The sequence below is a fragment of the Clytia hemisphaerica genome, unplaced genomic scaffold (genome assembly GCF_902728285.1).
Source record: "Clytia hemisphaerica strain Z4C2 unplaced genomic scaffold, Clytia hemisphaerica genome assembly, whole genome shotgun sequence".
NCBI lineage: Eukaryota > Metazoa > Cnidaria > Hydrozoa > Leptothecata > Clytiidae > Clytia > Clytia hemisphaerica.
In genome coordinates this window covers 189,373-254,614 of record NW_027103463.1, presented here as the reverse complement: position 1 = coordinate 254,614, position 65,242 = coordinate 189,373, and the positions used below count along the sequence as shown (strand labels likewise).

General features: G+C 37.2%; 6 protein-coding genes across 6 annotated transcripts in view; 3 read left to right on the top strand and 3 right to left on the bottom strand.

The window, feature by feature from the left end:
- Positions 1–3,623, top strand: part of LOC136798255 (solute carrier organic anion transporter family member 4A1-like) — a gene marked incomplete in the record, with an annotated part of 6,662 nt that extends 3,039 nt beyond the window's left edge. The window contains 4 exon segments of the mRNA XM_067054834.1: positions 806–962; positions 2,149–2,306; positions 2,661–2,846; positions 3,410–3,623. Coding sequence (XP_066910935.1) covers positions 806–962; positions 2,149–2,306; positions 2,661–2,846; positions 3,410–3,599 — 691 coding nt within the window.
- A 998-nt stretch (positions 3,624–4,621) lies between these two features.
- Positions 4,622–13,542, bottom strand: LOC136798279 (sodium/potassium/calcium exchanger 5-like; the record flags this gene model as incomplete). Its single annotated transcript, XM_067054862.1, is given in 8 exon segments — positions 4,622–4,971; positions 5,791–6,144; positions 6,437–6,699; positions 7,037–7,137; positions 7,318–7,421; positions 8,366–8,875; positions 12,468–12,630; positions 13,475–13,542. Coding segments are annotated over 7 exon segments (1,812 nt in total). The 5' UTR covers positions 12,619–12,630; positions 13,475–13,542.
- An 875-nt stretch (positions 13,543–14,417) lies between these two features.
- Positions 14,418–30,100, bottom strand: LOC136798278 (trichohyalin-like). The gene is made up of 10 exons (XM_067054860.1): positions 29,945–30,100; positions 28,106–28,180; positions 23,969–24,288; positions 23,512–23,634; positions 21,136–22,756; positions 18,675–20,541; positions 18,153–18,415; positions 17,525–17,883; positions 16,328–16,479; positions 14,418–14,920 (listed from the first exon to the last, which is right to left on the bottom strand). The coding sequence occupies exons 3-10, from the start codon at positions 24,171–24,173 to the stop codon at positions 14,444–14,446; spliced, it is 5,067 nt and encodes a 1,688-aa protein (XP_066910961.1). The 5' UTR covers positions 24,174–24,288; positions 28,106–28,180; positions 29,945–30,100; the 3' UTR covers positions 14,418–14,443.
- Positions 30,101–30,606: 506 nt separating this feature from the next.
- LOC136798277 (bifunctional coenzyme A synthase-like) lies at positions 30,607–32,665 on the bottom strand. Its single transcript, XM_067054859.1, has 2 exons — positions 31,979–32,665; positions 30,607–31,629 (listed from the first exon to the last, which is right to left on the bottom strand). Exons 1-2 carry the CDS (start codon positions 32,643–32,645, stop codon positions 30,698–30,700), a joined length of 1,599 nt encoding a protein of 532 aa, XP_066910960.1. The 5' UTR covers positions 32,646–32,665; the 3' UTR covers positions 30,607–30,697.
- Positions 32,666–34,168: 1,503 nt separating this feature from the next.
- LOC136798276 (uncharacterized protein PFD1115c-like) lies at positions 34,169–42,924 on the top strand. The gene is made up of 3 exons (XM_067054858.1): positions 34,169–34,327; positions 34,628–35,367; positions 42,871–42,924. The coding sequence occupies exons 2-3, from the start codon at positions 34,722–34,724 to the stop codon at positions 42,873–42,875; spliced, it is 651 nt and encodes a 216-aa protein (XP_066910959.1). The 5' UTR covers positions 34,169–34,327; positions 34,628–34,721; the 3' UTR covers positions 42,876–42,924.
- Positions 42,925–55,223: 12,299 nt separating this feature from the next.
- On the top strand, positions 55,224–56,197 carry LOC136798256 (solute carrier family 35 member E1-like). Its single transcript, XM_067054836.1, has one exon. It carries the CDS (start codon positions 55,269–55,271, stop codon positions 56,172–56,174), a length of 906 nt encoding a protein of 301 aa, XP_066910937.1. The 5' UTR covers positions 55,224–55,268; the 3' UTR covers positions 56,175–56,197.
- Positions 56,198–65,242: the final 9,045 nt, after the last annotated feature.

The following is a 65,242-nucleotide window of genomic DNA, read 5'->3' as shown; positions in this document are numbered from 1 at the left end:
ACAAAAATTTTCCTCAATTTCAAGTGCCTACTTTGTTTCTAATGATAAATATCCCTCTTTGACTTTTGAGGTTTGTTCTACTCGTCAAAGAAAGCAAATTACCCAACATTACCCCCAACCTCATTAAAAGATCCTTCAATTAGGTTGCATGCCTCCATTTTCGACCCTGTACGTTTATTCGCTACTGTACGTTTATTAGGTACTCGAGTAGTCTAATTACTCGATCTGGTTCCACATGATGCAAAAATGAATGCCAATTTAAGTGGAATACACTTTAGCTTGCAAAACAAAGAGTCTATTCTTTTTTAATTAGATGTTTTCATGTCTCGTCGAAACCTTATTATAACTAGGCCATCGTTTTTATTTATTTAGATGGATGTTATTGTTATTATTTTCAGGAAAAAAGAAAATCTTTTATTTCTTCGTTTAACCAAACGTGTAGTTACTTACTATTTTTTTGTCCCCATGCATTTCTTATAATCTTGCAATTGACATTGTTATGATTATACAATTTATTATAGAATTCTTTAAATATTATATTGCTGCGGTGGCATGTTAGTGTAAGCTATGTACTAGTTCAGTATTGAAAGGAGCTAAATGACATAAACGCTGATGGGGATACTTAGTTGCCAGGCTTCCAAATTTTTTATTGTTGACGTTTTCAATTAGATAGAAATTTTGGTTTTGAATCTTCACAAATGATGATTTATTTTCGGTAATCTTTCCAATTTAGGTATTATATCGGTTATAAAGACCGATTTCTTACCCCTCTTAGTCACTGAATTCTTTTAGTTTTTACTTCCAGATCAACAATCTCGTTACAATCAGGGTGTAATGAATATTGTCAATGTTCCACAAGATATTATAAACCAGTTTGTTCAGTGGTCGACCAACAGACATATTTTTCACCTTGCCACGCTGGATGCTCCGTTAACCATACTGTCATCTTGGATGGAAAGAAGGTAACGAAAACAAAACGCTGTACCAACTTCACATTTTAAAATAAATCTTAATAACTGAAAAATTTTCAATACCCTGCAATTTCAGTCCAGCCACTGGGAATTCAAATTTGATCTCACCTCCATTCGAAATTCAATGTAAAAAATTACACCTAAAAACCATCCCCATCCCCCTCATGAGGGATTCGATTTTAATAGCTTTTCTATTGTATTTTCTGTCATGGCATTTAAGGAATCGTCTTTTTAAAGTCATTACTGAAAAGGTGATTCCCTCAAGTTCAACTTTGAAAACAATGAAAAAAGCATGGAATTTCTCAAAAAATGCAGTCATTTACTCTTAGGTGCCAAATAAACGGGGGGGTTCGAATAAACGGGAGGGTTGGAAAAATTTTTCAAATCAAATAAACGGGGGGGACCTAATTACCGGGGGGTTGGAAAATGGACTTTTAAAAACCCTAAAAAGGGTCAAAATAGACTAAATTTAGGCTTTTTAGAGTAAAACAAGAAACTTTCCTTTTGGGAGCTGGGATTTCTTTCAAAAATTAATAAACGGGGGAGTCCTAATAACGTCCGGGGGGGTTGGAAAAAAATCAAGCGGGGAGGCCCGTTTATTTGGCACCTAAGAGTAAGACTGAAACTTTTTGCCGTAGGGCTAGGCTATGGCAAATCTCGCAAATTTTACAATCTATAGAAAGAACTGAATAAGAAACGTGCAAATACTTTAAAAAATCAAAATGTAATTTTTTCTCTTTGTTTTGGTTCCTTTGTTTGATTTGAAATGCCAGAAAAGGGGATTCCTTTGCTCAAAATGGCATTTCAAATGCCAGCGAAATGCCAACACGCTGGCATCATTAGGCATTTGACAAACAGAACAATTGTGCGGAACAATAGAATTCAAAAGAATACTGCAAGCAATTACAAATGCCAGGCTGGTCTAAACGCAGCCACTGTCTTTTTTAACCTTTGAACATTTTTTATCGCCATTGGGAATTCGATAAAAATATTTGTTCCTGCTGTTGTATAAAGTTCCACCGGGGCTGTGAGACAGGAGTGTAGTAGACATTCGAGTATCAATAAAGAAAATTTTTTCTTTTAGAACTTCTAGTGTTTTTAATTTAGCCTTAGTCGTTCTTTCTTTTCTTTTCTGAGTATTTTTTTAAATGTAGATTCCGATGTTTGATCATTTTAGAATTACAAAAACTGTTCTTGCGTGAGCCTCGGTGACGTTGTGGTAGATAGTCGATGCAAACCTGATTGCAAGCTGCTTCCCATCGCCTTACTCTGTATGTTTCTCTTTATGGCCATCACTCTATTCAACCATGTACCCATGTTGAATGTTGTTTTTAGGTAAGTGCCCTCAAAATAGGACCTTCCCTCTAATTCTTTTTATTTTACTATTTTGAGCTCAGTTTTTAGCAAAGAAATAAGGGGCTTAGAGGGAAACTTATTTGCCAGCTACCAGATTCGCTTTATTTTACAGACCTTGAAAAGCCCTGGGGTTTATAGATAAAAATAAAAAATTTCGGTAAGTCCTGACCAAAATCGTTCATTTCAATCTCAAAAAACAATGAAAAAATATTTTTAATGACAAGAAAAAGACAATTTTAGAGTTTATGGTCGGTGTTTAGAGGTCTAAAGACTCTTCTACGGAGCTCCTCCTATAAACAGACAATACATCGACATATTCCAAAATATTTTTAGGGTGGTTCCAAAAGGTCAAGGCTCGTTTGCAACTGGATTCTTACAGTTGTTTGGACGTTTCCTTGGCTTCATACCGGCTCCAACAATGTTCGGACGATTGATCGATGAAAGTTGTAAATTATGGCATAAAGAAGAATGTACGGGCGAAACGACGAGCTGTTTAGAATACAAAAATAAAGACTTCAGGTTAGTATCACAGTGTTCTAAAAAGAAAAGACAAACGGACAAACGTTATTTATAGAAAGCGTGGGCCAAAGGATTGGATCACGGAGAGTGGGTGCTGTCTGGTATTGGGCCTTGACGTTATATAGTATTTCGAAATGTATGACAGCAGGTCCAAAAACTGCCGAATTCAACGAAGAGAAGGTAAACAAAGAAGCGTGAAAAACCTGTTATAATATTTTTAATGAAGTTTCTGACCCCGTCAGAGGCAAAATCGAAAAAGGATATATCACGCCCCTTTTACCCAATCAAAAGATGAGCAAAAGAATCCTCTAAGGTCTCAGGAAACTTATCCTCAATACACCTTTTCGACCGTAGCCGCCAATTACCGCGCAGGCATTTTATGTCCGCTTTATCCCACCAAAATCGCCCGGTCCTTTTTTGACACATTTTTCTATTGTCTATAGGTTCGAAAATAGGAATGGGATGGTTTTAGTGGGATAAAAATGCCCACGCGGCAATTGGCGGCTACGGTCGAAAAGGTTTATTGTTTACTGATTCTATGCATTTTCTTCATTCTATTCCAGGAATTACTTATTTGCTATGGGGTTGGTAATCAAAGTGATTGGACTGATCTTCACGTTGGCCGCATATAAAGTGTACAAATTACCGGATCAGACATCACCACAAGTTTACATGGAGAACAATGGGAAGGTTGAGTTGAATCATGTTGGTGATGAAATGACGAAACAAAATCAATTGAACATTTCGGATTAAATTTCATCAATTTAGTAAAAATATCATTTTATTCCCCTATAGGTAGTTAGGTTGTCTTTTTTCCCAATTAAATTGTCGTGTAAGATAAATTTGTTATGAAATCCGTGTAAGTAAAAATATTATCTCGTGATAGAGAAAAAATTGATTTTAATCAAGTAGTTTTTAGGTCACGTCCTCTTCTGTTTACCTGTCGGCGGACGCAGGCCTGCAAATTCAACGGTACAAGAATCATAGAGCGTAATTAAAATTAATGTTACTACCAAATTTAAAAAAATATATGGAAACAGAATAAACTACATAATCAAAAACAGCAATAATATTCCACGGATGGGGGGGGGTCGACGAAACGGGATAAACAAGGTATCATACAATACTATGCTGAATTGCTATGTAAAGAAGGCCAAATCGTATGACATTGGTCAATTTCGGGAGGGAAAAAAATAAGCTATGTAGGTTTCTGAAAACATGTACTATTAGAAAATTGGCCATGTTTTTTTATGTTTCAATACCTTAGCTGTTGATATATTGCTTAGAATTACTAGAATTATAGATTGTTAGAATTATCAGTTTAATCAGAATAATCAGTTTTTTCATTGAGGCTACTAATACCTAATACATTTCAACTAGACATTGAAATATACCACAAACCATTTCTGGACCATTTCAGCTCTTTTAGAGCTATTTAATGGACTAATTCCAATTTCTCAAAACTGATTCTATGTACAAAAATGCTCACGTGACGTCACCGTTGATGACTTTATGACTAAAATGATAATATTCTTGGAGAACGACCTTACTTTGGGTTCCCGATCCAAAACTAACAAAGGAATTTATCTTCTTATGGTTCAAATTTCGGTCATTTGAGGTGGGGCCATTAGCAACTTCTTCATCAGAGTGAAACTTTTTGCGTGTTTCAGTTTTTAAATGTTTCTACTTGATGAAGAATGACCCAAGACCTTCAAAGCTCTTACACAGCTTGATCACAAAACATATAAAAAACAGTTTCAGCTCATGAACCATCAATAATAAGAATAGGCTGAGAACTAGAAATATTTACAAGTAGGAAGATGATAATTATTCCATAAGAACAATTCCAAGAGAACAGATATCAACAACACCACAAAGTACGCCACAATGAACGCCCAACCAATTTTCTTGGTCAGTTTAAATTCATAATAATAAAAGCAACCAATAACGAACAACACACTGATGAAGATTGCGAAACAAGAAATGATGAGACCGACCGACTGAACTTCGATGATCGAATCGGGGTCGAAAATCAATGTCTTGAGGATCCATGGCAGGCCAAGACCAAGAAGAATATCAAACACGTTGCTCCCCATTGCTTGCGAAACTGCCATGTCTCCTTTGCCTGTAATGATGAACAGATAGAGAGGGTCAATTGACGGAAAAGAAATTTTTCATCAATAGTAGATTTTTTCTAATATTCATCATTCAGGAAAATTTTTTCATAGAGCAATTTTCATAACATCGTTTCTGACCAGGACGAGAAAAGTCAGATTTGACCTTTATGACTACACGATTTGAAACTTTTACGAAAGTAAAAATGTAGATAGGAGAGAGAAAATTTTTATAGAGGAACTACCAGTCTCCGGTTTAGTTATTACACCCCTGTTTCACAGACCCTGGGTTACCTCCGCCTCACTTGAAAATTTGGCAAAAATTTCGTCCCCGGTGAGAAAAGTACCCTACAATTTCAGCGCAATTCGTAGACGATGCTATCGTCCGTTTAAAGGTCAGTAAACACGGGAAAAAGTTCGGGCGTCAGGGCGGTTTACGGGGAAAAAGTGGTGGTAGAGTTTTGGAACTGTAAACATCTCCGCCACTGCTTACATCACCCGAATTTATCACGCCTCTCCTAAACTATTCCCTTTTTTAGTGATCTTGTGTAGACGATAGGATCGTCTACCCAACTCGGAATTTGACTTTGATTTCACCCCATTCGAAATTCAATGTTTAAAAATTGCACTCCAAATCAATCCCCACGTTATTTTTTGATCTTGGGACAATAAATATTTTTCCCCATTGAGATTCCGATAGAAATTTCTATCCCCGCTGTGACGAAAAGTTTCACCGGGGCTATGTGAGGCAGGGGTGTGTAATTCGTTTTTATGCACGTGTTGGCAATATAGAAGGACTTTCAATCATGGAATATTGGAAGTATTCTCACCTTGCTGTGCAACTATGATACTTGCGAAGGCATCAGGGACACTACTACCAAACGCGATGAAAGTCAAACCCATCACAGCATCGGGGATACTGAAGGTGAAACCGACCACGGTTGTCATCCAAACCAAAATATACGTGGTCACACCAATCCAAACGATTGACATGAAAAAAGTCAGATAGAAAAAACGCCTCATGCTTTTGTATCGGATATCGGGCACGGTGATGTAGAACAATGCACGGATGGGGAGAAGGAACGCCCACACAATTTTCTCCGTCCATCGTGAGGGGATGTCTGTTAATACGAAAGGATCATCGTCAGGATAAACGGCGTCAATAGAATCTTCACTGCTCATTTCTAAAAACAAATAATTTGTATGTGATGGATGAAATGAGCCTGTAAAATTCCAATAGCATATCAAGAATGTTGGATTTGCTAAAACAGAGGAAAATATCAATTTCCGAGCAAGTGGCCAGAGAGATGTACTCAGGTCGAGAAATCACTCTTTAGTTATCAAAAGCAAATCGTAAGATTGTTTTTCACATTCTGCTGCCTGAAAAAAACTTACAAATTTCGAAAAAGTTTCTTCTGGGATGGCAAGTTAGAGGAAGATTCTACATTGTCACAAGTATAGCAGAAGAGGACTTACCGGAGTCAGTGTGACTAAGAGGGTGATAGACCCCTTCTTTGCCAATCTTTAGATATTTCTCATGTCTTTTTCGTTCTTTTTCCGTCAACTTGTGCTCCTCTTCATCTTCTTCATCGTTCGTTTCTTCTTCCAACGCACCGAAACGTTTTTCATACGTCTCCATCAAGCCTGCGTACAAATAAAACCACTTCTCCAACTTCTCATTCTTCCACATTAACACCAAATACAACAAATAAAATACCAACATGATCACCGCTTCAAGCCTGGAAGAAAAAAAACACAATGTAAAGCTTCATTTGCCAAGCCAACGTTAGTTGGTCCAATGTCCACATTATGAACTCCGATGAATTAAGTTATGGAGGTTATATGGACAATTTTATCGACTGGGGAGCGTTTCAGAATTACTTGTATAAGGAGGGTGCTTACTACAGAGGTTTGAACAGCTTGTTACCAGGCACCATATAGGTTGCCAGAAATTATCAAAAACTTAAACACTAACCTTAAAAATTGTGGATTTTCGGATTTTTGTTAAAACAGGTGAACAAATTATTTTTTTCTGGGATCGTTTTATTTCTTATGATAATACATAAATTGTCTTACCATCCAACTCGTTCATCGACAATCACAATGGCCAGTATGACTAGACTAAACGCGTAACACATCCCATCTCTCATCAATGGCCACCAGGCTAGTTCCAAATTCTAGTAATAAAAAAATTATTTGTTTGTTTACAAGAAAGTCCGTTGGCTAAATCATGCCGGTGAAAAAGGGAAAGCAACACCACAATACATCAGACACTTACCTTTTATTTCAACAAAAATTTGCAAAGTAAAATATAGAAAGTAAAATAAAAAATCTTGTCAAGTCATCATTATACTTACGAAACCGGTTAGCACACCACACAACCCAATCACCAGAAGAACATTAAAGATGGCGGATCCTAGGATGGTTCCTATCCCGATATCTCCTTTCGTCACAAAAACACCTGATAATAATAAAGAAATATTTACTTCGATGGGTATATTTTCCATAGTGATACCCATCCATGCGATTTAAACCTTGCTTAGGAAATTCGGTTTAAAAGATATCAACAGAGATGCTCGTGATGTCATCTTTCATATGACGTCATTTGACATATTTTTGTAGAGTATCGTTCATCCACGTTGTTTCTTTTAGCCGACAAATATTAGCTGAAATATTTAAGGGCTCTGACCATAGTCAGAAAAATAATTTTAGTATCTGAGCATAAAAGTTATGTTTTAGATTCTTTAACACTTTTAACAAAGAATTGCCTTTATAAATTGCTTTTTAATCAAACCCCTTAAGAGTAATTAAGAACTTAATTGCAAAAATGACGTTATTAACTTTAAAAAGACGTTAATAATATGTTGCATCACCTTCTTTTATAAAAAGTGCTAAGTTTTAATGGGTAATTAACCTTTTTGTCTTGAACTTTTTTCAAACTGTCCGCAAAGAATTGAACTATTGTAAATTTTGCGGAAAACTTTTCTAAAAAGATGTGTCAAAAGTTATGACTGTTTTTTTAAGCAAAATCCAGATGAGAAATTGATGAAACACCACTATTTTGAAGATTTCGAGACAAAGAAGCATTTACAAATATTTTCCGCAAAAATTTTTATTATTCGGTAAAAGATACACCATCTACTGCGAAAATTTTTTCAAAATGTTTTTTCTTCGCCGAAACTAAGCTCTTCAAAGTTGAAATACTCTTCCTCGCAAAAGTCTTCATTTTCTTCTTCATCAAATTTTTTCAATGCAATTTTTGAATTTTCAGATTCAGGAATAGTTTGTCTAACAGAAAATGTATAACATGCCATATTTTTGTTGGTTACATCAGTCAGAAAACACATTTTAAACACAGCAATTATGAAAAATTCACTATGGTCAGAGCCCTTAAGGCGTTCTTACCGATAACGGAGGCGAAAAGTTCAGGAGCAGATGACCCAATTGCCATCAATGAAGCTCCAGCAACATCAGCTTGCAAGTCCAATCGATAACACACCACTTCCAGTGAGGGTACAAAATAATAATCACATATGACGGCTAATGCTATACACATGTAGATTGCGATGAAAGCGTGAACTAAAAAAGCTCCGTGTATTCGTTGTTTCTGTGTGAAAAGGTCTCCTGGGAATTCTGCGATGGCTGGCATGTCACACTCGTCGACGGTTGCATTTCTAGTTTTATTCGTTGTGGATTTGTTGAATGGTGTGGTAGTGTATTGCGAACTGAATGTTGATATTGAAGGGACTGTTGAAGAGAAGGTTGGTGATTCTGTTGGTGGTTGAGTAGTAGGATTTGTTTGTTGCGAAGGGGGTGTTGGTGTTTGAGCTTTCGCATCTTGGGTCAGTTGACGACGATACAAGTCTGCAGAGGATCGAAACCATTCTGGACGGTATTCTTGTAATTTTCTCGAGTCTGGAAAGAAGACAACATCAGATACCATCAATAGCAATAACAATTATGGTATAATGTACCTACTAATAAGGGGTTAAGTATGTAAAACTTCCTAAGGGCTGAAAAACTTCGAAAACGTCGAAACAACGTGGCTTCACGGAAGATCGTCTTCTGATGACAACGGGAAGGCATACGGCCCTAGTACATGGGGACCGTATCAGGTGAACAGGTGTGGCGAGCCGCTCACTTCAATCTTAGCCATTAGAAAAAGCATGACAAAGTCCACTAATAGCACCAAGGTTAAAGCCCTTGACTCTCAGCCATTAAACCGATCCGACCCTGTTGCAAATGTAACCAATGACGAGACTATCTTCAACCATAATCGGCGGAGAAACTCTGATGCTCGCAATCGTAAAAATGGCCTTTCCAAACCTTCCAAGATGTTCAAAGTCGCATCATTAAATTGTAGAACACTACAAACCGACTCGTCTATAGTTGAACTCAATAAGCTCCTTCATTCACAAACCATTGATATTACTTGTATTCAAGAACACAGATTTGTTCATAAACCTACAGACCCTGACATCGTTGCTCATAATCTTGGCTCATCTACACTGTTCACTGCTTCTGCCAAACGTAACGATCAAGGTGCTGCTTTTCATGGTGCTGGCATCGCCATTAACTCTAAACTTCTTCCCATTCTTTTATCAGTAAAGAAAATCAACGAACGTATTGTTATCGCAACCTTCAAAGGAAATCCCAAAACTGTCATCATTTCATGCTATTCCCCACATAATTCACCACCCGAAGAAATGGTTTCTGATTTTTACGATGATTTATGTCACATCGTTGATACGATCCCTCCCCACCATATGCTGATCATTGGTGGAGATATGAACGCAAGAACTAACAACAGATTTTCTTTGCACACTATAACCGACAGAAATGGTGTTTTCCTACAAGATTTTACTAATCAATTCAATCTAATCATTGGAAATACGTCCTTTCAGAAACCTACGGCGAAACTTTGGACATACAGATCTCCAACAGGCTCACTGTCCCAAATCGACTACATCATCTATCGAAAAAGATGGAGAAACAGTGTCCTTGATTGTCAAGCATTTTCGTCTTCTCATCCTGTTGGCAGTGATCACAGAATTGTATCGGCAAAAATAAAACTTAGCGTCCGTCGCCCTCCTCCTACAACTGTGAAGAAGTTATACTGGCAATATCTACCTAGGGACAAAAATCTCTCCAATCGTGTTGATAGTTCAATTAAAACCCAGTTTGATAACCTTCCAAGAAACCAACAAACTTACGCTTCGTTCGTCAAAATTGCCATAGGTTCTCAACTTCTCCCTACAAGGGATCGTCCTCCTCAAACAAACTCTGCTGACGTTCACGATGTAGTAGTTGCTCGGAAAGCCACTTTAAGAGCATCAACCAGAGCTATTCAAACAGCTCAAATCAACCTAAGAAACACTTACGACAGATCTGAAGACACTCGCATCAATGATATCTTAAAATAATTTGAACACCCTGCATCACCCTCATCAGTGAAACATGAAAGAAAATCTCTGGCAAAAAAGCTCGCAGTGTTATCTTCATTGAAGGAGAAAATCGCCTTAAATGTTGGGAAACTCATTTCAAAAACCTTTTGAATTCAGAACCTCAAAATCGGACTGCTCCTGATCCTGTGCATAAGGTTTTTGATGAATGGAATGAAATCCCATCTGGCTTATTTTCTAAAGAGGAAACAGACAAAGCAGCTCAACAATTGAAAAACGGAAAAGCCCCAGGTTCCGATGGGCTACCTCCAGAGTTTTGGAAATTGCCTAAGACTAGAGAAAAACTCCATCAGTTCTGCAACAAAACCTTCCTTGGCAATCGCCCTCCTGAACGGGGAATCGCAAATCTAATCCCAGTCCCGAAAAAAGGTGATCTAACAAAAACAGACAACTACAGAGGTATTGCACTATCGCAAATCGCTGCCAAAGTTTACAACCGTTGCATCCTAAATCGAATTCGTCCTGTTATCGATAAGGTTCTCCGACCCAATCAAAATGGATTTCGTCAAGGCCGCTCGACCTCTGCTCATGTCCTTACCCTCAGAAGAATCGTCGAAGAACTGAAAAACCACAAGAAAGAAGCCGTCATATCATTCATTGACTTTCGAAAAGCCTTTGACTCCGTTAATCGTTCAAGAATGTTTGAGATTCTTACCGCCTACGGAATTCCTGTTACTATCGTTAATGCCATTAAAATCTTATACAAAGACACAACCGCTTCATTTGTCACTCCAGAGGGAGAAACCGAACCTTTCTCCATTAAAACAGGTGTTCTAAAAGGCGATCCGCTCGCACCCTTTCTTTTCGTCATAGTCTTGGATTACGCTCTTCGAACTTCGATTACTTCTAACTAAGGTTTCACACTAAAATGTCGTCAAAGTCGTCGCTACCCAACTGAACGTCTCTCTGACTTAGATTACGCTGACGATATCGCTTTAATCGAGGACGAAATAATTGCTGCTCAAGAGTTGTTAACAGCTGTTGAAAAAGCCTGTCAAGACGTTGGTCTTTTTCTGAATGCACCAAAAACAAAATACATGCATATCAATCCCTCTTCGAACACACAATTAAACTCATCCGATGGATCCAAAATTGAACGAGTCGACGATTTTAAATATCTCGGGAGCTTCACTGACACCAACCACGACATGGAAGTACGTATCGCTCAAGCTTGGAGCGCCCTGCATTCCCTATCTAATGTTTGGAAAGCTTCCATTAAAAAATCTACAAAAACTGATGTATTTAAAGCCTGCGTAGAATCAATTCTCCTCTACGGATCCGAATCCTGGTGTCTCAATGTCAAACGAAGTAAACGACTTGATGGAGTTTATACTAAAATGCTAAGGCGTATATACAATATTTCTTGACAACAACATGCTACGATCCAACAAATTTACGGCAATCTTCCCCGTATCACATCGGTTGTACGCCAACGGCGACTCAAACTTGCAGGTCATGTCTAAAGACATAACGAACCAGCCGAAAAATTGATAACATGGCTTCCAGATGCCCCAAGACGTGTCGGTCGCCCCTATGTCACCCTCAAATTGATTATTGAAGAGGAAACTGGTCTTGCCGGTAAAGATTTGCTAACAGTCATGTCAGATCGTCAAAAGTGGAAAAAAGACTTTGTCGATGATTCACCTCACGGATGAATCAAGGCAAGGCAAGGCAAGGCAAGGCAAGTATGTAAAATTTTGGTCCGAAGTGCTTTTTTAGAGACCCTAGGATATGTAAGAACAAGAGAATGATTATTCAAATGGGCTATTCCAGAAAAACTTTGTACCCTCTATGTTGAGGAGATCGTGTCCTCCTTTCGGAAACTATTTCATGAGGATATGACAAGGAAATGGCTGGAAAAATATAATTGTCCGCTAATCAGAGGTGACCACCCTTTAGAGTGTCTGCGAAGTGTCCGTTATTTGGAGGTTTTACTGTACTTCGGTCCAAGATTTCGAAATATTCCACTCTTTTGTAAGCAAGGAAAGGGAAATACATGAGTAAATCTTTCTTTCCAGGTGGCCGAAATTTAAAACAAAACTTACTATATATTGTTCCATCCGCAGCGTGGAAGTCATCTTTCTGTTGGAACCATGAATTGACGGCGAACACCAAGATGGCGGATGTGAAGAGGAATGTATACAAACAGATACGGAAGCGATTTCTGAGTGTAACATTATGTCGTTTATTTAGCATTTCAACAGCATTCTAAAAACAAACGACAAATTTCAATCAGGGAACTGAAGAAAATCTAATGCAATGAATTTTAATATAAAGACATTTACACAATATAAACTTTTGTGCTTTGAACAGGAATGGCAACTGCGCAAATAACATGCAAGCTACCAGGCAAAACGACATGACAATGTATTCGTGTATCACTAAGCAATATTCATAGAAATATGTTTTTAGCCAACGTTCTGGTACACGTTTTCTTTTAATGAAAAATGCCATGAAAACATAAGGAAGAAATTGGACTGAAACTTAGAATTGAGTAAGGGCAATACAAGCCTCCAATGAGGAAAAAAGTGGATTCCATCTCTTTTCAGTCAAAACCTAAGCGTATTAAGAACTTAAGCCTGAAAACTTATGCAAAATTATTAATAGCCTGGAGACTGAACCAATATTTACTAGTTCTCTAAAAAAAGTGAGTTTTTGATGATGCAATGGAGATGTAGAAGTGAACACAGGAGATCTCAAGCCTCACGAATCAGCACTGCCACTTTGACCGGTATAAAGCCAACAAAACAAAAAGCGAAATGTCTGTTCTACAAATACACTACACTAAATCAAAATCTTGAATCATTGAAGCATATATAACATGTTTAGAGCTTTCGCGGTAAGAACACAACGGTAGGGTTGAAATGCTAAAAGAATTATCGAAAACAAAAGCAAAAGAGTCAAGAGTAGTTTCGAATTTACTCATTATAATTAAACTTTGGATGAAATGCGAAATGTGCATGGTTTGAATAGTGAGGAGGTTTGGTCGTAACGTGGGTCTGCTATGTAAGAAACATCAAACAATCAAATAAATTTCGAAATGCATAAATACCTTCTCTACATGTTAATGGAATCCAGCTCCTTAACAGCCATTTCCATGTCTACCATTTTGAATTTCATTCTACTGAATAAACTTGGAAGTTTAGTTTTGAGGCTACAGATGGACACACTTTCTGAACCAACAATGTTTATTTCTGTTTGAACATTGTTCACATGTTGTTGTTTGTGAAACTCTTTGTTCTGGAAAGAAAAGAATGAAGAAAGACCCTAATAGCTTTGCTTTTTATAAAAAAGTGAAGGTTGATGGTCTATTCTTTACAAGTCTCGTAGAAATGAGAACAGTTTTTTTTAGCTTCCAATGATGAACAAGTTTTCGTTTCGAAGTATAGAGTGGACATTTTTAAAGAATAAGACAAACACGAAAGTCTCGACAAAAAGTTGTTTAACCGTTAAACTAAGGTTGAGTTGGCCGTAACTTGACCTAGTATACTAAAGCCCACAAAGGCAGAATCTCCAATGAATATTTGAGATGATATCTTCCTAAAAAGTTAAATGTAATTAAGTAACTATACAAACGTTGATACAATTTACAAACTATATACAAAGGACCTGGCGCAAATTAACTGGAATAAAGTAAAAGTTCCCCCTGCTTTTGAACCATTGTTCCAAGATGAGTTTCTCAAGCCCCTTACCTTACTTGCCCCTTAGTTGAGCCAGATACTTTGTATCTTCAATGATACATAAAATGAGGTACAAAATATTAAAATAAAATTACAAGCTTAAACATATCCACAAAGGTTTAACCAGTCTACATGACAGTACATAGTTCGCATAGTTCTCAATCTACGGTTAGTCTTCATTTTGAAAAACCTGTTCGTATCTGCCACAGTTTAATAAAGAAACGTAGTCCACAGTACGAGTCTATCTTCAAACTCATTATGTCATTATGGTTGTACTGGTGTGTACACAGTTCTATTCATTTTCTTCTTTCGTCTTCGAGTCACTTGTGAACTAATATCCATTAATACATTTTCATTAACAATCCTCTCATTCTCAACTGATAATCTTGAAGATTTCTCATGGCGTTCTCAACGAAGAACATGGAATGTTTCTTATGTAACTCATCATCATGCGCCATGTTGGACACGTGACCATTCTGATTATTATACACGTGCTTCTTCAACACCTTCATTCGTCCTTTACGATCGACGAAAGTGAATTGATGTTTCTCTTGAATCGAAATGAATTCGTCGATTTGGATTGGTAGCATTCTTCGGTCCCATGCCTCCCGTTCTTCACTTTGATTGGAGAATGAGGATTCCATAGAGGAAACCGAAACACGTTGTTCTCGTGCCCAGGCTTTCAATTTTTTCGACGAATGACAGAAGTTGTCATCAGCCATCTCACTACCTTGAGCCAATGAGATCCATTCGTCTTGGTACTTCTCCTTTTCTTTACCACGTGCTACTAACACCCATTTCTCGCGAGTTCGCTGGACCTGAAAAACGAGAGTGATAAATAAGTGAGAAAGTGAGCGAGTGTCTAGACAGACAAAAACCATGTTAGGCGAGACCAATTTGATTAGTTGTCTTACGGGCCCGACCGACACTGAAATTCCAAAAATCGAAATAAAAATAAAATTGATTTTGGTAGTACATTTTTATTTTCATTGCGTTACAGACTGCCAAAATTTTGGTAGTTTTTCCAAGGTTTTGAGAATTTTTGGTTCCATTTTTATTCTTATCCACGAATTCGACCTTTTTGTACCTTTTTATTTTCTATTTCGAATTTGTGTCAAGAAGTAGTAGTTTTTGCTGCCTTTTTAGGGGATTTCATAGGTGAAATTCTACTTTTATATTTGTTTTTTTTTGCCGACCAGCCCCTCTTTTATGGGTAGGTTGGCCCGTAAAAAACCAAATTAAATTGGCCTCACTTTAGATAAGTGAAACCTCCGTGATTTTAGAAAAGCAATGTCAAAAATGGTATTTCGTATTGCCACATGAATTTAGGACAATAGAACAAAAGCATTGAAATTCATGACATTCTAATCATTTCAATACTTTCGTTTTATCGTCCTAAATTACTACTCTCGGGTACCTAATAGCCGTCCCCCCTCCCCGCTAATTAATTTTTCGAAAATTTTCCACCCAGGACATTCTTATTCCAACCCCCCCCGCTTATTAATTTGTGGGAAAATTCTTTTGAATAAGTCCCCTCTTTTGTCCTAATTCTGCTGTATTAGCCTCCTTTTCAAAATTTTTTATTCCAATCCCCCCCCCCCCGCTTATTAAGTTTTCAGAGTTTTTCCAATCCCCCTAGCCTATACTAGACGTCACCCGCGTTTTTTTACGCAATTAACGTCTATTCCACTTTGCGACTTTTTCGAATGTTTTGAGTCCGGGTTTTCGGGCTCTAAACATTCGATTTTTTGACGTCACTTTTAACTTTCGAAGCTCCTGCAGTAGCAAAATAACCGAATTTGCGTCAAAACACTTGAAAGGCTTCTATTTTTCAAAAATCGTCAAAGTGGAACTCACTAAGAAACGAGATGAAAAATCCCGGTTTTTAGTGAGGTGCTCGCTACAATCCCCCCCCCCCCCGCTTATTCCAATCCCCCCGGCTATTAGGTACCCGAGAGTATATTTGACAATACAGGATACCATTTTTGAAACGTTTTATACGAAGACTTATATAAAAACTACAAGACTCTCGCTTAAATTCGAACTTCTTTTTTTTCGAATCTTTCTATATAATTCGAAATAATTCCCGTTCCCCGTAAAGGAGAACCTCTTAAAATACTTTCTTCCCGTTCGAGTTCGAATTAAAGAGAGCGAACTGTAGTAGAGGCTGATCTTCGGGTGGTTCAAGAAAGAAGGAATGACGTCACCAATGAGTAAGATATCACCTGTTCTTCTTCCACTTCCACCAGGTTGATTTCATTCTCTACATCTTCCACGTTCATTTCTCCGCCATTTTTGGGCGGTTCGATGACCGCCTCTTCGCCCACCGCCAATAATGACCAACCGTCAAAATTGTTCTTCTCCATCATACGAAGTGCTAGACAAGATGACAACAAAAAGTTATTACAGTACACTAGACGAGAGCTTGGTCAGTCGTTTGATACAACAGACTTATCTGTAGAATACATAAAACTAAGCTGTTGATGAGCTAGTGAAAGTGAGAGGTGAAAAGTTGGCAAAAAATGATTTTATAGGTAACTGTGACGGCATTTACTCATCATAGTTGAAAGTTTGAAAAATCTCCAAAGGGTAATCATATAAATCATAGTAAAGCAAGTTATACAAAAGACTAAAAATCAAAACTTTACCGACCCACCAACATTATAATTCACGAACAAATCTAGCCTTACTTACATGTATAAAATACGTTTATAATTTAGTTTCCTCAAATTCTATAACCAGCCCTGCTTAAAATAACGGTTTCATAAAAACACGGTCGATTTATGGCGCATTTATATGGAGGTAAGCTTTCTGAAGTCACATTTGACGATGTACCGTTAAGAAGCTTAATGGCATTGTTTGGAAGGTTTGATCACTTGTTTTCAACGCCCTTTGATGTAAAAATAACGATGACGCAAAAGGTAAGTACGTGATAGAGAATTTTGATTTCCGGTGCAAAGCATGCACAGACTCAATATTCTATTTGGTTTTTTACTGCGTACACTTTTCCGGTAGCATTTTTGTTTTAATATCACGTAAAGGGAGGTTTCTGTCTCAATAAAACCTTTACTTTCTACCGTTAAATTTTTTTTCTTTATTACTCAGCTTAAAGTTAAGCTGATTTCGTTAAGAAGTGACAAGACAAAGTTCTGAGCTTGCTTCATAAACACCATAAGCCTTTCACAACATATGCACACCAAGAAAAGAATATAATACCCTTTTTGAGCTATAATGACAACTCTGGACCTGACTTTTTTTTCCAAAGATAAAGCATACTAAAGTTTTCCTGTCACAACAAGAAAAAAATTTAATGCCAGTTTTGAGCTTTGAAAATAAATGCAACGTACAAAACTTTGCAAGAAGTTCGAAACTAAAGATTTCCCCTCGATTGTTCGGGTTTTCGCTCAATAGCTCTTCCTTACCTCTTTCCATTTCTTCTCTTCGTCTTCGTTCAGCTTCTTCCAATTCCCTTCTCCTTTTCTCTTCCGCTGACATTCGCTCCCACTCCAAACGTCTCAACCGCTCTTCCTCCAACAACCTCAACCTCTCCAACTCTGCTTCCCTTCGTAAGCGTTCCTCTTCCTCCCTTCTTCGCCTCTCTTCCTCTTCTCTCCGTCTTTGTTCCTCCATCTGTAATCTGAGTAGCCTCTCCGCTTCTTCTCTCTCCTTACGCAATCGTTCCTCTTCTTCACGCCTTCTTCGTTCTTCTTCTTCTCTTCGTAATCTTTCTTCTTCTTCACGACGTCTCCTCTCTTCCTCTTCAATCCGCCGCTGTTCAGCTCTAAAGAATCGTTGCTCAAAATTTTTATATTAATAAGATAGTGGGCCACACACAAGAACACGTTAGGTCTGAATGTAACTATTACATATTTCTAAGATAGCAAATGATTTCAGGAGGAACCTGAAAAGACTTTTTTTCGTCGATGGATATATGGTAGGTATTCACATTATAAGTCGTTTCAGTTGAATTAAAATGCTATTCAACATGCTCTACATTTGGAAATGTTCGGCAAACACCAAAACTTTTTCAAAACGGTGGCGGTCACCTACCTTAACCGTCTCAGTTCTTCGATTTTTCTCATTTCAGCAGCGATTGCTTCCAATTCTTTACGTCTCTTTTCTGCTTCCAACCTCAACCTCTCCAACTCGAGATTTCTCAACCTCTCTTCTTCTTCGAACTTCTTTCGTCTTCGATCGTCAGCTCGTTGTCTCTCCAACTCCCACAATCGGTCCATCTCTTCATCTTCGTGTTGTATCTGCAACACCCTCTTCCCTTTACGCTCACTTCTTCGTTGCAAACGTCTTTCGTCCACCTGAAAGAAGCAAATGGTATTAATAGTATGCTTTCCATCTTTAAGAAAATAATATTTTTTGTTATTTCTTCAGCTCAGAATCTTGATACAGTTTGACTTGATTGCTTCACCGATCAAAATGATAAGGAAATCATTGAATTCTTTATGCCAGAGTGGAACACTCCACCTCAACTTCTGGAGAAAGAACCGCAAAGAGCACTTCAAAAAGAATCCGGCACTTTCTTCTTCTTCGTGAATTGGACCCAAACAACAAAATTACCTCTCGTTGTCGTTCGATTTCATGTCTCCTGAACGCTTGCCATTGTCTTTCAGCTTCTTCTTTCAATTCTCTTTGTTGTCGTTGGTATTGCTCCTCTGCTTCTTGCAGAAGACGTTCTTGTTCTTTCAATCTCTTCATCATTAACATGTCTTCTTCCCTCAAGATCTCGTACTCACGTTGTCGCTCATGCTCTTTGCGTTCACGTTCTAAACGAATCTCTTCCAACCGTCGCAAATCTTGTTCTTCTTTCAAACGTTGCAATTTCAACAACTCTTGGTTCTCTATTTTCTCCTGTGAAGTTCTTTGTTGGCGCTGCTTTCTCCGTTCTTCAAACATTCTCTCTTCTTCTTCTTGCCGTTTCTTGACTTCAGCTTCCCACGCCAATCGTTCCTGTTCGCGCTTCTCTTCGCGCGACCGCCTGCGTTCATCGCGTTGTCGCTTCTTCATTTCTTCAATTTCTCGTTGTTCGGAGAGACGTCGTTCACGATCGCGTCGTATTTTCTCTTCATATTCTTGTTGTTGTTGCAGTTCGAAAGCTTTTCGTCGCTCCTTCTCTCTTTGTTTTTTTTCCTCTTCACTTTGTCGTTCACCGGCTGTTCTCTTCTCCATTTCACGTCTCATAATCTCTTCGTCCAACTTCCTCAACCTCTCAGCTTCCTCCAATTTTTGTTGTCGCTCCAAGAACTTTTGTTCCTGTTCTTTAAGCTCCTGTTCGATGATCTTTCGTTTAGAAGGTTCAGCTTCGTGCACTTGAACATCATCACTGAACGAAATGGATCTCTTTCGTTCATTCGCTTCTGCTTCTTCTCTCTCCTTCTCTTCTTGTTCCTTCCTCTTCAACTCTTCCAACTCCTTCCTCATTTCTCTTCTTCGTTGTTTTTCTATCTCTTCAAACTGAGCGGCCAATCTCCTTTGCCGCATCTCTTCAGTCTCCACAATCTCTTGGTCTTTGGAAAACCTTCTCGTGCTTCGGTAATCTTCTTCTTCATCTTCAGCAACAACTTTCGGCTGGTAATCGGTAACGATCTCTTCTTCAACATAATTGGATTTCGGAATCACAATTGAATCATCAAATGCTCTAGCTTTACCTATCTGTTCAACTTCATCAACAACATACGGTTGTGTGGTTTTGTTAGATGTTGTTCTTTGTCTGTTTTCCAAATCTGCAAGGTCTGTGGAACTTGATCTCGGTATGTGGAGAGAACCGTCAAAATCTTTTGCTTTTCCTCTTTGCTCGACATCAACTGCGCTGAAATCTGCATTTCTTGCTGCTCCATTGAGATCAAACTCTTTGGAGGTTCTTTCTAGATCTTCATTAACATAGTTTGATCTTGGTTTTTCCAGTGAGTCATCAAAATCTCTTGCTTTCCCTCTTGCGTCAACATCATACATATCTGCACCAGATTTTCGTTTGTGGTCTCTCAATTTCGTATCTCCATCATCATCCTCAGCCTCAGGGAGGTTCGATCTCGGTATGGAAATGGAATCATTAAAATCTCTACCTCTCCCACTCTGGTAAGCATCGCCATCTATCTCACTTCGATCTCTTTGTTCAGGTCGAACGTCTCCATCTTTGAGATCCCTTGGTGTTCGACTATAGTCATCATCAGCATCCCTTCTAGGTTTTGAAACAGAATCATCGAAATTTCTTGGTTTATACGAGCCATCGTAATCTCTCATTTCATGATCCAACTCACCAACATCGTACTTGGATCTTGGTAACTCGATGGAATCATCAAATTCTCTTGGTCGACGACTCTTGTATTCCTCATCATCACCATGGTAACTGGATCGAGATAAATTTAATGAATCATCGAACGTCTTTCGATCACGTGACGATTCGTAATCCATGTTGTAATCTCGACCTCTGATAAAGAAAGGATAATATCAATGATTTGATTATTTAAAGAAAGCTCTGATCATTGTATATGTTCCTTTCCATAAAAAAAGGTCGAATGAATACATTTTATTGCTTTCCAGCCAATGCTATACTCAAAGGGGTGGTATTATTTTTCTTTCTGTTTTTTTGGCAAGCTTAAAATTCCAGAACTCTTTTTGATGCTATTAAAAGGTATAATTTTGAGAGAATTTTGACACTTATTGCACAAACAAATTTTGGAGAGTAAAGAAGCAAAAATGGACCAAAATAGACCCTCCCTAACTACATTCCAATGAACAGACGCGATGCACCACCACCGAAACTAATGAGAATTACTGCATTCCCCGGGTGAAAAGGTTCCACGCCTCCATCTACATATCTTTATTTACAATCCTATCCCAAGAAAGTCGAGAAACTACGCTCCAAAGCAAACCCCACTGGCGTTTTCAGCAAATATTGAATTCTTATTGGAATTAAAAGGAATTTTTTTCCAATCGTAGAGCACAAAGACTAGGATGTAAAGCTCACAAAATTATCAAAAATAAGTGTATACAAACTGACAGCTTGTAGATTATAACTCACCTATATTCAGAGGAGTCAAATTTTGACAAATCACGTGGTTGATAATCACGATGATGATTGTCGTATGTATCAATAGATGAGTCGAAGGTTCTCGGTTCGCGTGATTCATATTCGTAATCACGTGGTGTGTCACGTGGTGTGGAACGGCTGACGTCATCATCTGATTCTTCCAGCAAACGCCGTTGCCTTCTCTCCATGTCCCGTCGCTCGTGTTCGAGATCTTCCAAGTTCCTCGCTTTACGATCGTAATCGAAATCGTTCGCCGGTCTTTGTCGTTTCTGGGCGAATTCAATATCCATGGAAGAAGAAGGTTTCGTCTTCTTCACATGCGCAGGGCTTTTGTTTTCTTTCAGACCACCGATCATTTCGTTTAGATAATCATCAGCAGACGGCTGACGAATGGCCATCCGTTTGCGTTGTTTGATGACGTCAGGTGAGGGGAGTTTGGCGATTCGATGAACGTTATATGAAGTTGGATCGTACTCCTTATCCTCTTTCTTCTTCTCATTGGTTTTCATGTCAACTTCTTCAGCAGATGGTACTCCTTCCTCCTCTGGAATTAATTCATCACTTTCAGCTTGTGCATATTCCTCGTTTACTTCATTCGCTTCAATGTAAATAACATCTTGCTGTTCGATCTCTTCTTGCACGACATCTTCATCCACCAATTCTTCATCCACCAATTCTTCATCTTCCATCGGCTGTGGAGTAGACGTCCTCTCAGATACACCTTCAAATGGATCAAACATCTCGTCATCAGACAATTTGCGTTGCCGTCTCATCACACGCTCCACACTTACGTCATCATCATCCACAGGCATGGGACTGTGTGTTCGGTTGAACTGGTCCAAGTTTAATTTACCAACATTCCTCTTTCTTGGTATGGCTGGTGATCCTGCACTACCATCACCACCCTCTGGTCTCTTGGACACACTACCGTCACCGAATTTGGACAACTTCTTGATGTCTAATGTTCCTGTTTTGATGGCTTTCTTCTCTTTGACTTTTTGTTGCATTTTGAATTGCAATTTACCAGGAGTACCTCTTCCACCATCGGCCGGCGTCCCAGTCTTCACTCGATCAACAGGTGTTTGACTTCTAGCTGGCTCCTCCATATCACTGACATTGACAGTCGTTGGTAGATCCTCGCCAGTGTCACCGTGTTCTGAAGCTTTGCTGTTTGATCGTTCCAACAAACTATAATCACCAAATTTCTTCAACTTTTCAGCAGCGAGTGTTCCAGGAGTATTACTGGATCTGGAAGGTGGTTTTCGTTCCTCCAAAGGTGACGCAGCCGCCAGTAATTTGTTTTTGTGTTTGTTCACTAAACTGCTCGGTGTGCTGTTTTTCAAATTAAAGTCATTCTCCACCTCGTCAGCCGCTTGATCATTAGCAAAAACAGCAGCTAGTTCTCTCTCTGCTTGATCATCGTTGTCATCACGGAAATCGTCATCTGTCATCTCTACACCAAGGTCCGCATCAAGATCATCTTGCACGCTGTTATTGTTGAGGTCCGGTGTGGCGGTTCGCTTCAACTTGGACATGTCATATGCAGGTGGTGGCGTCTTTTGCGGGGCGGGCGAAGGCGCCGACTCTTGCTCGGTCTTCTTTAAGGTCTTACCTGTTCATAGAAAACATGAAGATAGAAGGAAAATACTATCATTTGTAATTGGAATTTTTCATTGACTTTTTGTAAGGAAAACAACAACAAATTATTCTTCGATGACCTCGTGACTTTTATGAAAAACTCTCACGTAAGTAAAGCATGAGATTTTGTCATGTTTGGAAATGTTGATGAGGCAATGAATAATTCCAATTAAAAATCATAGTATTTCCCTTCTATCTTATCTTTATGTTAAATTAAATTTCTAGAAAATTAAAAGCCAGCAATTTTAATTGGCGTGACAATATATTTTGAAACTTTTTAATTTAATTTTCAAGTCTAACAAGGAGTGATAATATGTAAAAAAAAATATAGCAACCTATATAGACATTGTAACATTGTAACATCACAAATCATTCAAGACACACATAAAAGGAAGAAATTTTGGCGGAAAATTTTTTTTGCGGATTTGGCGGATTTGGCTGAAATCCGCCAAATTAAGTTCCCGCCAAAATTTCTTTTTTCCGACATCCGCCAAATTAAATTCCCGCCAAATTAAACATTTTGAAAATATGATCTCTTTTAAGGTGTTTTTACTATTTTTTCGCTGTTTTGACGCCATCTTAAGGTTAATTTTTTTAAGCGACCGCCAAATTAAATTCCCGCCAAATTTAGTTTTTTCGTCCATCCGCCAAATTAAATTCCCGCCAAAATTTCTTCCTTTAAGGTACTGCTCAACAAAAACTGAAAATAAAAGTGAGGGGGGTGGTTACCAGATATCCAATGTTTGAGATCAGCACCAAGGTCGTCATCACCGTCATTCTTGGCTTTGACCACTTTCTTCTTGTCTGCCATCACTTCACCGAAAATGGAGAATTTCTTCGTGTCCAATACACCTGCCAACAAAAAAAGAAGAGAGATTAAAGTAAATGACAGCTGACAGGATAAAGGGCGTGCTTCTTAGGATAGAGGATGTACGGGTCATCTTCTAAGACATCGTTTTATTCTTAAGTCTAAAATCTCAAAGCTTTATTTTAGCTTCTTGACTGGTAATGTACTTGTTGAACGTTGAAACTTAAACCAAGGCTTTTTGCAAAACATTCAAACAAGCATTTGTTATCTCAGATTAGAATAAAGCTGCTTCAAATGTTCTTTTTTGGCTTTTTTGCATCTCTTATCAGTGAGGTTCATTTAAGCTTCTCTTTTCTACTTTCTGGTAAATAGTCTTACCAGTTTTCGATTGTTCTTTTTTGAATTTCTTTGGTAGATCAATTGTCTTCTTGGTGACGCCATCTTGAGCAGTGGTTGTTGTTTCTTCAATCACAGTGGTTTCCATAGCAGCATTCAAACTGTTCTGTCGTTGCTCTTTGTAACTCTTTAACTTTGCTTTGTTGATAGGCAGAAATTTCTTCTTTTTGGTTGTGCCCTCGGACATGGGTAGGTTGAGTTAGTACCCTTTATTTTTGTTTTGCGTTATTGAGATTGGTGAGCCAAATGATAAACAGCATTGTCATCTGAACTCTCTTTCATCTTGAATCACAAGTTTGTTTCTAAAATTAAGAAGGCAATTGTTTATTAAACACCCTGCATCACGCACACGTCATTCAAAGTGTCACTCTGGTCTTTCATTCCGACCGGAAATACGGTAACACAATGGTTTTTTAAATCCCTGCCAGACCCAGAACTATCCATTATTCATAACGGTATGATAGATTTTCATCTTACCCCGAAAGTCGAAAATAGTTCTGCTTTCAGCTAAAGTGGCCAGCAGCGTGTTAAACAATAATATAATAATATTGGCTCTGAATTTTCCAATCCTTTAAAGTTGTGCGTTGTTTGTCATGTTAAGTTATTTTTCCAAAAGCTTACAACAAAAAGTTGGATGGAGCTAAAAAGTAAAAGTAAGAAACAGCAGGTCTTGGTGATGAAAACCTCAAAGAAGAACTGTTAAAGCTATTTTAAAATTCACATTTCTTCATGATAACAATCAGCAACAAACTTCTCAAGGACGAACGAATAAGAAAGAAGTTATCATTGATGGAAACAGCAACGGAGTTCTTACTTATCACTGAGTAAAAAAACACGAAGTTTTATGGCTTTCACAATTTTTATCATACTGACTGCTTGCTTGGTCGAAAATTATTGTATTCCTATCGATCAGGCAAACATTACAAGAATATTGTTGACACAATGCTGTGTTGAACCAACTAATGCCAGTGATTTATCGAGTGCTTTAGAACCAAACGAGCAATTAATTTGCACGGATGAATCTGAAAAAAAGCCGAGTTTCGATTCGGTGGAGCCTAATCATGATAAAAGAAGAAGTGGAAGGAAGAAGCGCTCCATGTTTTCATCCAAGTGGAGGAGAGCGAGCGGCAGAACGCGGAGAAGAAGAAGGGAGAGACGCGGAAGAAGGGAGAGAAATGAAGAAGACGATGATGAAAGAGGAGAAACATCTTCGTTCGTTGCTGCAAAATATGGATTTATCGCTACTTACGTTGTTGTTAAACACTTCTAATGGAACTGTATAACCTTTCGAGAAAAACTGCCTAAAAGAAAGCTTGAAGCAAAGATGAATATTTTGATACTATTTACCTTGTTGATGAAAATATTTCGAAAAAAGGAATTCTACAAACGGTTTATCTAGGTGCTTTAGATTTTAATTAGCAATTGAGAATAAGATGCTTTGTAAAAAGAATGGTTATTTGAAAAGGTGTGAATGTGCCTGATCCCACAAATAATGGTTTAAATTGTCTACAGGTAAAACTTGTTGCCTTTTGACCACTGCAACTTGAGACAAGACAATAACGAATATCGATTAAAAACAGACGAATCAAAACAAAATATCACAGACCGTCACGTCTATGAGCAAACACGTTTCACACAAAACCAACGGACGGCCGAAAAACTACTCCTTAAAAAATCAAACCGATCCATCATTTTGACCCCGAACCCTTTTATTTTCAAAGAAATTTTCTCGTTTCTAAAAGAATGTTTTATTTACGTTTGACACGGAATGATAGATGACGAATGGTCGCTTGCGCCAAAAACATCTCTCACACTTTAATAATCATGTCTGATCCTTTTGTCAGCGTACCTATTTATTTGACAGAACAAAAGCCAAGTCCTATTTCGGAAGACGGCTCATTTGCTATTTAGAAAGTACTTAAACATGATAAGCGTGTCCAGCTACATAACAAATATACGGCCTAATATTTTTGTCAGCAGAGTAAATGAATCTGAAAAGTTTACTTTGACCGGATAAATTTTCAAAAATTTTTCACGAAAGTAAACCTCGCGAAATCGAATGAGATCGTTGATTCCCGAAGCTAAATCTAAAGGAAATTTTGAAAATCAGATTTTCTATCTTTTATTTTAATACACTGTTTACAGGGCCACTTACAACAACTTTTGTCTGATCTGCCAAATTAAATCCACGTGAATTTTTTGCAAATGCTGCTTTTTCGCGGTGTTTTTTTTGGGCTATGAAATTAAATCTCACGAAACTGAATCCAAATGTAAGTACAGTAAGTAGACGGTAGAACTTAGCACTTGATCAGAATACTATTCCAGTGTTGTGTTCCCAGATTCTCATTTATTGAGAGACAACCGATAGAAGAAAGATCCGATAAGTATTAACTATTAACTTTCAACCTAGTCTACTAAGGCCAAACGATATCAAAGGAATATCTGAATATTTAAACAATTGACAAATCTCAAAGAATAAAGCTGAATACGATTTGAATTTGAGCCAGTTGTCACAAGCCTCAAATTTTACTGGAATCTTTATGAAAATTAAACCGATCAGTCAAAACATCCAAGGCAACCAAACACGACTAGAAAACAACGTTTTTGGAAGTTTACACAAGAATGATAATTTTCGTTTCTTCTTCAAAGCAAAAACATTTAAATATCAAAATTAAATTAAATTTCTTTTTCCGTTTCAAACTCAAAAAGACTAGCAAATTAATGTATTTTCACTTTTGAGGACGGCGGAATGCCCGTAGCGATTCGGAATAACCTGCAGTTTTGACCCGTAAAATTGAGGATGGTAAAAGTGCCGACGTCCTCAGTCATTCAGGATCTAGTCAAATCAGACGATAACCGTCTCCTTCGACGAAAAACACACAACATAAAGCCACTAATAACTCCCGAAGGACCGAACAGTAAGAGTATATATAAATGGAACAATTGAATATCAGCAATAAACCAACATTGTTCAACGTTGACAGTTGATAAAAAGTGACAAAAAATGAGTGAAATTTAAAAAAGAATCATTAGTAAACCCCTAATTAAAGTCATCAAAGTGTCATCAAGACAAAACTTAATCATAACTTCAAGCAGATTTCTTTAAACATTTTCACATCAAAATTTATTCGTGGGAGGAAAATCTTCTCTGAATATGTCTATAACCTGATGTTGAGTCTTTCCCAAGGAATTTGTTTTGATGTAAACCAGATAATCAGAAAAATATGAATTTTGTTAAACTGCACTTTCAGACCTTAGTAAAACCTCTCAAATGAAAGCCTTCCGACATTCTGTATATAGTGACATTTACGGTAAGAAAATTGTCCTATTGTTTGATTACCAAGCACAGAATTTACTGTTTACTGATGGCTATAGTACTTTTCTGGATGGACAAGAACTTCTTCTGTATCTCGAAGAAGCCGCTTCTCCTTTTGGTTTTCTATTGAACTCCAAAAATAAAGAATACCTAACTCTCAATTTGAGACATGATTCATTTATCCTTAATCCTTAACCGATGGAAATACACTGCGCAAACTGATGGCTAAGTATACACAATGTGTGGCAATGAACTATTCCAAACAAAACAGAAATGTTCTTCTTCAAAGCCTGTTTAGAAAGCATCCTACTTTACTGTTCGGAAAGTTGGATCATGATGTCCATGAAGAAAGAACTACAAGATAGTCTTGTTGGTCGCTACGTTTTCTCATGGCGCAAGCACAAAACAAAAGCTTAAATCTATGAAAATCTCCCGCCCATTTCAAGCGTCATTAACCAAAGAAAAGCAAGGCTAGCAGGTCATTGCCACAGAGCAAACGAAGAAATAGTTTCCGCCGTACTTTTTCTGAGGTTGAAATGCCCAAACAGAGGAAGGCGTCCTTTAAACTTCATTGATTGCATTGTCAGAGAAACAAATTTCCGGCTAGAAGATCTACCACCAATGATGAATGATAGGAAGAGGTGGCGCAGGATATTGTGAAGGCGTACTCGATTGCAGTCACATAAAGTAAAGTAAGTACTTACAATCTTTCTTAAGCACAATCAGAATACCTGGGTACGGGTATTTAAGAAACTGAATCAAGACTCTGAACATTGATTTGTGACAGTGTAAAGTTTTCTTACCTTGTTATAAACGTTGCCAGCTATGAAGAACGTCCAATGGTTTTTCTATTTCTGCTTCCACACCAAAACTCATATCTAAAATAAACATTCCAATAGAGAAAATGAATAAATTACATTCTTCTAACAGAGATTATATCACACAAAACTCTCCCTCCTGGTTGTTCTTTGCAAGACTTAATACAAGCACAAAGCGAAACATCTTTCAAGAAAGATGCGTGGGAGCGTCAACTTTTATTAAAGTGACAGGAGTTCGATGACGTAAGAAGATTTCATTGACACAGATCAAGACATTGAGGACATTGAGATGGCACTAAACTTCTTGTTCAACAAATCTTATGTAAGAGCTTATAGTGAAGTCCAGCCCACTAGACTAAATACGGAATCTAAAGCACCAAAATAAACTTCTGTCCATTTCAAAGGGAAACGAAAGGGCTGAATAGAAAACGCCTTGAAATATAATTGCTCTGTTGCTAAATTAAGCAAAAGGTATAAAAATTAAAAAAGGCTTATGTCGGTGTTTTTTACACTTTTGGCGAAAACGTGAAGTTTTTTAAAACAAGTTTTAAAAATAAATATAAAGTGCACCTTTTCTTAATTGGATATCAGGGGATCGGCAAAGGATTGAAGATTCTATTCCTTTTTTCCCGAGCCTTCTAGAGAAACTAAGCTAGTACTTATAACCTTTGAAAGTTAGGAGCACGTTAGGATTAAACGGTTCCATAATAAAAATGGATTATGGATTCCAAGAGCAATAACTTTTGATATAATGTTGCTTTAGAACTGAAATTTTACAGGATGGAGCATTTATGTACTTTCTATTCCTAAATAAAAAATCTTCCAGCTGGGAGCAGTTTGGAATTACTTATTCCTGATTTCTTTTTGAGTTTGAGTCTTTTTGAACTGAGGATTGGAGTATGTTTATTTGACATTAAGTAGTTCGAATTTAACTATTTGGAAGGTTTGGGTCCCTAAGACCACGAAAATAAAATTTTCCACTAGAATAGAGCATCCAAGGATTATGAAATCCTTCATTGAAAGAAGCATACTTTGCCTTATCCAAAATGAGCGTATTAGTCTGGAATGAAATATCCTACAAGGCTCTAAACTGATTTTTTACGTTATACGTGATATGTCGTTACGTCTATGCCTTAAAATAAGCTCAGATAGAGCCCCAAAGGATTAATAATTCCATTTTGCGAAAAGTTGGGGCTGGGGTTGGGTGCACCACTTCAATCCCTTTAAATTGAAGTTTTTAATCCTAAAACGCTCGTGAAACCGCACTTTTTGGTATCTGAGAATATTTTAACGTAAAGTACAATTGACTTTTGATTGATTTTAGATTGTAATCAGCCCATTTTAACGATGAAATGTATCTTTTATAATTGTTCAAGTTCAGAGATGTTTTCCGGATGGAATTTCGGATCCAAAAGTGCTCTTTATCATTGTTTCATAAAATATGGAGATCGTGTGACATGTTGAGACCATCAGAATAAATCCAAGAGCCACGTAACTCTCATAATTCCAAAGTTCATAAAATCTAATATTTTGGAATATTGAATCATTCTTCGCTCCTGGGACCAAAACCAAAGCTCTAAGCTCGTGTGCTCCACCTTTTTGGAAGATTTCATCCCAAAATCCTTGTTGAAACTTATATTATTCAAGAAAAACCGTTTTTTAGAAAATTTAATGTCACGTTTTCGCCAAAAGTGTAAAGAACACCGACTTATCCAAAACACTTTTTCAATAACTGTGCGACGCTCAAGAAAGCAAACTATGTAGATTATAATTGCAAACGAATATATTTTGTGTGAAAGGTGAAAGCGTCTATCAATTGTATACCTTTTATATCATAGAAGTACGTTTCAATCATTTTCGCCATTCTGCTCGCCAAATTTCATCAAGATAAGAATGGATTTTTGTAACATTTTCTTCCGTTCAAGTGGTTGGCTTCCAAAGTTGATTCTTTTTAAACTTTTTAAATTCATTGTAGCACCTAGAGAAAGAGAGAGAAAAAACGAGGCATTGTTCAGCTTAACCCGGTAAGAAGGGGTCTACTTGGAAAGCTCTCTAAAAAATTCCTCTCTGCTCTAATACCATAATCATATTCCAAACACCTTTATGATTCATGGCTTGTAGCGTTGAATCACTTGACTCCCGCTTTTTATAATATTGATTTAAATCCGTATAAATCGTATCAAAAGCGAACGACCGCACTCTATATTTGGTACCATCAGGTAATTTCAAATAATGTACAAAATATTAAAATCATATTATAGAAATTCATCAAATTTAGAAATAATTTTCATAATTTTTTATATCCTGCTAGTACTCCTCATAATTTCATTTATTGATATTGACATTTTAAAAAGAGCTTTCCTGGGACTCTTTTTCAGTGGTGTACAGTATATGGTTTTAACAAAGAAACTGAAAAACATTTCAATATGTAAATATATCTCCGGTGTAAATCAAAAAGTCTTCGTCTTACTATTTTGGAAGACCATCAACAAGGGTTCTATCTCTATAAATCAACCTTACGTCCTGGATTTTCTCCAAAAAAAGTACTTTAAAAAATCATAAAAAAAAGAATTTGGTTCAAAGTGAAGACAGAGGTTTCGTTCCAAGGCTAATGCGTTCATTCAATAACTTCCAAGCTTTTTCACATTGTTTCTGTGTGAAGTCTCTTTCCCATAACGTGCTCAACACAACGTGCGATTTGCTGACGCGCTCTTCGTTACTCATTTGTGAAGCGATGCGTTTCAAGGCTTCTTCCTCAGAAAGTTTATTCCTATCCATGATTCGTTGGACAGCTTCGTGTTTGGGGATAACACAACACCAGACCTCGTTAGCTTCTTTGTCCCATCCTGCTTCAAAAAGAACAGCTCCTTCAAAAACAACAATCTTATGTTTTCCTTCTCTCGATACTTCATCAATAATGTCTTGCTTCATCTTATGAATTTCAGGCCAAACTATACTATTCAATAACTCTAACTTTCGTTTGTCAGCGAAAACAATGGGTCCTAGTTTTCTTCGGTTAATAGTACCGTCTTCATTTAAAATATGTGAGCCGAACTCTTCTACAACTTTCTTGTAAGCCATTTCACCAGGGTTGTACGCTCTATGACCAAGCAAATCACAGTCAACAGTAAAAGCACCCATTTGCTCAAACCTTTTCACAATAGATGACTTGCCAGACGCTATGCCTCCGGTCACACCGATGACGTAACATTTCCCATCCTCAAGCGGTCGGTTCGGTTCACGTAACAATCGCCCTAATTCTCTAACACGTGCAGCAGAAGAGCTCACTTTCCCCTCGGCGTTTAGACTTTCAGATAGATCAGTGGAACTTTCACCGACCAGTTCAATATTCATGACGTCTAGTTGAGGCAGGCCATTCTTTTGACGTTCTTGGTTGACCAGTGGACCTCCCTTGATGGTTTCTTCAGACACCAAGAGAAGTTGCAAATCATCATCTGTACCAGAGGGACCACAAGGGTCGGTGATTGGGACCACTTTGTGTTCAATACCTATAGGAGAAAAGATGACACTACCTAGAGTAATTCGACCACACAGATTTGACTTATAAATGGGATTTAAAGGGACATAAAAGTACTGGCGAAATTTGTAAACAAACCGTATGCAGCGGGATACAAAATCAAAAAAAATGTCACATGTCAAAATAGAAAATCAAACTAAATATGGCTGATTTTGATTGTTTCAATAGTTTTACAAGTTTGTTTTGGACACGTGATTTTACATAAAACAGTCCCAAGAGAGACATATAACAATGCAATGAAATGATTCGATTTTCTCTTGGATTAAATCAATTTAAATATGCACGTTCAAGTTGTATGTTGTTTCAAGAAAGATGCTTACCAGGTTTTGATTCATCGATTAGTTGAATCACATTCTCAATGCGTTGGTCTACAGGCTCTATTAGTTCTTTGACGATCTTTTTTTCGAGCAGCGGTCCGTCGGCAACACCCACAGTCAATTTCTCTTCGCCCAGTAACAAAGCAGTTTGTATTAACAGTTTATGTCCGTCGTGAATGCGATCAAAAGTCCCTCCTATAACTACACCAGAATAGAGTTTCGAAAAATCAAACTGGTATTTGGTTGAATCCTGGTTGACGTATTCATTTTCACCGATGACTTTCAAAACAACATCATTACTGCACGTAATTTCCTTCACAACAAGTTCTATCAAATTATTCGATGAGTTTTGATCTGCCACAAAAAGGATATCAATAGGCTGTTTAACTTTCCTTGGATCATTCGCTTTGATACATGGTGGTAACAAAACTTGCATTTCAAGTTGACTGCAAAGTTCTTTTGGTCTCGAGTAAACCATGGAAAGTAGGTTGAAGTACTCATTTCTTTCAATTTGTGCATCACCAGCTGACGAAGGCTTTTTCAAAAAGGACTGTTGAAAGTCAATATAAAGCTTCTTCTCCACCAATTGACTGACTTCTTTCAAAACAGAATGGATGTTTTGATGTTTGATATGTTGCACCAGAAGAAGGCCAGTTTTAAATTTTGACATTTTCGTTTTTTCTTGTGGGGTATTCTAAAAAATAATTTCAACAATAATTTGAATAGAATTCCAACAATAGAATTATCTCTTCCTAAAAGATTACGCATCATTTCTTTTATTTTGTAGCTTGCGTTCTGTGGTCGGCCAATATTTTATTTCTCTTGGACATAAAAACAATCCAGTCCTTCAAACTCAAAATTCAGTCAGTCATGTTGTACTTTATTCGCCGAGGGGTCTAACTAATAGCAAAACCAGGCTACAGTATTATCTTACCCATCTTTAATGAGCATAAATTAGAGACTGCAATAAGATTATAACAAAAAATGATCCGGTTCGATAAGAAATGAAGCAATGAATCAAAAGGTAAGGTGCTCCTTTTATTTCTTTTGCTCGTTTTCTAAGATTTAATAATTTGGTTATTTTTCACTCGGCCATCGTGACTGACACAATAGATTTTCAGTCAACAAATCGCTGATGACTGTCAAAAAAAATACATTTAAATGATTTTAAGTGAATTATGACGTGGATAAAACTGGCAATTCCTATCAAAGTCTGTCATCTCATTGAAGCATCCAAATCTCCTGAAGAAAAGCTATGTCCACATTTGTCGAACTCTTAAAAACCGAACCCTTTTGCATTCCAAAAGTATCTTCGTCCATTTTCACCTCCTGTATTTTTAGACCCTTTACTGCCATCTGTTTGTTGCAAAAAGCTTAACATTTCTCAGGTCAGTGCTGTAACAAGAGGCCAGTGAAAGGTAATTAGCGGTCATTTCGTAGTTTCTACCGATTTCTAAGCTTACTTTTTTACTTTGTCCGGTTAAAATATGAATAACCTTAGACTTCTTTCCTAATTTATAATCATGTATTTACATTTCTTTAGGACCTTTTTTAATCTAGGTGTTTACAGTAGCCAATCTTAGGTTAGTCATTTCAGGCTTTTATAATTTTGTAAGGGTGCTCTGCCCCCTAGAACCCCCGCTTGGATCCTTAGAGTCCCCTTTAAAAATAAACCCCTGCCCACACTATTCTCCCTATTATGCTCCCAAAATTACATTTACAGCACTGTAGGTTCTCAGGCAAATTTCTAGGATTTTAAGTTGCCATCCTTTTTTTATCAAAAGATTGAGTTTTAGAGTATGCTGCAGCTTGAAAAGAAAAGTAGCTGGGAGGTCTGGGGTACTGTTAACCCTGGTCCAGGGCAGAGTCATGGTGAAAGTGAAAGGAGCTAGTGTAATGCAACCTTGGTATTGTTGAATATGTTTCCATAAAAATTATAAAATTAGAAAAACCAAAAAATTTATTTCACAGTTTTCATTGAGTCTCACTTGTTTTCCTTTGTTCTTTTGTTTCATTCAGTCCCTTGTGACACATCAGTTTCTCAATTCTCATGTGGAGTGTCTTTTGTTTTAAAGTTCATTTTTGTCAACAATGTGTCACTCTAGGATAATTACTTTTAATTATTTATTCATTTAATTGCTTTTTTCACTTAGTTAATTTAATGACATAATATGGATAGAGACTTATTTTTTATATAAATACAGGCACACATTTCAGTTCACTTCAGATCTGACTTGACAGTCATAGAGTCAAGATGTCAAGGAAATCAGATTTTCACAAATTTTAATAATAATTCATTTTGATTTTCACTTGTGCACTGGGTACTCACAGTATTTATTCACTGGCTACCTGGTAGGTTTTTGTTTTTGCATTTTTGTTTCTTTGCTTTTTTCAGTGTGGCCATTTTGTTTTTCTTTCATGTGTCAGCCATTTTGTTTTTCTGTGCCTTAGGTTTAAGACTTTGTATATTTTCAGTACATTGAAACTTATTCACTCATATAGACTTATACTTTTTCAATTCATATTTACACACTATACTTTCAAACATCTAGACTTATACTTTTATAGACATTTGGACTTAAAAAATCTTTCAAATATTTTGGACTTTTTTATTTTGAAACTTATTTGACCAATTGTAATTTACCTTTTTAGTTTGAACAATATCAACGTTCCGAACACTGTCAGTCTCAAATCCCTTTGCACTACATTCAAACAGTGGTGACACTTCAACTCAATTCAATTGTCAATGTCAAGACGAGGCATCACAAGGATCGACTACAGCCAACTCAATTCAACTGGCCGAATCATTCCCCTCAGAAGCATTGACGAAGAACTCACCTCTCATTTTCATAATTTATCTATTCGCGAATCAATTCACCCTGATTCCGACGTAACTCATACCGACTCCGACGCAACTCATACCGACTCTGACGCAACTCATACCGACTCCGAAGCAACTCACACCGACTTCGTCGCAACTCACACCGACTCCGTCGCAACTCACACCGACTTCGACGCAACTCATACTGACTCCGACACAACTCAAACTGTTCAACTAGACTCCATAATGGCAGAGCCAAGTGATGAAGCCATCGATCTAATGATTTTGGCACAAGATGCTATTGACATGATGGAAGAAATCCCAATCAATGATCTCAGTCCTGAAGATTCAAATGTTATCATCACAAAGCTCGAACAAATCAGAAGCTCAATTCGCAAAAAGGAGGTCATAATCAAACGTCGAAAAGAGGAACTCGAGGAAGATGTGAGGATTTCTGTTAATCAAGCAATTATGTCAATTAAAGAATTCATAACAGGCATTTACGACCGAAAATCAAAAGCCAACCTGAGTCAGACCAAAATCAAAGATAACGAAGCAGCCCAAATAGAACGTAAGTAAGATCAACTTTCGTCTTGATTGCATCAATAGAGACATTGAAAAGCTAGAGATAACTTTTGATTGTGCAATGGACAAAGCAGAATCCTCTGAACTTTTACTCTTACGGAAAAATCTTTCTTCGAACGTTCATCAACGATTTGATAAAATCACAGAAAGTTACACTGAATGCCTTGACTCACCTATCAAAAGTGCCGAAACACTTATCATGATCCGCAAAACTGGGCAAAGATATGTCGACCTAGATGAGAAGAAACAGGCTTACGTCCTCAATCTTACCAAGGAAATTAGTAAGCGAGAACTTGACAAACATTCTGAGTTTAACAAATCTAAACTCAATATCAAATTAGAGAAGTTCTCTGGTTATGACTCCAATACTGATTTTTATACGTTTCGAACCAACTTCGAAAAAATGCACTTGTCTTCAACTCCGAAGGAACTTTTACCAGATCTTCTACGAAACAATTATCTGACAGATGCAGCACTAACAATGGTGAAGACCATCAACAACATAGACGAAATTTGGGAACGACTCAAAAAATCCTTCGGTGACTCAAAAGTGATGTTATCCAGAAGACTTCATCAACTCAAAAGTATCGACTTCAACAAACGAGATCCTGAGAAGCTCATATCCGGCATAAGCACTCTAATCAATATCATGCAGGATGTGTCGTCCCTTGCAGAAAAACACAACATTGAAGAATATCTGTACTATGGTAGCAGCATTTCAGATATTCATGAAGTCATCGGTGAAAGACGATCAACTCAATTTTTGGTAGATTTTGGTGAAGAGGATCTCAGCCCAAAGGAAACTTGGCAAAAGATGATTGAATTCTTAATCAAGGAGAGACGAGTCAATGAACAAAAACGTCTCTTAAATTTCAAGAAAGAGACAATCAAGAAGAAGGATGACAAGAATGCTGGTGCCAGACGTAATGGTTCATGTCACTGGAATCAAGACGGTGATGACGTACACTGCAGCATTTGCAATTCACCAGAGGGAAGAGCAGACCACATTGCAACCAAAAGCCGAAATGGAAAGAAAATCATGCAGTACTACACATGTAAATCATTCGTATTCAAATCACCTGAAGATCGATACACCATCTTGAAGAAGAAGGGATTTTGCGCTCAATGCTTATTTCCTGGAGCAGATGCATCTTCGGGAAAACATGTCGATGGAAAGTGCCAACACGACTTTGTCTGTGCTCATCCATCCCATCAAAACGACACCATCAAGAAGCATGTGCTAGTTTGTGAGGAGCACAAGACTCAACCATCAAATCAACAACTTCTCGATACCTTTGTCAAGCGTTTCATCAAAAGTCCAGCTTTACCTCAATTCTCAAGGGAGATCAAACTCTACAAAGCCAGCAACGAGATATGCGATGATCGTGGTGTGTATCTCCTTCAACAAATATCCATCAATGGCAACAACTTGTTAATTTTCTACGACAATGGTTGCAGCGATTTCGTTGTCAGCAAGAAAGCAATAGAGCTACTCGGCAGCAAAGCAAAGAAGATATCATCCGAACCGGTCATACTTGGTGGCGTTGGTGAGTGTCAAACCAAATCGTTGAATGGAATCTTCAGTGTCACTATCCCACTTCACGATGATCAAGAAGTCACGTTCTCCGGTGTTTGTCTCGATCGTATCACATCTACATTCCCAACATATCCATTAGACGTCGTTGAACAAGACATCATTGACTATCACATCTCATCAGGAGGAACCAGTCCAATTCCAAAGCTTCCAAACAACATTGGTGGTGAAGTGCATATGATGATTGGAGTCAAATACCTTCGTCATCACCCAAAAATGGTCATCCAACTCCCATCAGGTCTTGCATTGTACGAATCGAAATTCAACAATTCAACTGGGGGAAGAGGAGTGGTCGGTGGACCACATCACAGCTTCACCAAAATTCATCAGCAATTCAACACATTGACATCCTCCACATTCTTTTCAAATCAATTCAACATGATTAGAAGCCAATCAGCTGTCCCTCTGCTAGGATTCAGCCAATGCAATTCAACAGATCTCGTGCAACAAAATTTCCACGATGAATCACCTACCCACATTTCAACAACAATGAAGATTTTTGAAGAAGTAGAAGCAACAGGTAGTGAGATATCATATCGCTGCCCAGATTGTCGCAACTGCAAAGCATGCAAGCAACCATCAAATGATGTCATCAGCTGCAAAGAGGAAATCGAGCAGAGCATCATCAATTCATCCATCACCGTTGATTTGGAGAGCAAGACTGCAACAGCACTCCTTCCTTTCATAGCAGATCCAGAAGCACGCTTGGTCAACAACAAGGACAAGGCAATGAAAACATATCAGCAACAAGTTCGAAAACTCAATCATCCCAACAATCAAAAGGACAAGCAAGATGTTCTCGAGTCAGAAGCAAAGCTGCAGCAACTTGGATATGTTGAATATGTATGCAACCTCCCAAAAGAAGACCAGGACCAACTGCAAACTTGTAAGATGCATTATTATATTCCATGGAGAGCCGTTTGGAAATCTAACTCCTTTAGTACGCCTTGTAGAATTGTGTTCGATGCGTCCCAACCTACAGCTTCAGGTTTCAGCCTAAATGACGTATTGGCAAAAGGCAGAAACAACCTGAATCATCTTCAAGAAATATTAATCAGATGGTCTGTCCAACCAACAGCTATCCATACAGACATAAAGAAGATGTACAATACGATAAAGCTACACAAGAGTCATTGGTGTTATCAGAGATATCTTTGGCAAAACAGCTTGGATCCATCAAAATCACCAGAACAGAAGGTTATCAAGACTCTGATATACGGAGTCAAATCGTCCAGCAACCAAGCCGAATTCGCTTTGCGCAAAATTGCTCAGTTATCAAAGGAGGAATACCCCAAAGTCAACAACATTGTGCAAAAGGATATTTATGTTGATGATTGTGTAACTGGCGAGAAAGACCTTGAAACAGCTCATCGTCGTGCAGATGAGCTCGAACTTGTATTGAATCGTGGTGGATTCCAATTGAAAGGCATAGCATTTTCAAGAGAAGACCCACCAAGCACCCTCAGTGATGATGGAGAAACAATCCATGTTGGTGGTATGAGATGGCTTGTCAAATCAGATGAGCTAGCTCTCAATGTTGGGGAACTCAATTTCAACAAGAAGATTCGTGGGAGGAAACCTGAACAATCAATAAAAGGTATACCTTCAAATTTAACAAGAAGACAATGTGCATCCAAAGTTGCTGAATTGTTTGATTTGACTGGTAAAGTTTCACCCTTAATAGCTTCAATGAAAATTGATCTTCAGGATCTAGTACAGCGACAACTCAATTGGGACGATATCATCCCCGATAACCTCCGGTCCATCTGGGAATCAAATTTCGACATGATGAAGGAAATAGGAGATCTACGATTTAATCGAGCCATAGTCCCAGAAGATGCAATCGACTTAAAGATGGACACTCTGGACTTTGGAGATGCCAGTCACTCAATGGTTTGCGTTTCAATCTATGGAAGATTTCTACGGCGAAATGGAGAGTACTCGTGTCAACTGATCTTTTCAAGAACAAGAACTGTGCCAAAAGGAACATCTCAACCACGAGGAGAATTGTATGCTGCTGTGATAAACACCCATACAGGAGAGATCGTCAAACGCTCATTAACCACGTGGCACCAATCTTCAATTAAGTTGACAGACAGTCAGATTGTTTTACATTGGATAAGTAACGAGAACAAACCACTCAAGCAGTATGTTCGAACCAGAGTCATCGAAATCAAGCGATTCACTTCAAATCAAGATTGGTTCTACGTCAACACTAACAACATGATTGCAGATATTGGCACTCGAAAGGGAGCAACCTTGAAAGATGTTTCCAGGACCTCAACTTGGATAAATGGCTTTGATTGGATGCATTTAGATCATTCACAATTTCCTATCAAGAGTGCAGAAAATTTGAAGCTAAGTGATTCAGAGATCTGAGGTGAATAAAGAAGTTCAAATCTTCCACATTAACAACAAAGAATTCAAGAAGAGATCAACACACTCAAATTATCTCATCGACCCAAACCACAGAAGCTTTTCGACAGTCATCCGAATTCTTGCTTACGTTATCAAATTCTGCAACATCACAAGAAAGAAGTCTTCATCCAAATCAACTCAGCTAACAAACGATGAAATCCATTTGGCTGAGCTCTATTTCTTCAAAAAGGCGACAGAAGAAATTCTTCATCTCGTCGAACCACGAAAATATGAACCAATTTCAACACTTAAAGATGGGATACTAACATACAATGGACGCATCCTATCAGATACAAAGACAACAATCGTCGGACGATTCACATCTGCCATGTTGGACCTATCCAGCTCATCCTTTTGTGTACCTATAATCGATGGAAACTCACCCATAGCCTTCAGCATTGTGTATGACATCCACTGGAACAGCTCTGCATGTCATTCTGGCATTGAAACTACTATCAGAGAAATTCTAAAGAAAGTGTACATCATTAATGGCCGCTCGCTTGTCAAGCTAATCAGAAGAACATGCACAAAATGTCGTATCATCCTCAAGAAGCGGATTGAAGCCATCATGGGACCAATTCCACCTTCAAGTCTAACAGTTGCTCCGGCATTTTATAACTCACAGATCGACCTCAGTGGACCATATCAATCATTATCACCTTCACACAAGCGAACAACAGTAAAAATATGGCTAGTTGTGTATTGTTGTTGTTCCACCTCTGCAATGATGATCAATGTCATGGACGACTATTCTTCTTCAGCATTCATCCAAGCGTTTACTCGATTTTCCACGAGATATGGTTTTCCAAAGAAAGTATTCTGCGACGAAGGATCACAGCTCGTCAAAGCTACAAAAGGCATGAAGTTGAACTACACTGATGTCAAATCAAGGATGTTCAAGGAAAGAAGCGTGGAATTTCAAACATGTCCAGTTGGCGGACATAATGTCAATGGAAAGGTAGAGAGAAAGATCAAACACATCAATCTATCATTGGAAAAGACCTTCAACAATCAAAGACTTTCAATCCTACAATGGGAAACACTGACAGCCACCATTGCCAACACCTGCAACAATCTTCCGCTAGCTGTTGGCAACGTCACAGCTGTTGAAAACATGGATCTATTAACGCCAAACAGATTGCTTCTTGGACGAAATAATGAACGCAGTCCTGTTGGAGATTTCATTGTTACAGACGATCCATCAAAGATTCTGAAAACGAATACAAAAATTTATGACTCATGGTTCGAAACTTGGCTCTTGAGTCATGTACCAAAGTTAATGCACCAAAGCAAATGGTTTCGCCAAGATCGTAACCTTCAAATTGGCGATATTGTTTTATTCACAAAAGTCAATTCAGTGATCAGCAAAACCTACACGTACGAGATGATCAAATCAATCGAAACCGGGGACGATGGAAATGTCAGACGTGTCGTGGTAGAATATAAGAATCCAAACGAAAATGTCAAACGTGAAACCTCGAGATCGGTTCGAAGTCTTATTCTTGTACATGGTATTGATGATCCAGATTTGTTTACTGAACTGTTCTAATAGACTGAACTGAAATAAATTGTTTTGCTTTGGCAGGGAGTGTAATGCAACCTTGGTATTGTTGAATATGTTTCCATAAAAATTATAAAATTAGAAAAACCAAAAAATTTATTTCACAGTTTTCATTGAGTCTCACTTGTTTTCCTTTGTTCTTTTGTTTCATTCAGTCCCTTGTGACACACATGGTTTCTGCCTACTTTTTCAGTCCCCCCTTAAAATGCAATTTTGCCCTTAAAGAAAACTCCCCCCTTAAATCGAACAAAAATTACCGGTACCCCTTGTTAGAATGTCCCCCCTTAAAATGAAAAAAAAAGAGCAATCCCCCCTCAGATTTTTATTTTTAGACTTTGACAATAACAAAGTACAACGATTGGTTTGATATCAATGCCATCAACATTATATTAGATACATAATGATATCCAACTAAATAAAATTCAATAAAAGAAATCATTGAAAATAAACTGGATCCTGTAATCAAATGATACAAATAAAACTTTTTATGAATAAAACCAAACAAAAGATGCAGTACCTGGTACAACAGTTGTGTTTTGTTCATATCTTAGGCCTTGTAAATTATCTTTATCATTAGATTTGAACTGGGAATGTTTTCTGATTGTAGTCCTAGTTAAAGTTAGGTCGAGTAAGTGGTCTTCCCATATAGAGAATTTAGGCAGTATAACACAAGTAAGATTTCATGCTTATGACATTGATTTTGGATGTGACAGAGCTGAAAATGTCAAAGATCATTGATGTCGACCAACTATTTCAAGAAAATCTTTGTACCCTTCAGCAAACAATTTTTACAATAGATAGAGAGAGAGAGAGAGAAGTGAGTATGCAGATTCATGGGACCCGGCGAGCCATTTTAGTTGGGAGGGGCAAGATTAAGGATAAAAATGTCGCCCACCATGGTTGGGCGACGAAGAAAATTTTTCACTTTTTACACCCTCAAAACAGCTTAAAACGTTATCTAATTGAGGAGAATAATAGTTTTTATGGTTTGATTTGGTCTGTTAAAGGTCATTCTAATGTACATAACTTTCAATATAGCATGGTCTGCAAAATAGTGGGTATGAGATTGTGAGCACGAAAACGGGATAGAAGATATATTATTATTAGACAAAGAAAATTATTATCAATAAAACCAAATATTTTAGTCCCCCCTTTTTTCTTATTTTGATAGATTCTTGCAGCCCTTGATAAAGAATCCCCCCTTATTTAAAAAAAATGACAAAAATCCCCCCTTTTTTAAAAGGCAATTTTTTTGACCCCCCCTTATTTTAAGGGGGGGGCAGAAACCATGGACACATCAGTTTCTCAATTCTCATGTGGAGTGTCTTTTGTTTTAAAGTTCATTTTTGTCAACAATGTGTCACTCTAGGATAATTACTTTTAATTATTTATTCATTTAATTGCTTTTTTCACTTAGTTAATTTAATGACATAATATGGATAGGGACTTATTTTTTATATAAATACAGGCACACATTTCAGTTCACTTCAGATCTGACTTGACAGTCATAGAGTCAAGATGTCAAGGAAATCAGATTTTCACAAATTTTAATAATAATTCATTTTGATTTTCACTTGTGCACTGGGTACTCACAGTATTTATTCACTGGCTACCTGGTAGGTTTTTGTTTTTGCATTTTTGTTTCTTTGCTTTTTTCAGTGTGGCCATTTTGTTTTTCTTTCATGTGTCAGCCATTTTGTTTTTCTGTGCCTTAGGTTTAAGACTTTGTATATTTTCAGTACATTGAAACTTATTCACTCATATAGACTTATACTTTTTCAATTCATATTTACACACTATACTTTCAAACATCTAGACTTATACTTTTATAGACATTTGGACTTAAAAAATCTTTCAAATATTTTGGACTTTTTTATTTTGAAACTTACTTGACCAATTGTAATTTACCTTTTTAGTTTGAACAATATCAACGTTCCGAACACTGTCAGTCTCAAATCCCTTTGCACTACAGCTAGGCCCCTAGAAAATTTGACTTTTGTTATAGAATTAAATGCTAAAATATTGAATACTTGAAGACTTTCTTTTCCTTTTTCCATCAGCTACTTTTTTGAAGATTGAGTTTGACAAAATGGAACTGTTACTGTAGTAATTTTTGTAAAAAGTACTAAAATCTACTTCTGTTTACTGAGTGCGGTCGCCATCTTGTCTTTCTTCCTCTCACACTCTGAAAAATTACAGGCCAGACCATTTTTATGGTGAAAAGTAGAGAATATTTTTAGATCCCCAACATTCTAACAAAGACTCAAAATGAAAATCCGAACAATCTGTAACAATGGGTTATCTTAACATCAAAGGAAGATTTCCTTTAAAGTAAATTAATTATACCCAATTATACCTAAATTAGGTCCTAATTAATAGGTGTAAGCCTTATGGTAACTCAGGGATTCACACCTTGTAAGCAAATTGCATTTGATAATTATATTTAATCAGAAGGTCTCATCAGTTCAAATAGTGCAGGAAACAAGCTCTGACCATGTGTTAAGTTAAATCTTGAATATCTTCTGCATCATAACGAATGATTAGAATATTTTCCCAAAATTCTACCCCCTGGCTCCAATGAGGATTATCAGCTAAAAATGTTTAATTTTTTTACTCTGGTCATGAAATACACGCTACCCCGTATCAGTTCGGCAACTTGTGGTTTTTCGCAGCGTTTCCCCAGGGTTGCGGTGCTATTTTACGCAACGCTTCCAATTGAAGGTTGTGATTTTAAAAATTATGAGCGCCTACCAATTTTCTTCTAAACACATGCAAAATCAGGCAAAACCTTGATTTCTTGAACAAAGTAGCGCTTTTTTGAACATAGTAACATTTCTACCAAGAATGATTGTGAATAATCCCTAGGTAGGAAATTAAAATGCTAGGGTAAAAAAGTTTCCTTTTGAGTTGTTCTTCAAAATGCACATTATTTTGGCACCCCGGTCTAGGCCCTGCGATGCCGGTTTTGGTCCATAGGCTAGGGCTGCGAAATTATGCAGCGATAAAGCTGCGGAATTTCACAATGTTGCGGAATATCACAACGCTAAAGATGCAGAATTTCGCAGCGTTGCGGATTTATGCAATTTGCCGAACTGATATAGGCTGAGCGCATTCCCAGAATTCATTTTGTTATAGGGGATGCGTATTGTGTATGAAATTTTGGGGTAACCAAAATTTGTATAACTTTACATAATTTCGTCACATCCAATCAAAGAAAGAAATGAAGTCATTGTGCTGTTGTTTTCATAATTATCAATTTTCATAGACCTTTTTTCAAAGAGGACGTCCTGTTGAATAATTATGTAGTCCAGCCACAAAAACAATGATAGAGCCATGCATAATTACTGTATCATGCATATTGTAATAATTATGCATGGTTTTATCATTGTTTTTCTGCTGGACTACATAATTATTCAACAGGGTGGCCTCTTTGAAAAAAGGTCTATTCATTGAACAAAGAAAAAAAGAAGTCATTGTGTTGCTATGACACATAATCAATAATGAAAAAAGAAAAGAAGGGGGTAAGTTGGGACAGAAATATTTTAGACAATATGCATTCCCTATATATCAAATCATATCAGAGGGGATGCGTGCAGTCTAGCTACCCCACAACCTAGCCAAATTGGCTACTCCAATACACTTTTCCCATAATTCGTAAAACTAATGCGCGCGCATTATTTTGATGCTCTACACCGTTTGGTCTCTGGAGGTAAACAAACCCGTTTTTGCCTGCCGTTCCCTTCTTAGGGGAAGTTGGTTTTTTAAGCTTTTCTTAAGTTCTGTCGAACAAAATCCCCTCAAATTTTAGTATGTTCAATCTATTCATGATATTATACCACCCTGAAAATATTTTGCAAAAAGAAGGTCGCTGTCAAAAGTTAGAGGCTCAAATCCCATTTTCCCTAACCCCCGCAGGCAAAAATGTGTTTTTTACCTCCCAAACAATTTTATACACAACGGTGGAGCGCACATTTTCCCGGGCCATTTCTGAGAAATTTGAATTACGGGAAAGGTGTATTGGCTCCTGCGTTTTAGACCAACCCAGATATCTTTTGCCTACCCACAATCGCAAGGCAAACAGGAGAAATTTAACACGGTATCAGCACGGTACCGTGAAAAAGGGTAACTTGCATCAGTGGAGCCTAACATGCATAGCCCTCAAATGAAAGACCCGGCTGGTCATTAAAATACGAAAATAAATCAAAACAAAAATGGTAGAGTAGAGCTGCGAGCGGAGCTGCGTATGTGTATTTTAATGACCAGCCAGGTCATTCATTTGAGGGCTATGCATGTTAGCCTCCACTGATGCATGTTAGCCTCCACTGATGCAAGTTACCCTCTTTCTCACAGTATGGTCTGAACACACCCCAAAGTCATAGTTCTGACCAAAACAGCAAAACATTCTTTTGGCCTGAACACATTGGGACCAAGCCCGCAAGTTGGTTGACCAAGTTCGGGTCATAAAATTTTGGATTTTCACCTCTGAAAACCAGTCCCAAGCACATCCTATGAACATACACAGGCCAGTCCAGTTTGGGTCATGTTTGAGACTTTTCACCAAGTGGCACCAAAAAATGTCTGGGCCATGTCCACACACCGGGGTCATAGTGACAGAGTGATAGTAATTTTACCAGAAAGAAAATTTTGAGAGTTTACCTTCACCTTGATAATCCCGATAATCTACCAAAATTAAAAGCTTCCTCCAAACCAGCTAAAAAGTTCATGAAAATTGAAATGTATGCTTTACAAAATAAAGTAAAATATAAAAAAATAAATAAAAATGAGGAATAAGAACTTCTTCTTTATACCTCAGATCCAGACAGCCTGCCAGACGCCAGACTGCCAGACAAGCTTCCACAGAATCCTTACCAGATCAACAAGCTTCTGTAGCCTAAACCAATAGGGTGAGAGCATTGAAGAGCTAATATTATTATGGCTTGCTCCACGCAAGAGTCTATTCCTGGAAACAAGATGGCGGGTTTTCATGCGTTACCTATTTTTTTGTGTTTTTCCATCGGATGCTCTTATATCGGATGGCCAATAGTCACCTTCATTTTTTTATTTTATTTTTTTATCCACGGATCGCTGATAGTCACTTTTCCGGGGGTTAGGTAGGGTCAGGGTTGCTAGTAACGGCTCGAATTTCAGTCAGGTTTAAAAAAGCGGTACTGTTACCCATATTATAATAATATTACCCCCGTCTTTTGCCAGTTTGGTATAATATGTTATGAATTGCGTGGTTTTGCTGTGCGGCGATGGCTCAACGGATAGAGCGCTGGCTTCCGAATCTGAAGGTCTTTCTTTGGTGGTGGTTCGAATCCCACTCGGTGCGAAAATTAGACTGGTCAAAATTGATGGACAAATGATTGACAGGTATGAAAACTCAGTCAGAAATGAGAAACTAAGTCTCAGAAACTCAGGCAGTCAGAAAAGAGAAAAATAGGATAAGAGATAGGAAAGAAAACAAGGTGACGATTGGCCATCCGATATAACATCTACCTTTTCCATCAGTCAGCAGCCAAGAGCAGCCACCGGCTAGGAAGTATAAAATATCTGTTCTCGAGGTCCCTTTCTCCTAGAACAAGCCGTATATATATAAAAGTTGCGAAGCGATCCAGAGCCTCCTCGATTCGCAAGTTGCAAGCAAGAAATTTAAGACATACAAACACTGTATATTCAATGGCATTTGTGAAGTTTTACTTAATACATTCGCTGCAGTTTTTCCGAATATCCTATCATTCGCAAAAATCTTATAGTCCCTCTCTATAAAAAATGACATCTGTAGATTCTCTCATTGATGAAAAATGAAGCTTCAACCGTTCTATTTTTCATTTTCTAGAATAAATAGCAAAAAGTTTAAAGAAACAATATAAGAAAAGTAAGATGAATACACTACAGTAACACATTCAGGGCATTTTGAATTTAAAAAAATAAAAAACAAACTGTACCCTTATAATCATAAAGGTTGGTGAGTCCAGTCAAAACACAGATTTGATCTGTAGCGTCACGCTTCACCTTCAAAAAAAATTTCATAATTAAAAAAAAAGTCATTTTGCATTATCTATATACTAAAAGTCTAATGTGAGTGAGCCGTGAGGGGGCCATTATGGATTTTTTTCCAACTTTCTTTTTAAATCGAGCTCCGAGCGGGAAAACAGTAGAGTTTTTTTTTTGAGGCGGAGTACGTTTCTTTTGAGACACGTCATCGGAAAACATGCCTACGGTTCCTTGCCGATCGGGAAACGTCGCCCGGTTCGGAAGCGTATTTTTGATCGGACCATACTGCTTTCTAACAGTCAAAATAAAGATGGCGGCAAAAAAACAACTGGTTGCTACTGCTCATTTGCTCTTTTTCTTTGGGTTTTATGCTTTAATGAGTTGAATTGGATCATGATTTTTGTGTGATTGTTACAAGAAATGGACGATGATGAAGTTTATTATTAATCTTTCCTGGATTTGATGCTTCGTTTGGTTTGGCATGAGAGATGCAATCTCTTCTCTTCTATTCTTGAAAAACAGGACATTTTATCAACTTTGATCATGCTAGGTATATTTGAAAAATTAAACCACCTCACTTTGTAGACCGACCGACCGCCTCACTTTGTCGACCGACCGACCGACTCACTTTGTAGACCGACCGACTTTTAGAATCTAAACGTCCAAATTTCCAACCAAAAGGTTTTTCACGTTTAAAATGCACGTTTAGATTTAATATTCAAAGATAATCGACCGACATGATACAATATATCATTATCGGTCGACATTTTCTTCCACATGCGTTTAAATAAAACGTGGAAAAAACTTTTGGCTGTGAATTTGGACATTTTCTTCCCGCTGTGCGTGTAAAACGTGGAAATTTTTGCTGTGAATTTGGACACTTTCTTCCACTTGCGTTTAAAACGTGGAAATTTTTGCTTTGAATTTGGACATTTTCTTCCATGTGCGTTTAAAATGTGGAAATTTTTGCTGTGAATTTGGACACGTCCCTTGCCATCCAAAGGGCTTTTGATGTGTTCAACAACACTCTACTCGGCGGGTGCGACGCCGGGTGACGGCTATCTATATACTAAAAGTCTAATGTGAGTGAGCCGTGGGGGGGCCATTATGGATTTTTGGGATTGGGGTTTGAGAGTTACGTGACCGATTGTTTGGATGGGTGTGGGTCACTGACCTTTATATAAAGGTCAGTGGTGTGGGTGGTTGAAAACGAAAGCGAAAGTGGTCAGGGGAAGAGTGTGAAAATTAGCGTTTTTTTAAAGAAGTCGTTGCAGTGTCAATCTTTCGCAAATTTAAAAACCCACTTTCCCATGGAAATAATTGACGTTTTTGGGTTTTTTGGGACCCTTGGGGCATAAGCTACCCGTTGACCGCAAAAATTTCAAAATTCGCGAATTGACCGTTGATAACATTAGGGGTAAAGAGACCCAATGACGTCACAGATTTGGGAAAAACTTCAAAATGCAATATCTCGAGTTTGAAAAGGAGTTGGGAGGTCGGTGACCCCTCATTGGATCGAGAATTTTATGGAGAATAAGATGGGAGGGTTTATATGGCTTGAGTGTGACTTTAAAATTTGGCTGAATTTTTAGGCGTTTTCAGTTGATGACGTCATCAAAACAGGAAAAATGCGATATCTCGAGATTGGATAGGAGCTTGGAAGTCGTTGACCCCTCATTTGATCGGAAATTTAATGGATAATAAGTTGGGAGGGGTAATAGTTGGTATATAGAAACTTTCAAAAATAAATATATTTAAATTGAGGCTTTTTTGGTCCGATGACGTCATCAAAACCTTAAAAATACAATATCTCGAGTTTGAAAAGGATTTCAGTAATGATTGACCCCTCATTGGATCGGAAATCATCGAGACAATCTTTTCAGTCAATGAAGAAATACTTTCAGTGAAGTGAAAAGTTTATTATCCTTTCGATGACGTCACTTAGGTCCCAAATGACGTCACCAAACATAAAATATGCGATTTTTCAAGCTTCGATTATTGATAAGTGGTAATTTTTCGTTTTTTCGGCTTAGAATTCAAGCTTATTACCCTTTCCCACCATCCAAAGGGCTTTTGATGTGTTCAACAACACTCTACTCGGCGGGTGCGACGCCGGGTGACGGCTAGTCATAATATACTAATAATGTTAAAAAAAGGAAAAAACTTTAAAACAGGACAAAGCAATTTCATATTCATAATTTCCAACAGATTGCAAGCAGGGAAACCCCCCCTCGCTTATTAAATTTTGAGATTTCTTCCAACCCCCCTGCACCCTGCTTATTCCAAACCCCCCGACTAACCGAGAGTATTAGACAAACGGCTTTCCACATTTAAAACACAATTATATACTGTGAGATGGGGTAACTTGCATAATTGGAGGCTAACATGCATAGCCCTCAAATAAATGACCTGACTGGTCATTAAAACACAAAGTTAAATCAAAACAAAAATGGTAGAGTAGAGCTGTGAGACTTATGGCTAAATCTTCATGATGCACCGGCCTTACAAGTACACCGCGCGGTACGCGCGGGCAAAATATTGTGCGCGTAAGCGCACAGGCGAGCGCAGCACAGACGGCTGTGCACCCTCCCAGTGGTGCACCCGTGTGTGGGGTCTTCCTGGAGGAATGGCGATCATAACAGTTAGCCTAACTCGTGAGGTCTGTTCACCCGTATATACTATATATGTCACTCTATAAAGAACCTTAAATTTCGGAAAATTAGCAGCCGTCGTGGCCCAGTGGTATAGACTACGTGTTTAGTAATCGGTAACATGTAGGTTCGAACCACTGACCTTTATATACCTTTGTGGTTCGAACCGGGGTAAAGTATTGAAAATTTTCAAAAAATTTTCTAAGTCTCCGTGCTTGTCGGTGCATCATGAAGATTTAGCCATAAGTGCTGTGAGCAGAGCTGCGTAGTTGTATTTTAATGACCAGCCAGGGCATTAATTTGAGGGCTATGCATGTTAGCCTCCACTGATGCAAGTTACCCAATCTCACGGTATCAAGTTCAAAACAGAATTTATTTCCACATTTGTAAGGTATGCGAACAAAAAGGAGAAAAGAGACTGTTTTAATCTAACGTTTCTAGTCCATCTAAAAAGAACGACAAATATCTATTAAAAAGCACCAAAAATAGAACAACAAACCCTAATTAATCAAAGAACAGCATATTTTGCCATCCACAACCCCGACCGAAAGTGACTGTACCACCCCTACAGATTCATTCATCATTTTTTGTAACAGGAATTAACTACATATGGTTTAAAAGAACGCAAAATTATGCATGCGAATAAGTCTCTATTTGGGTGAGCTGGAAAGATTAGATGAACTAACTCATAAGCAACAAAGGTTTTTCAAAATTTTTATAGTTGACGACAAAAGGCATGTCAAAGAAAGTTCAAAAGTTCACGGCAAAAGTTAAGAAAATTTTCAAGTATGTTGACAACAAAACTTTCCCACATTCAAAAAATGCACAAAGAACATTTCAAAGTAAGTTCTGCAGAAGCTGGGTTCTGGGTTCACCTCGATTCAGCCGGTTTACCAGATGAGTTCATCTCGGTTCCATCCCCCGGTTCACCTTTTTCTAATTTACTTGCCAGTTAAGTCAATGTTGTAGAAGAAGAAGAACTCAGTGAAATCCAATTATCAATCAGTCCATTTTGCTCCAAGGTTGAGTTAAAACTAACCTAAGTCAGTGAAAGTTATAAATTGTCCTGTTTTCCGCAATCAAGAAATTGATCTCTCAACCATCAAAATGGAAACAAATTTAGATTCCCTAGTAATGCATTTTCAAAATGAGTTTCAATATTGAGGTTGGGAACTAGTTTTCTTGAAGTGTTTGATGCCTGATCATAGCAAAATATTTTTAGTGAGACAATCAAATATTCAGATATGTTGATAATTATTTTACTTTTCGTAGCTATTGTGCGAGATGGACAATTTGCAGAATCATACAAGTCTTGAAGCAACTGTCCATGTGGGGCATTAACTAATCTTGAAACTTTGTTTTTTATTGAATGATGGTTAAAACGATTAGGAAACTCAATATGACAGATAGTTTCATATGTAGTTTTCTCTGAAGCATTATAACATGTTTGAAATAATATACACTCTAAGCTAGATATGGTAAAAACAGATTCTTCTGGTGCAGAACTTAGATTTAAATCATAAATTTGGTACTGCAAATATATTAGACATTTTTGAGCATCAAACTGTTGAAAGTGACTGTGATCATAATCCGTCCCAAGACAAAAAGAAGGAATAAAATGGTATGTTTCAATCGGTGCATTTGACATAGCGATAAACAATTCCCTAATCATTAACTTTCCTGAGTTACCGCAGTTAATGTCAAAATTATAAACAAAGTCACGAAAACTTTCGACAGAATATAATGCTTGAATAACAGAATTAAAAAATGTTGGCCATTTTGGCCCAAATTTTTTAGCCCCTAGTGGAAAAAGTCTTGATTGTCCTGACATTTTGACGAACACGACGAGAGAAATATAGAAATAGTGGATATTTAGGACTGTTCTGTTTCAGTCGGACGTCAAATTTTTTATTTAAAAAGTCTCGGTCTGTCGGTGTTGATATTTCTTAATCAGATCAGATAGTTACAGACAGGCAGACAGGATGCTGGGAAATTTAACTCTTGTGTCAAGAAAAATTTCTCTCAAGTGAAAAGAAAACTATGACTGTAAAAGGTGGAGTGCAATTTCCTTCCCACTGCTAAAAGTGAGGAAAAAGTCAACAAATATATACTTCCCTGTTGGTGCACAAAGTTATGTGTTGTGTTTTGTTGAATCCAAAATGTTATGGTGGATGAAACTGATTATATGATTTTTCCAAATGATAATCGCCACAGCAGAGCAAAAAATTCACTAAACTGGTAGCTAGTTGGTAGAGTTTTCCAGAAGCTTCCAGGTCGATAAAATTTTTCCAGTAAATATTCTTCGAATAAAAAATTCACAAAATGGTTTCGATAAATAAAAATAAAAAGATCGAAACCATAACAACGAAAATATCAACCAATCAGTTGTCTGATAGTACGAAAATATTAACCAATCAGCGGTCTCATAGGTGAAGGAAGAGATACAAAATATACGGAAACGACGAAATGTCTCTTTTGGAAAAAAGCCCTAACTCGGACATTTTCGGTGCCGTAAAGATCAACTTTATTAACGAAACCATCTACCAAACCGAGATTGATACCTATATTTGAACGAGAAACACAACCTTGAACGAAATACTTATCTACATTTAACAGATGGGAACTAAATTTTCATTTTCCTTCTGCGCTTCCCTGGTATATAGAGTTTAAAGGTACGCACACACTATAGCAAAACTGCTTCGCTCATGTATATTCGCTTCGCAAAAAACTATCTGTTCTGTACCCTGGGCTCTCCTGAATTATATCATCTGTTCTGGGAAAAAATGGAATTCCTGGAAAATGTATATCTGTTTTCTAGAAATATTATGCTCCTGGAAAAATATAACAGCTATTCGCTAAGAAAGTTAAAATGCTCCTAGAAAATGAGAAAATTATGAAGCTCCCTGGAAAAAAAATTTGGCATCGGGTTGCTTTTTTCGCAATTTAGCTCCTGGATTTTTTTGAACAGATTGTCCGCTGGAAAATTGTATGTGTTTTTCCTTAAAATGTACTCCTAGATTTTAAGAACAGACGTTTTTAAGGTGACCCCTGGATTTTACCTGGGTGTTTTGAGGAAAGTCTCTCCTGGATTTATTAATAAAATTTACTCTCCTGGAAAAAAAGAACAGATATTTCAGAAAAATCTGCCACCGGCTGCTCTTGAGCAGCTATTTTATTGAATCATTGAATGTCTGAATTAATTATGGTAGGTGGGAGGAAATCTGATATGCCAGAGTAATCTTTTATTGAATGAACTGTTGCGTTCTCGGGTTCTTCCAAAGGTGACTAACACTATGTTTCATTAGTCCTCTATGTGATCACAGCAGTGCCTATTATTGATAATCAAAATTGAATTGATTACTACCGTTGTTTTGTCTCTTTGTATGAGATTCTAATTTCCATACTAAGATTCTTGTCACCACACGGCTGTTCAATGCTGAAAAATTGAAGTGATGTCAGAATGACCATGCCCAGGCCACAAAAAAGTATCACCTTGAACATTCTGTTTGGGTTGGCCATGCCAGCATGCCGGAGCCATATATTTACAACCGATACAGATAAGCTTTGGCCACGTTTTGGGTCATATTTACAATTTACAGCCAACTTTGATCCCAGTCTGGAAAGGAGGGAAATGTTACGCCGGAGCTAAGCCAACTTAACTGGGAAAAGTTGAGGGATATATATATAATATGCCTATTATATATGTTTTGGTAAAAAGATTTTTTGCCCCTTGGGGGGGGGGTAGGGCCTTTGGAGGGGAGGGGTTTTGTTAAATTCCTTCATTTTACTTGGTTTGGCCTTTTTTGGGAAGGTTTCAAGAAAATTGATTTCTACCATCACTCCCTATTTGCAGACCAGATAGTTGCCATGACAAAATAGACCTTTTGCCGGATATCAAGTTGAATCCTTATAAACAGCATTAACACCTTTTGGGTAAATTGCTGTAAGGGGTGACGCCTGGATATCCAGATCGTAATCTATTTCACCATCTAGTTTTTTTAATAATTGGCCCAGCCCACGCAGCAAGATGGGCCTTTAAAAAGCAACTGAACGAAAAGATTTTGGCTTTGTCGGGGCCTGTGCGCCCAATAAATTAACAAGTCCAGTAGTCCAGGCTAAACCTGCGGCTGATTTAGAATTTTTGCCTCGTCTACCTGCACGATGTTTGAACTACTCTATATTGGATAGAATTGGTACTAAAAGTTAAATTTCATTCTCTTTATGGCAAAGTATTTTTTAAGGTTTTCAAGATGGATGGGAGGAGTCAGGTCGGACTCCAGTCAGGTCAAGCAGTCAGGGAGCAAGTGGGAGCATTTGAATGTTGGAGTTTTATATTTCAAGCTTGACAGAACCTTTTTCAAGTAAACATATGTTGTAAGTCATAAAAGAATATTAAAATGCAGCTCATGTGTAAATTTGAATAAGTTTGGAATGTTTTTCATGATGCAACCCGTGAAAACGTTGTTACTAAAAGTGGTAACGGTAGGTAACGATAGATAACAACAAGTAACGGTAGGTAACGACAAGTAACAAGAAGTAACGGTCCGTAACGATGAAGTAACGCAAAGTAACGAGGGGTAACGAAAAAGTAACGAAGTAACAATGGGGAAAAAGCTGAAAATGGTGGCCCTGAGGTGTCGAACTATCAACATTTGTAAATTTCTGTGCCAGAGCTAATGGTTCCAGTGATTTTGGGAGAACCTAACGACTCTGGTTAATCTATTCAAGAATTTCGGAAATCTGATGATTGTACAGCAGGATCTGATCGTTCTGGTGAATATGACTGTGGAGATAATAAATCCAATCGTTTTTATTATTAAATTTGTGTTTGTGAATAAACTGAAAGATTTGACGGCTTTGGTGAATCAATGGTGTTGGTCAATGCAATGATGAAATGCATGGTGCTGGTCAATGAAATGATGGAATCAATGGTGGTGTGCTATGAATTTCAAGTCACTTAGATGACTAACCAGACTAATGGCTGAAAATTTATTGATTTGGAATTTGGAGAATGAAAAGTTCAAGAAAAAAAAATTGAAGGAATTTTTCAAGCTCAAAGCTGAATTTGGTTTTAAAAGTCCATTTCATTATAAAATTAAGTATGACTAACTTAAGTATGAAATGAAAAATCCAGTCAAAAAATTCAGAAAATTAAATTTAAAGAAACCTATTTGATTTTTTTCTGTTCATATGATTCCTCAGTTCATATGATTCTCTCTAATCATACTTGGTACCATGGAACACTTTCGACAGGTGAATAGCTTAATGACTGACTGACTATATAGCTTACTAGGCAATTTAGTGATTTTACTAACTGTTTTCTAGGTTTTTAGATAGGGTTTCAGTTTTATTAAGTAAGGATCTATTCCAGGTAGGTCCATAAAACACTGTTTTTTTGTGTTTTTTTTTTATCTCTCTCTTCTATAGATCAGGTAGGTCCTAAAAACATCCAGCTTGTTTTATTTTTTCCTCTCTGTGGTTTTTATTGAAGTCATTAACATTGTATATTTATATTCATTTAAGATATATCAGCTTAAATTCAGAGTTCAAATGATCTTTACAGTAAATTCAATTCATATGAACTAAATTCAATATTACATCTCTCTTATTTAAATGTAATATCAAATATCACTTTATTTTAGAGAAAAAAAACAGAGAAAGATAAGATGGAGGGGGAATCGTTGGTGTTTTGTGCACTAAGCTGGTACCTTTTCAGTACATGCCATACTGTTGTTGATCAGAACTTTTATTTGGACTATCCGTGCCCCTTGACAATATCATTAAGTCACATGTTTGTTAACCAATTTGGACTTGCATTGGTTGCATATTTGGCAGGAGCAGATCAAATTTTGTTGTCGAAATCACACATAAAGCCAGTGCTATGTTTAGCAGCTTTTAAAGTGGCTGTCAGTACTTTCTCGCATTACACTGCTTTATTTCTAACTGTACCCCTCATGGAAGCTCTCAAAGCTATGTCGCCTATTTTCGTTGTCACTGTCACGAAGTTTTGTTTCGGTGCAAGCTATTCTAATGGAGTTTACTTTTCATTGCCTCTGATGATCACTGGCGCAGTAAGTGCAACTTTAACTCAGACCAAAATTGTTTACAACGGGTTGTTGACGTCATTCTTGATGGTTTGTGCATCGCAATCACAGAATATCTATCTCAAACAATCATATCATAACGTATCATTGCATCCATTAGCCCTTCTTTCAAACGTGCACATGTTTGCATTTTTAATGATTCTTCCAATCTGGATTGTAGTGGATTTGCCAGTATTAATGGCCAGTGAGATGCTTCATGAAAAACCACTCGAATTCGTTTTAACTTTTCTCGTCCAAGGATGTTTGAGTACTGTAACTCATACACTCAAAGGGTTTCTATTGCCCAATTGCTCCTCACTGACATACTCCGTCATGGAGAATGGGAAGTCACTCACAAAGGTCATCATTGGTTTTGTTCGGTATCAAAAACCAACTGGAGTTATCAACGTCCTTGGAACGTTCGTTGCTGTTTTCGGTGTGTTCTGTTATGCCCATGCAAGAAATGATAAGAAAGTAAAATCAAATTAATTTTATCAATTTTATTTTTTCTACTCAAAAATATTAGTTTGTATAGTTAAGTTTTAGTTTCGTAGAAACTGTAGTCTATATTTATGTGTTGACCCGGCAAATTTCGCCCTGTATTGAGGAGAGTTCAGAAATTTCCGTCTTCTTTTATCATTCTCTACTAAACTTTTAAGTCTCTTTAAAGGGGAAATTTTCAATAAACCCTCCCCCCCCCCTCAAATAAACACCTTCTAGGAGGGGTGTTTATTTGAAACAAGTAAAATAAGGAAGTATAATATAAAAGAAAATGAGGTTCCCAGTGACTTTATAATTTAAGTGAGCTCGATTATAAATTATTTAATAAGCACCCCCTTCCTTTAAAAGGCCCCCTCCAATAAACGCCCCTTCTAAAGACTAAACAATTTTCATAAACTCCCGGGACGTTTATTCGAAGTAATACGGTATTCATATTAATAAGGAAACTTTTGAATTACATAGGAGAATGACTGACACGATGGTCAGTCGAATAGTTTTTATTTTTATAGAAATTGAAATTTATAGATTTTTAGATTATTTATAGCGTAGATTATTTTTGGTGATAATGTGTAACTGTGTAAACAACGTGTTTTAAATTTTATATTATGAAAACAAATTGTTGCACTAATACAATTCAAGTCTTGCGTCAGTTCAATTGTGTACGATCTTGTGTGGTCATTTTAGCTTTTTGTTCAAGGCTATCCGACCCTCAAATTAAATAACATGAGCATCACAGTTTCGCTTTGGCTGAAAATTAACCTGTGGGGACAAGAGAAGAGAGAAGCTGACCCTCCGATATCATCGGACCGGGCCCTATCCCGGGATAGTTTCCTACCACTAGATAGGGAAATCACAGCGCTTACCAAACATTCACTGTGCTCGCGAGTATGATGATGATACTCGCATAGTACGGGAGAACCTTGCGTTCTTGCAGGTACTGGAACATATCAGTACCATCACCACACCACATTCAATGTCCAGCATATTTCCCCATACTCTTGTATCAGAGTGATGGTACCCTATTCCCCTCACATGGTATGGGTTGACCCGGGCCAATATACATTCACTTGCCAAGTGAATTGCAGCACCGAGTGGGAATTGAACCCTGACCTTAAAACCTGACCTGAACGATGACCACTACACTACACTTTTTGATAAATAACGAGACTGCTCACGGGAATTTTTTGACCCGCATCCTGCGCGATCGAATTTAATCGCCCGCGCGTGTACGCTCTCTCTGCTGTATATGGCTATGGGTATACTGTATGCAAGAACAACAAGAACAGTTCCTCTCTTCAGTCTTTTGAGACTTTAAAGGAGATTGGAGAGTGTCCTAACCCCTCAGATGAAGCCTTCTAATTTTATAGACACTAGCAGGGCTTACAACCCGTTTGCTGCAGTCCCCTTTACTGGATTGGAATAAGAGTCAACCTCGTCCCCATGACGATTTGCTTTTTATATAGGATGTAGCAAATCGCCCTGGCAAACAACATTAGTATTCCCTTTGATCTGTTGTTATTCGCCGACATGGGAAATTATGACAGAGTCAGCATTTTTTTCGTGTGGGCGTCTATATGTAAATCGATGTGAAGTGCAGGCTGTCTGTCTGCTAAAAAAACAAACAGTTTTCGAAGTCAAACTTTCAGTCAATATGTAATGAAATGTTATTATCTTGTTATTTTTGTACTAAAGACTGGGTAGATCTTTTTCTTTATAATGTTTGATGTGAAAAAGCTTCATAAGTAAGTAAGAAGTAACTTTACGGATATATAAGTAGGCAGATAGGTTGGAAGGAGACTAGCCTACCACTTTTACATTTTACCACTGCCACTATTGACTATACAATTTTATTGTTTATCCACTATACAAATTTATTGTGTATCCCCTGCCCAGCATTTTCATTAAAATTGCAACTGAATTTTTGCTTGTTGTGTTGGTGTTGTACTGTACTTTTGTAAGGACATAATCCAACATGTTTGGAAAGCAAGAAAAGTTGATGGGGGGGGGTCAGGGGTGTGAGATGACAATAAATCTCATTGAACATTCTTGGGCTTTGCATTTTCAAATTTTCCCGTAGTTTGCACCCCCTTTTACCCCCTATTAAAAGAGGACGCCAACTTTTCTTGGGTCTTTCTAGGGGGCACAGTACAAATCCTGCCAAAAAAAAACTGGGGTGGGGTGAGAATTTAGGGAAATAAAATAATAAAGGGGGTTTGAAAATTTTGGCCAATCTGATTATATACAAATATGGTCAGTTTGTTTAAAGGGACTTACAGGACTTGGAAAATTTGTAAACAAACTGTATGCAGCGGATACAAAATGAAAACAAATGTCACATGTCAAAATAAAAAATCGACCCAAATATGGCTAATTTTGATTGTTCAATTGTTTTACAAGTCTGTTTTGGACATGTGATTTTAATTTTTCTCTTTAATGACATGTGGTTTGCGCAATGTTTACATTTTACTACTTTTATGTCCCCTTTAAAAGAATAAATGTGATTGATGGCAAAAGTGTAGGTTGATAAACTAGCAAAGTTTCATTGTAATGGCTGCATATACTTTGTACTCTTTAAATAATTTTGGTGGTGCATAGAGCAAGTTTCCTTCAAAACGAATGTTCTGTAAGAAAGGGAGGGGGATAAAATTCCTTCACAGAAAGGGGGATGGATGGGAATAAAGGGGGTCTCTGTAAATTATGTTTGCATAAACAGCCTTCTGACTGAGTCCCCGTTTCACTAATATTATATAATTCAAGAAGCTAACAATGCGGCGTGGATGATTTTAATATGGTGCAGTGAGAGCTACAGATCGAATCTGTGTTTGGCTGGACGCACCAGTCTTTATGATTAACTTTATAAAGATACAGTCTGCAATAATTGCAATAATTCTTTGTTTTGATAAAAGCATAATAAAATGTGTGCATTTAAAAAAAAACTGCTCGCAAATATTATTTTTTTCAAGTCAGCTTATTTCAAAGCATTGCATGAAAATTGAAACCAGCAATTTAGCTCTTTGTCAGAAAAAATAACTACTTTGCAGACAAAGTTCTAGCCTATTTGGAAGAGTCTTTTCCCTAATAAGTGTAATCAGATGGTTTGTAATATTTGGCATGTGGGATCAATGAAGTATAAGCCCGAAGGGCTAGAAGTCAATCTCCTTGGTAGGATTTGAAGCCTTGAGCGGCTCGCCTGGTTTTTACACAAATGACAGATTGAAACTAAAATTTACCCCTAAATTTAGAAAAAAATATCAATTGTAAACAAAGGAATTGCTAGATTCAATCTGTCGTCAAAAATGCGGCGCATTTTTTAAGGCTTCACTTTTTCTTGCCTGAGAAAGGTTAGAGATTGAACTCTAGCCCTTCGGGCTTTAAACTCAATGTGTCCTGTAATAACCCATTTTAAAAAATTTCAAATTCTGATACCTCAATTTCGGAAAGTTGTTACAAAAAATACTTTGAGGTTTTACTTGGCACATTTTGCGGAAATGATTTTCACGGTTGCCACCCACCTTTTGCTCAAACCCTTTCATATTCCAAGAGGCTTTGGAGGATTTTTAGTATAAACATTGTATTCCGTGGAACGAATTTTCGCAGTACTCTTTTGCGGTTAAAGGGGGTCACTTTGCAATTTTTCGGGAAAAAAATCCCCCCAAAATCATTTTATAATGAACCCCAATTTTATGAAATTTTCCTGAAAAAGTCCCAAACCAAAACCTTCATTCTCCTAGGGGTTTTTGGGAAATACACCCCAAAATCACTTAATATTGACCTCCCCGTTTTATGGATTTTCTCCCAAAGTACCAACTCCCCTGCTTATTCCACCAACCCCTACAATTAAACACAAGAGTAGACACCGAAAAACGCATTAGTTCCACAGAAGTTAGTTCCTGCAAAAAATATTGCTATATTAAACTTGTTCTTGATCTTGATGATTTATTCATCCATAATATATGGGCTCTTTTAGTTTATAGTGTGTTATAATTTCCTCGAATTCTGAGAATTGGAGAAGTAAAAAGATTTTTCTGAATGAAAACAGTGGAATAGGATATTTCAAAGATCAGAAATTTTCTGATCTCTTTAAGAGCTTGTTGACATATGAATGTGCTTGATTTGTTAAGTTCTCTCCTACTGTAGAAATAATTTGACTCACACAAAAATATTCCAAAATAACCTGCCTGACTTTTTTCTAAAAGGCCCTTCATAGCACCAGAAAGAATTTATATGCCCAATTACGAGCATCATATCCGATTGTAATATAATATAGGATGAAAAGTGAAAAAAGATTAAACCTCGTATTAAGAATATTTTGAAAATTGTTTCTTTCTATCACTAGAATTAACAACACAATTAAGTGTCAAGACACAACATTTTTAAGCCTCTTTAAAAAATACACTTCCACGTTGATGCGTCTTTTGGATCAAAATAGATTTTCAATAACAGAATAAACAGGCTGTACCCTTATGATAGACCTTTAGGCTAACGCTATGTTCTATTGAATAAGGGAAATTACTTCTGCATATATACACGAGTTTTCCTCATTCAAAACAGAATAAATTATTTCATCTTAAGGCAACAGCTGTAATTTATGCTGTAGTAATCAGTTATTCAATGGACCATCCTGATCACCTAATGTCTATCATAAAGGTTGGTGAGTCCAGTCTAAACACAGATTTGATCTGTAGCATCACGCTTCACCTTGTCTTTATAATTGTCAGATAAATTGAAACAAACATTTCCAAAAAAACTCTGGTACTTTTTCTCGATTTCAGAAGAAATACACGTGTAGATTTGGTCAAGCAATATAGTTACATGAAAACCAAGAATGGATTACTGTATTATCAGAGATATCAAACTATCAGTTTTTGACAATAAAAATCTTCCATATTCCCAAGTCAAAACAATTTGAATTGAGATAAAAGTGAAACATTTAAAGACGTAAAAAATCAGAAATCAGCTCCCAAAATCTTTACGAGTAATTTCTTGTTCATTTTTCTTAACTTCTTGTGAGGCTCACAGTTTTGAACCAAATCTCCAGATCTCAGAGTTTTTCTGCCACCTTAAGATGACAACAAATTCAATGTGAAAATTTTTGTATAAAAACAAACCTACAGGGATAAGCACTGGGAATTCCCAAAATTTTACCTTTTATAGATATCATATAGCCTTTGTCAGTTGCAAGAAAGTTGGGAATTTTGTGGGGGAGGTACGAGGTACTAAACTAAACAGACCATTTTCTACAGGTTTTTAGGAATTTTTTAATAATTTCCTTAAAAATAAAAATCACATGGCTTTCACACGAAATCTCAAAGTTTTTAGAGGAACCAAATTAACAGTCACCAACTCTTGTTCTTTTTTTCTTTGTACAAAAGTTCTGGTTTTACCACCTTCGATACATGGAAAATGAAAAGTGTTCAAGTATATATGAAATGAATGGATCCCTTTTTAAAAAAAGCATTTACCTTCTTATATAAACCATCCATCATCTGTATGCTTCCTTCTTCCAATTTCGATCAGCCTGGTGCCTGGCTCATCAATCTTTCCATTACCATTGGCATCAGCCATTTTTTTCAACTTTTTAGAGGAGGGTCAGAAATGCATGAACAGAAACTTATACACATCTTCCATCGATGAGCTAATGTTTTGATCGATTAAGGTATGTGATTGGTTCTTAGTAGCTGTGACGTCAATGCAACCACGGTAACAGCAGAAAAAAATGATCTTCCAGAAAATGAAAGCTTGCGAAAAAATAGTTGAAATCTAACTTTTTTTTCGCTGACGTCAGCGAATTTCAATCCTTTTTTGCCAGGGCGAGGTTGGAATAAGAGTCACTTCTCAACTAAAGAGTCCTGAAAATCTCTATGAGTGATCGGCTCTTGCATGTTTGTACATTTCTTTTACATCCGTGTGGCCGTGTGGATAAGGCGATGATGCAAGAAGTATTCATTTGCGAGAGTTTGAATCATTTACGGTGTGTTGACACAGTACAGTATTCCAAAATGGATCAGGTTGATTAGCGGGTGGGAGAGTCAAGAGTCATGACTTTCCTTTCTCTTGAAAATCCAGTATTTTAATACTTTCAATTAAAAAAATGCATAAAAATCGACTAAAATTCGTCTTTTTTGTTACCTTATAAACTTTTTTCAGGACCACAAGTGAAAAGAAAAGCAAAACTGACTGATTATTTGGCTAAAAAATGATTGTCAGGTGCGGGCTTGCTCGCGAGGGTTAGAAATTCCCGTGAGCAACCTCGTTATTTATCCGAATGTCTACACTATGCGCCCAATCACATAGAAAAAATTATTAAGAAGGAGGTCATCTACCCTGAGTATCAGAGATTAAGCTTTCAAAGAATATATTAACCTCTGAAGACCAATAATATAAATTTTATGGCACATGTGTCAATCTAATCACTGTAAAAAGAATCAAAGATGAAGAGCAAATATTACCTTATAAATGTCTTCATCCAAGATCTTGGATGGTCGTCTTGGTTACTTTTGTCTTCGTTAATTGTGCGATGAATAGAATCTCGATTCGTCGGCACAGCGTCAATTAGCCTCCGTCTCGGAAGAGGACTGGGCCCGAATTTGCGGACGTTTTCACAGTTTCACTTTCGTTTTCGGCTATACGACAGCGTTTTCAAGCAGAAAGCAGAGGAAATCTGTGAAATTATGGCAGGGAATGCTAACCCATTTTTCCAGTGTTTCTCAAGATTGGAGCAAGATTATTGTTCTAGAAAGTTCATAAAGGCCTAATAGTTTCAGATTAGTATGATTTCATCAGAAAAAACATTTACACCAAAGCTCCTTATTGATATGTGAAGGCTACCAAAAATAGCAATGTCCTCCATCAGAACAACTTTAACATAAGGGACAAGGACAGTCAAGAAGTCTACTTTGTTGAAAATTTGCACAAAATACTTAGAGAAAATGGTACTATGGAAGCCCATTCTATACTCCTAAATGATAGTTGAAAGATCAGCAGTTGAGAGGGTTGATTAAAATAGAACTATAAAAGTATACATATGTATTTGTCCAGAAAGAACTGGCATGTTGTTTGCTTTGTTTTGGTGTTTAAAAATATGTACTTATCAGTCCTAAAAAAATTTAAATTCGAATATAATGAGGGCAATGAGTCTGGTTAAATGTTACTATATTTACAAGAAAGGATTACTGAAAAAATACTACTGTATGTACTACTGATGAACTAAACTCAAAAACTTTACCATAAATTTACATTACGACAATTTAAAAATTAGACAGGCAGCTGACGACATCAAAAAAAGTGAATAAGTGAAAATTCGAGGGACAAATATTGAGTACTTATTTTGAAATCTTTATAGTTTAGAGAGTCAGAAAAATTTACTCGGCGTGTTTAAAAATCTTTACCGGACGTGTCCGAGAATAATTTATTAATTGATGACGTCATAAGCAAAAGTGAAAAATTGATGTTGCAAAAATTCAAAGTTTTATACACCATTCGAAGCGTTTTTTGATGTAGATTTCAAATCACATCAATCTCAATAAGTAAAAATTTGAATATGAAAAGTTATTAAGGTCCGTAGCTTTTCTATGACGTCATTTTTGAAAAAATGCCTCATTTTATAAGGAATTACGATCTCAATTTTCTCGAGTTAGGCTGAGAAATCAAATATACCCGTTTAATTGTCTTCTATATAGTTTTTGACGAGCTTTCGAATGGTGTAAATTGTTTTTTGATTTGATGACGTTGAAATTTGACATTTTTAGGGGGTGACAGGGTCATGATTGACCAAAATCACATGTCAAATTTAAGTCATAACTTTTGAAATCTAAATTTTTACCTATTGAGACTGATGTGATTTAGAATCTAGATCGAAAAATGCGTCGAATGGTATATATTTCATTATTATATGCTGAAATCAAATTTTCACTTTTGGTGGTGACGTCATCATTTGACAAATTACTACCGGACATGTCCGTTAAATAAATTTTCGGACGCCGAGTAAAATTTTTAGGATCAGTAGATATATGGGAACAAGAAAAATCAACTCGACGTTTGTCCCAAAGTCGTCCAGATTTTAGATGTCGTCAGCTGCCTGTCTAAATCTATCTTTAATAGCAACAAAGAAAAAAACATGGCTCAAAGTTTTAAAAACAGAGCTAGTCAGAGCTTCAATTCAGTAGGTATAGAGCTTTCAAAATTTGAAAACAGACACTGCATTGGTTACTACAAGACATACTATCCACACGGTTTTTTCGATTCATGAAAAAAATAAAGTATTTATCAAAAAAAGGTTCTCTTTTTTGTTGGTAATCAATTCCAACAAACAACAATCAATATAACAGTTTTTTGAAAACCATCCCACATTGTAAACATTATCAACCAACTAAACCCACACCGCCAAAATTGTAAAAATAAGTCAATATAATTTCCATCAACAATTTCTCGTAAAATGTTTTTTTTCCAACATTCTGATACCAATCATGGCTGGAGGCATCATGTGTAGAGTGACTGTGTGGCATTTCATTGCTTTTAATGATCAGGATACCAAACATCAACCAAACAAAACTGACACCAAGCCAAATCTGTCGATTAAAAATTTCCATGAAAATTATAATTGAAACTTATCTCGTAAAATGCTTTTTTCAACATTCTGGAGGTGTTCAAAGTTAGAGGTATCATATGTAGAGCCAAGCAATACATGAAAAGTCATTTACTATCCCATTTGCTATGAGATATATGAGTCAACAAATCAAACAAGAACCAACAAATCATGTCTCTTCACTTTCATGTCACATCGTGTTTGTATGGGGTATCAGAAAGCCAATCCACAAGAAGAGAGCCATCTTCCTTTATTATGGAGTGTTCCAAAACTATTGGTAGGTTGTTTGGAAGTAAAGAAACCCACACAGTTTGTTTTATTTTGAGGATTTAACTTGAAAACAAACTGCATCTTTCCAGCAGAAACTCATGTTTCAACCTGCTACATAACATTGGTCAGTCGGGTCTGCTACTAACATGTAATAGTTTTATTATAGCCGAGCTTGAGAATCCGTAGGCAGAACTTGTAACAT

Bases quoted from the DNA above. Each gene is read 5' to 3' on its own strand.
- LOC136798278 (XM_067054860.1), bottom strand. From the start codon at position 24,173: ATGTCCGAGGGCACAACCAAAAAGAAGAAATTTCTGCCTATCAACAAA. The intron at 18,416-18,674 runs GTAATTTTGTTG...TGCTTCTTTCAG, and splicing joins AAATCGAACGACAACGAGAG to GTGGACGAAAGACGTTTGCA. The intron at 14,921-16,327 runs GTGATATCTTAC...CTCGTTTTTCAG, and splicing joins TGGAAGTGGAAGAAGAACAG to GTCCAGCGAACTCGCGAGAA.
- LOC136798277 (XM_067054859.1), bottom strand. From the start codon at position 32,645: ATGTCAAAATTTAAAACTGGCCTTCTTCTGGTGCAACATATCAAACAT. The intron at 31,630-31,978 runs GTAAGCATCTTT...TTTCTCCTATAG, and splicing joins AATCGATGAATCAAAACCTG to GTATTGAACACAAAGTGGTC.
- LOC136798276 (XM_067054858.1), top strand. From the start codon at position 34,722: ATGTCAAGACGAGGCATCACAAGGATCGACTACAGCCAACTCAATTCA.
- LOC136798256 (XM_067054836.1), top strand. From the start codon at position 55,269: ATGGAGGGGGAATCGTTGGTGTTTTGTGCACTAAGCTGGTACCTTTTC.